The sequence below is a fragment of the Dendrobium catenatum genome, unplaced genomic scaffold, assembly GCF_001605985.2.
Source record: "Dendrobium catenatum unplaced genomic scaffold, ASM160598v2 fragScaff_scaffold_1122, whole genome shotgun sequence".
In the NCBI taxonomy this organism is placed as follows: domain Eukaryota; kingdom Viridiplantae; phylum Streptophyta; class Magnoliopsida; order Asparagales; family Orchidaceae; genus Dendrobium; species Dendrobium catenatum.
Window position 1 is genome coordinate 1229711 of NW_021319584.1, and position 72089 is coordinate 1301799.

The 72089-nt window shown below is 38.4% G+C and overlaps 1 protein-coding gene across 1 annotated transcript; it reads right to left on the reverse strand.

Annotated features, from left to right (window-relative positions):
- Positions 1–20814: 20814 nt before the first annotated feature.
- On the reverse strand, positions 20815–46406 carry LOC110116743 (pheophytinase, chloroplastic). The gene is made up of 7 exons (XM_020850442.2): positions 46132–46406; positions 45941–46033; positions 35138–35276; positions 22769–22939; positions 22071–22314; positions 21473–21564; positions 20815–21385 (listed from the first exon to the last, which is right to left on the reverse strand). The coding sequence occupies exons 1-7, from the start codon at positions 46340–46342 to the stop codon at positions 21121–21123; spliced, it is 1215 nt and encodes a 404-aa protein (XP_020706101.1). The 5' UTR covers positions 46343–46406; the 3' UTR covers positions 20815–21120.
- Positions 46407–72089: the final 25683 nt, after the last annotated feature.

Below are 72089 nucleotides of genomic sequence, written 5' to 3' on the forward strand. Positions count from 1 at the left end.
AAAAGTCAACAAATCGGTCAACTTTAAGTCAAAACTAGTTCAAAACTTCAAACCTTCGTAATAAAATGTAGAAAAATCCGATTTCAACGTAATTACCTTCTAACTGATCGTAGTAGGGTCTAGTATTTTAATAAAATACAAACATTCCAGAATTTGGTCTTAATCAAAAAGTCAATTTTTCAACCCCTTAATTAAATCATTAAAATATTCAAAAATTCATAAAAGCTCAAAATCATTCTAAAACTCAGAAAATATTGGTTTAATGCTTAAAACACTTAACAAATCCTTTAAAATACAACAACCACCCTGAAGTTGAAGTTTATTGGCTGGACTACTCCGGGCTGCGGGGCTAAGTGTCCTAAGGAGGCTGGTTCCTCGAGCCTGGTGGCACAACGCCACGAATGGATTCTAAGGGGTGTTAAATCTTAAAATAGATTAATCTTTAATTATTTAACATTTTAAGAATCTTTAATTCAATTACATTAATTTGGTTTATCGGCTGGACTACTCCGGGCTGCGGGGCTAAGTGTCCTAAGGAGGCTGGTTCCTCGAGCCTGGTGGCACAACGCCACGAATGAATCCTAAAGGGTGTCAAACCTTAAAATGGATTAACTTTTTAATTATTTAACATTTTTAAAAATCTCTAATTCAATTACATTAATTTGGTTTATCGGCTGGACTACTCCGGGCTGCGGGGCTAAGTGTCCTAAGGAGGCTGGTTCCTCGAGCCTGGTGGCACAACGCCACGAATCAATTAATGGCAAACTTAAATTAATCAACTTTAAAAATCAGTAACTAACTCATTTTTGTATTAATCTACTCCTTTAATTCCAACCAATTTAAATAACTTAATCAACCCCGATTGCTACTGGGTAACCCAGGCCTACGAGGCTATTAGCTTAGCCCCAAGGAAGGTGAAATAAACTTCACGGCCTCGGTGTGAAACAAAGGTAGTAATCAATTAATTTTTAAAATATGTTTAATTAAAATTCTTAATTTATTAATACTTAAATTTTAATCTAAATCCCTTTTAAGCCTTAACAAACCCAGACTTTTAGACAACTTCAACTAATAACCCACTTTAGGATCTACCCCAGCCACACGACCTTTCTCACACACTTTAGATGATGTGCTAGGACAACCAACTCTAGATCTAGGTTAGGCCGGTGTTTACTTTACTGCTGTGTGCCGGGTTTTTCGTAGTTTTCACTGCATGTTGTGGATGAAATTGCTTTGCTGTGTCTGCTTACTTTTTCTGTACTCTGTGGATGGATTGATGTGTTTGGCGACTAGATTACCCTTAGGTTAGGTACGATCTGGATGTTGACACAGTTTTCTGCAGGTGGCCACGCTCATGCAGGGCAATATAAAAAGGGGGCAAATCAAAAAATGCATAAATATTATAAACTCTTTGCACAGGTGCTTCAGCTGCTAAAGCCCCCAAATCATAAAAAGAGCGTGGCCAGTGTGTTTACTTTCTTTTCTGCTCATATACAACTGCTTGGGAATAACTGCTTTTTATATATTAATTGCTTAGGATAACCCTGCAGGTGAGTCTAGATTTTTATTTTGATATTAATGTAATTTGTGTAAGTGTCAAGTGTTGTGAAAGTTTATTTTGAGTTGGGATACATAGATCCAAAGCTTGGATTCCAAAGAGGAAAGGATACCCCTATGGGGAGCACTCCTTTTCCATTTGGAAATCCAAATTTGGATCATACCTCTTCCTTACCCAAAGAGGAAAGAGTGGCCTTCCCCCTTAAAGGAAGTGCCCTCTTGTCCATTTGGGTAATCCACTACGAAGATTCCAAAAAGATTGAAGAAAAGGAGTCCAAAGAAGAACAAGATTGAAGATTTGAAGATTTGAAGATTGAGAGTATCCCACTCAAAATTACTTGCGTCATTACTAGGTTTAGAATCCGGGTTGTTGTCAGTGGTGCCCGGCCACTTTACTTTCTGTAAAACTCTGGTTTGTAATAAGCAAGGCAATTCTGCCTATGGACATTTATTAATTAATTTGTATTTGATGTAATGATTTGATTGCCTTTAGGATTACTTGTTTTTACTAGTTTTTTGGCGATTGCATGCCGTTCTTTGTTTTCGCCTGGATACGTGAGGCTCGTGAGGGTGTGAAATTTTTCTACTCATAATTTTAAAAGTCTAAAATTTTAGTGAGTCTAAATAACATAGAAAGATAACGAATCTAGGGAATTAGCCGGGGATCGACCCCGGGGTCGCATGCATATTTTTGCATTACTCTTTCCTTGTTTTAGACCCTTCCCCGCCTGCGGGTAGAGTCCGGATAGTCTGACCTATGAGGACGAGGTGCCGGACCTGGGGAAGTCCAGTCTTCTAAAAAATTATTTTATAAGCCTGTTTTTAAAGATTTCAAGCATACTTGATTGGAAGTTGTTAACTAGCATGCATTGCATTAGATACAAACTTAAAGAGTCAAAATTTTAATTGCATTAGTCCTTAGCATTTTAGCACCCAACATAAGTCAAAGGGGCCAATTAGGAAAATCTCTAGATGTCGGCCCCGCCTCACCAAAACTTTAATTATAACGTCCCTATCACTCTTTCATAAAAGACCGGATTCATGTATTTTAAATCGTTTAGGTGGTTAGCTGGCTCCCCAATCCAGGCCGGGGTAAGTCCAGGTTTTGCACTGCATTAGTTAGGATCGGACGACTGTGGTCCAGTGTCCAGAATAGATTTAGGATCCGGGGCAGATCTTTGATTATAAGACCCCAAACTTCGGGAATCTAATCCCAAATTTCTAATAAAATGCTCAACTCTAATTAAATATCATTTCAGTCCAAAACATAAAGCCCAACACTTAGATTAAGTTGGGACACTTCCGGATGGTTCTGGAATCTCAAAGTGTCTCCTACCTCTCATTCTTTAACTCTGTTAATAACTGCTCAATTTTGATCCATTCCCTTTTGATTTTCCAATAATTCTATTCATACTTTGATATCACTCCTAGAAACTCTAAACAAAATTCTGCCATTATTTTAATCGAGAGTTTTCGTAGGAGATTTTATCTCCCTACGATGTAATTAACTACGAGGGCTTGCGCTCGTAGGAGATTTGGAACCCCACACACACCTGATTTCAAAGAAAACTCAATTTCTAAAACTTCATTAGATTTCTTTGGGAAAAGTTAAATAATGATCATCATGGTTGCATTAGAAGGATTATCGTTGAATGGTCTCATTTCCCTTTGGGGAGATACACCCTTCTTCGATAAGGCTCTGGATGTGAATGCGATGATCATGTTTCTTGAATATTGTAATTGGGTACTCAGTTGAACTATACTTTGTCCCCTTGGGGCCATATAAAGTTCTTCTTAGAACCCGATCATAGTATTCAAGATGAGTTTACATAATTCTAAGTCTGAACACCGTTATGAAAGTTTATTTTAATCCTTCGGGGTGATATACTCTTTCTAACGAGTTGATTCGACCTTAGAATTGGAACTTAACCTTAATCTTAAAATCCCCAAAGAAAACTAATATTTTTCAAAACCTGTTTTTCAAAATTCCACCAACAACACTAAAAGGGGAAAATACAATCTCAACCCGCATGGGCCCCGGCGAGCGTGTTATTGGTACACACGTGACGTCTAGGGATGCTGTACGGATTGACAAATGAATTCTAGTTCGAACCCGATCCTCCTATATGGGTCAATAGGAGTCGACAAGGTTCGAACTCTCAAACAAATATACGGTTGCTACGACCGGTATATTTGTCTTAATATATTCATATTAGGCCTTTAAGGCCTATAACAAAGAGATATCACTGATGAGGGCATAAAGCCTACGAAATCCAATCCTCTGTCGACAGCCCGACAGAGTTGACAAGGTTCGATCCATAAAGAGAAATGACCCCCAAACACCCCGATGATGGCCATGTTGAATGGTTATCTCAACCGGAAGGGTTTCACAAATATTTCTCAAAATTCCACCCAAATGTCCATACCAAGTACTTAAAATTCCACCCAAATACCCAAAACTCCACAAAATCCAAAATCTCAAAATCTCAAAATCCCAAATATTTAAAATTGAAATAAATTCATTAAATACTTAAAGCAAAATCCATCCACCCTCCGCAACAATTTGTCGGGGTGGACAAATCAAATTTACCACAGCTCACAAAAGAGCCAAATGCCTAGTCGAAAATATCACTAGGATCCATTCTCAAACAATCTCTTACCAGTAAGGATGTGGTACGTGTCCTCTAACCGGCAGTTTCACCGCCAAATGGCACTACAGGTAAACGGTTATGACCCGGGCCCTTTGAACCGAGTGGTTTTGCCGTCAAATGACACCATAGATAGCGGTTATGGCCAGAGCCAATACGCTCCTTAATGGCGTTAAATCCTTGAGATATGAATCAATAGGATATGATCGATAAGGCACAAAGCCCTTTGTAAGCTAAGGTGGATTCAAATTTGTCCCCTTAGATGAACACTCAACCCCGGTCTACAAGGTCCCCTTGGAAGAAGCAACCCATGGCTGCCGACAAGGATCATTCTGTCAGGTTGGATCGACTACCTCCTCTTACTAAGTAGACCAGGGACCACGATGGCCTGGGACGACGGAACCATGGGATCTTGATCGGGCCCATCATCCATTCCCCCACCATCCTCTTTAAGTGCTAGATGGGGAAATTTCCTATTTTAAATATCAAACTTTTCAAATATTTCCAAATACCCAAATTATCCAAACCCAATTTCCAAATCCAATCCATTGCTGCTACTATATGCCAGATAACACGTGTTCTATACGTATCTGATTGACGACTTGCCTTAATCGAAAGTTATCTCTCGTTATCGAGAGGGGTAATTAACTATAGGGGCTTGCGCCTATAGAAAACCAGAACTTAGATCATAAAGTCCTCGCAACATGAGGGCGAAATCTCGGGGTAGTGTCTTATCTATAAACCCGTCTGCCTTCCAAAATTTACCTCGGAACTTATTCAGTTAAAACTCCCTCGCCGAAAAAGAAAAGCATGCGGGCGGAGGCCGGGGCCGAATTTTTGGAGCCCACAGATTTCTGGAGACTCCACTAGGGATTGGTTTCTCTTTCCATCTTTGGCTAGTCGTCTCAGTGCTATAGTAGCAGCTATATCAAATCATACTCAAAATTCTGAGTCTGTCAAAATGATCATTCAAGGAATTAAATATTTCAATTTTCTAAAAGAATGATCATTCAAAAAATTTCCATTGAAATAACGTATTTAGCATTATTTTAGATTTATATTATTTAAATTTCTCGCTAATGTTATCTTCTCTTATTTTTGTGTTCTGTGCAAGTCTCTTCATTTTGAAAGTGCGGGGTGATGTATCAGATTCCGATTACTAACCCTTGCCTTTCATTTATGCAGATGGATCTACTGAACACCCCGATGACCGTCCAACTAGGACAAGGAGCCAGGATTCAGCTGGCGAATGCTGTTATAGAGACCGGAAATGTCGGAGCTACCATCCAGTTTGGTAGCGTTGACTTCCCGACGATTGCTGCAAGGAATGCCGCCATTCCTGCGAATGGTAGGAATGTTGAGAAGTCTGCTAGAATACTCAATGCTGATGAAGCTCCTATCCGTCGTGTGCATCTGCCGGCACAACGACCTGTTGCTAAAAATTCTGATGGGAAAATTTCTGTATTCGAGAGGCTATCACAGCCTGAGGCCCTTATCACCAGGAGAATTATGAATGGTGGAAGAATCTCTGTGGTGACTGCAAACACCACCACTCTATGAATCAGGTTATCGACACTTGGGAAATACGATGCTGAGGCCTCCTCATCTGGAGGGAGGCCTACGAGAAGACAAAGGAGTAAGATGAATGCTGAACTACAAGCTCAGCAACAACAACTCCCTATCCATCCCTCCAATCTGCCAGCCCAAGTGCCTGAAGCCAATGTTCCTACCCGGAACAAGTTTTCTGATTTAAAATGGGTGAAGAGGAATAGCTCCACTGGTGAGCTGAAGAAGTCTTTCTGGGAGCAACGACAGGAGGTCCCAGCTCTTCCAAAGAGAAAGGAACCTGAAACTCTCACAGCCCGGGTCTATCGGGTCCTGAAGACTGTAAAGGAGAAAGGTCTGAAAAAGAAGAAGTTCCAATGGCACTTAGTGATAGAGGCTTGAAGAACTCCGCCAAGAGAACATCTATCTGCTGTGGCGGAAAGAAGAGAAAGAAAATATGTTCCACGCGATGAACATCAGGGTGTGACACCTGAACCATATGTTCAGGGATCCACCAATGAAAGGTCTCGGTGGAAAGAAAAACAAGTCTGGAGGCTAAAGCCTTGAGGAAATGAGAAAGAAAGAAGAGAAAGGAAGATTAATCTGGGTGTGACATCTGGTGAGGCTTCCCGGAGATCCGCCCCAGTCTACAAACAACGTCAGAAGTGGGCCCCAAAAAGGACCCATAATGACACTCCTCCAGACGGTAGACACCTTGGAGAATCCTCCAGGGGATCCCGTCGCCCTCCATCCCCTCCAAAGGAAGAGACTAACTTCGATCACAGCCCACTGATTGAAGAAGTCCCCGTGCCTAATCAGGAACCGAAAATCCAATAGCGTCGCCGCTCGGAGATCCTAGTACTGGAAGAAAATATAGATGATCAAAATATATAAGAGGAAGAATACCTCGAAGGGGATGAAAACATTGAAGAAAATATTGATGAATTTCTAGAGGAAAATCTAGAAGAAGAAATCAAAGAAATAAATGACACATTGGATATGGAAGTTGTCTATATGGTGACACATGTAGACATTGATGATGGCGTCAATTATGATGATGATGAAGATGAAGAGCGTTGGCAACCGCCACCCAGGAAAGTATACCGTCGTCGTCGTAGAGAAGGGTCTGCCACTGGCAGAAGTCGTCATTCTCAAGAAGAAGAAGAAGAAGTAGAGGAAGTGGATGAAAACCCTTCTGAGGCTGAAAATGTCACACTCGCTGAAATGCGGCGACAAATGAGGGCCAAAGACAGGGAAATCTAGTAGTTAAATGAGAAGATAACTGAGATGATGGCTCAAATGGGGGCGATGATGCAGATGATGCAGAGAAATGCTACTATTGGCGTCATGCCTAATCCTCCTGCTGAACCTCCGAACTTCCAAGTGCCACAAGGTTCAGGAATACAAGGAGCTCCTGAAGGTGGTCACGAAGCCCATAATATCATTCGCCAGCCCACTCCACAGAATATTGCAAGTACTTCTGAGCCTGTGACTGCTGCCCAATTAGAAGGAATTATTACCGAAAGGATCAGGGCTATTATAGCTGTTGATCAAGCAGAAAAGTTAGTGGGCAAAGGTCGTCTGTATCCTGCTGAATACGACCAAGTGTCGTACCCAAAAGGATATTATGTACCTAAGTTTAATACTTTCAACGGTACTAACAATCCCTGATAGCACATGGCACAGTTTAAAGCCACCTGCGGGAACGCAGGAGGCAATGACGCCCTACTCTTCCGACAATTCATCAGCAGTTTGACAGCAACTGCATTCGAATGGTATGCTGAACTGCCGAATGATTCTGTGAAGACCTTCGCAGAATTAGAATCTATGTTTGTGAAAAGGTTTGCTAGTGCAACTGAGAAGATCACGATCACTGACCTCGCTCTGGATAAGAGAAAAAGAGAAGAATCAGTGACTAAATACATCACTCGCTGGCAAAATTTGAGCATGAAATGTGAGCAGCAGTTAGAAGAAAAGCATGCCATACAGTTGTTAATGGGCAACATTGATGACAAGATGCAACTCTTCATGTGCATGGCTACAATCAACACATTTCAAGACTTACTCGACAGAGTGGCCAAATTTGAGAAACTGAATTTGTCCAGATCAGAAAATCACGCTGATAAGCTCAAGAAGGTAAAGGCCCCGGGTGCTAGAAGAGGTGAAGCCGACTCTACGTTCTTCTCTAGAGCTGATAGAAAAAAATAAGTGATTTACAATGTAAACAAGGGCAAGCAGCCGATGCAATATCAAGAAAAGTCCAAACAGGCCTACAACCCCAACCCCCAACAAAAGCTGATATTCGGGGGCAATGATAAGCCACGAACTTATCAAGGTGGAGGAGAGCGTCAGAGACAGATAATGGGAACTGGTGATAGAACGTTCCAATCCCTCAAAGATAAAATAAATAAAGAATATTCATTCAAGAAGGATAGTGTCGCCAAATTATTTCGACAAGTGTTGAAATCGGGTTTACAACTGCCTGAATGCAAGAGACCCGAAGAGTCGAAGCACACTGGTGACCCAAATTATTGCCCATATCATCGGGTACTCAGCCATCCTATTGAATATTGTTACATCTTCAAGGATTGGCTTGAAAGAAAATATCAAAAAGGGGAACTCACTTTGTCCGACAATGTGTTGTCTCACCCTAGAAAAGAATCAACTCGGGTGGTCACGTCCTCTTCCGTACCCCTGGTTGAAGAAAGAAGAAATGAAAAGAAGTCAATTCAAGAAGAACAGTGGGAGACTGCGGTCTCTAAGAAGACTGTGAAAATGTTGAAGTAGTTTGAAGGAGTTTCAGGTGTAAAGTGGAAGTCTCCTATTGAGCCAATGATAGATTTGAAGGCACTGCCGGTGGTACGACCTTCTACTTCAAAATAGTTTTTCAACCAAGCTAGCACTTCAAAGTCTGGAATGAAGAAATCATCCAAGAGGAAGACCAAGTTAAAGAAACCCAAGGAGAAGATGACCGCCACTCAGAGGGTTATCGACAGTTTGGATGAATACTACCAGACTGTGAGGCGACCTATCAATCTTGCTGACTTCATCGTCCTCTGTATGTTACTGCAGAGAGAGATAAGCTGATTATCAGTCGAATCCTAATCGATTCTGGATCATCCGTGAATCTGATAAGTTTGAAAGCACTGAGATCCCTCTGCCTTGATGTGGAACACCTCGGGCTAGATAAGCTGATGGTGCATTGTTTCAATGAGAAAGGGCAGAAGACCCTTGGATCATTCATGCTCCCTCTTGTATTTGGAGAGCTCCACACAGAAGCTAAGTTCCATGTGATTGATGCAGATACTTCATTCAAGGCGCTACTAGGTCGTCCCTGGTTACATGAATATGGCATTGTCCAGTCAACATTACACCAATGTATGAAATATCTCAAAGATGGAGAAGAATTCAGGATCTCTGGTGATATTCAGCCCTTCACAGTTCATGAAGCAATAGTTTATGAAGATGCACAGTACTTCATGCCAAAGAAGCAAAAGTCTTCGAGCTCTCTCGAAGCTAGAGCATCAAACTCAAAGGCTGCAAAGCGACCTGAACGAGAAGGTGAGAAAAAGCATGTGGGGAGAAAGAAGGCAGCGCTGACTCTTCCCAAAGAAAAGAAATATGTACCTCATCTTGGGAGTGACACGGATGAAGATGATGTTACTCCTGCCAAATCCTGGAGAGTATGCCAGTCCATGGACGAATGGAGTAGGCAGGTTGAATTTTCAAATGATGATTACGACTATGACTCTATTTATATGAACACGGTGCAGAATGTGTTCTCTAGAAGAATATACAGCCTATCAATTTCAGATAATGTACTCATAGTCACGCGTGTTCCCTTGCAACATTTCAAAAAACTCATTTCACGCGAGGTTCATAAAGTTGAAGAACTCGCTACCCTCTATCTGCCTCCCCGTAAAAAAGGGACTGTGCCAAAGAATGTGTTATATTCCACGGGAGTTCGTGAAGAGGAGAATCATGACTGGGATTGCATGCTCCTCGACTCCGGAGAATTATTTCCTACGAGGCTACCTAGATTCAATACCAAAAATATTCAAAGAATGCTACGAAAATAAGTCAATATTCCTACCACCAAGCGACAGCTTCGTACAAGTTTGGGCCTCTGGTATGGGAGGAGTCCGCGTCCGTTACGGCAGAAGGATACAAATGCATATAAAGGTATTAGATTCATCAAAAAAAAATTCCTCCGGAAAGAGACTTGTCAGGCAATCACATACATGGAAATTGAATCCGAGAATGGTGGTGCCGAAGAGACATATGAGGCTGATGATTATGATGAGCAGCCCGTAGAGGCCGAGCCTGCACCAGAAGAGCTTAAAGATGGTGAACAGACAGCCACTATGGATGAACTAAAAGAAGTCAACTTGGGGACTAAGGAGGATCCTCGCCCAACCTTCATTAGCTCTCTCCTACCCGAAGAACAAATAGAAGAAATAAAAGAGCTCCTCTGTGAATTCAGGGACTGCTTTGCCTGGACATATGCTGAGATGCCCGGCTTATCCCCTGACGTAGCAGTTCACAGATTAGCAATCAAACCGGATGTAGCACCCGTCAAACAAGCTCCTAGAATAATGAGATTGGAGATTGAAGAACAGGTGATCACAGAAACGAAGAAGCTAATAGATGCAGGCTTCATCCGAGAAGAAAAGTACGCTGACTGGATTGCTAATATCGTCCCAGTGAAGAAGAAGAAGAACGAGCAAATTCGTGTCTGTATTGACTTTAGGGACCTTAATAAGGTGTGCCCAAAAGACAATTTTCCACTCCCTATATCCGAACTCCTAGTTGACAACACGTCCAACTACGACATGTTCTCCTTCATGGATGGATCGTCAGGATACAATCAAATCAAGATGGCGCCCGAAGATGAAAAACATACATCATTCAGAACGCTCATCGGCATTTTCTGCTACACAGTCATGCCCTTTGGCCTAAAGAACGCTGGTGCCACCTACCAGCGGGCAATGACTCATATATTTGATGATTTGATACATCAGAAGGTCGAGTGCTATGTAGATGACCTTGTTGTCAAAATTATTGGCTGAAATGATCATTTAAAAGATCTCAAAATTATATTTGAGAGAATCAAAAAGTTTGATTTGAAGATGAATCCTCTCAAATATGCTTTTGGGGTCTCTTCCGGTAAATTCTTGGGGTACGTTGTTCGTCATCGAGGCATAGAGATCGACCCCAATAAAATTAAGGCAATCACGGAGATGCCACCACTAAAGAACCTTCGACAGCTTCGCTCGCTGCAAGGACAACTGGCTTTCATTCAGAGATTTATGGTAGGTGCCAACCATTTTCAAAGCTAATGAAGAAGGATGTTTGTTTCAAATGAGATGCAGAATGTCAGGAAGCATTTGACAGCATCAAAAGATATCTTTTAAATCCACCCATTCTCGCAGCGCCAATTTCGGGGAAGCCTCTTATATTGTATACAGCTGCACTAGAAGAGTCCCTCGGAGCACTATTGGCCTAGAATAATGAAGAAGGCAAAGAAAATGCGCTCTACTACATCAGTCGGAGGTTGACTGGAGTAGAGAGTCGTTATTCTCCTATTGAAAAGCATTGCCTGGCATTTATTTTTGCAGTTCAGAAACTCCGCCACTACATGTTATCCCATAAAATTACTCTGATATCAAAGATCGATCTACTGAAATTCTTGATGACAAGACCAGCGTTGACAGGTCGTCTAGCTAGGTGGGCAGTATTGTTATTACAGTTTGAAATCATATACATGCCACAGAAGGCGGTGAAAGGACATGCCTTGGCAGATTTTCTCGCTGCACACCCAATCCCGGCCGATTCTCCACTAAATGATGATTTGTCCGGTGAGCAGATTATGCAGGTCGAGGAGAATGAAAGGCTACCATTCTGGGAAATGTACTTTGACGGGGCATCGTTGATTAGACATATCCAACCTCCAAATATTGCAAGAGCCCGAGCCGGCATCGGTCTCATTTTCGTAGCACCTGAGGTAGGCATAATGAGGTTCTCATTCAGTTTGACTGAACCTCGGACCAATAACGAAGTTGAGTACGAAGCTCTTTTAGCAGGACTGGAGATCGCGATCGATGTCAGGATCCAACATCTCCAAATCTTTGGTGATTCTCAGCTTATAATAAATCAGGTCCTCGGCATTTATAAGGTTGGAAAAGTCGAATTGGCCCACTATCACCGGCGAGCCCTCGAGCTTCTGAAGCAAGTACCAAATGTTGAAATGGCTCGAGTTCCTCGATGATAGAATGCTAAAGCAGATTGTCTGGCCAAATTAGCCAAAGAAATGGCGAACATCAATGAGGAGAGTCCTATATTCATCGGGGTTTACACTCGTAGTGTCTTGGAACCCGCTCTATTACAATTTTCGAGGGTAGAAGGAATTTCAGATTCAAGTCAGCAGCATAAAATCCCAGTTGACCCTCAACCTCTCCATCAGATCGTTAGGGAGAATTATCCAAAAGAATATCATATGGCCAAGAGACATAAAGCTAGTCAAGCTTCAGAATCGTGGTGATATTGTTTAGATATTGATGTCGAAAATGATTGGAGACAGCCATTCATTGACTACTTCAAGGAAAACAAACTCCCGATAGAAAAGTCTATGGCCGCACAAATTCGAAAAAGGGCGTTGAGATACGCATTTGTTAATGACACGTTATACAAACGAGCCTTTGATCAAATGTGGCTAAGGTGCATAGGAACCAAGGAAGCTGATAAAATAGTAACAGAAGTTCATGAAGAGCTTGTGGAGCACATCAGTCAGGTCTTAAAATGGCCGCTAAAATCAAAAGAATGAGTTACTATTGGCCGACCATGGTCAGAGATTATATTGACCACGCTAAGAGGTGCCATGAGTGTCAAAATCATAGTGATGTTATACATCAGCCGCCAAATCCACTGCACCCAATAATAGCATCCTGGTAATTTGAATGCTGGGGCACTGATATTATTGGTCCAATAGATCCGCCGTCATCAGCAGGACACCATTTTATTCTGGCAGCGACAGACTACTTTTCCAAGTGGGTAGAAGCAGCTCCATTCAGAGAGGTCACATCCGAGCATGTGATCAACTTTTTCACCCACAACGTTGTTTATAGATTGGTGTGCCATGCCGCATAATCTCAAACAATGGTACTGCATTCAAAAGTACAAAAATCTACAAGTTCGTTGATCGGCACAAAATCGATTGGCGATATTCATCCATATACAATCCAAGGGCAAATGGCTTGGCGGAGGACTTCAACAAGACGCTGGTGAAATTGTTGAAGAAGATCCTCACCAAGAACAAAAGAGAGTGGCATACGAAGATGGCATAAGCTCTATGGGTGTTCGGTGTTGAAGCCGTATTATCATTGGAGATCGAACTACCGTCACTTCGGGTAACTATCCAGAATGATCTCACTCAAGAGCAAAATGCCTGTCTCAGAATGGAAGAGCTCGACGTACTTGATGAACTCAAATTACAAGCTCAACAAAACTTAGAAATCTACCGAGGAAAAATGGCAAAATCCTTCGATCGTATGGTGCATCCTCGGGCATTTCAAGAAGGGGAATTGGTTCTGGTGCTGAGAAGACCAATCATTCCACACCGAAAAATCGGTGGCAAATTCATATCCAATTGGGAAGGCCCCTTCGTCATCGAGAAAGTGTACCAAGGAGGAGCATATCAGTTGATCGATCTAAACGGTCAGAGGCCTATGCCACCTATCAACGACCGACATTTAAAGAAATATCATGCATGAAATTCCATAATTGAATGTATTTTATGATGACCAAAATTTTATATGCATATTTATCAATGCATGTTTACTTATATTTTGAAATTCTCTTGTATAGCAAGAATGCATTTCAAAATCCCTCGTCAGACTGGGGGCATTTTAAATATTTATTTGGGTCGATATCGTGCCGTATGCCGAGATCCCCGAATAAATATTTAAAATCTCAAAGATAAAAAGCTATTCAAAATGTCTCTGCGAGACATGGGGTATTTTAAATATTCATTTGGGTCGACATTGTGCCCAACGCCGAGCTCCCCAAATGAATATTTAAAATCTTAAATTTCAAATTCATTACATTTTAAAATATCCCTGCGAGACAAGGGGCATTTTAAATATATATTCGGGTCGACATCACGCTGCATGCCGAGATCCCTGAATAAATATTTAAAATTATCAATACAAATATTCTTTTATGTTGAAGAATACAATGAATTCTTTTTCAAAGTATTGCAGGTGATCTTTCAAAAATTAGAGACACCACCTTCTCCAACAAACAAAGACTCAAAAGTCAAGAAAGAGACTTTCGTTACTACACACTCCTACAAATTGAGCCGGAAAAGTTTGAAATCTTCCAACAGCTTGAAGCTTAAGGTTCGAATGGGTGTAAGAGGTCGGATCCAACACGCCCAAATATGGCCGGATCGCTGGCAGCTCCGTCTACTCAACAAGCCATAAGAAAGGCCGTATTAGCGGAACCCCCACTTCGTCAACCCGTCAATAGGGACTGTAGGAAGAACGAAGGAAAATTTGACTCGATAAGTTCAAGTGATCGTAGTATACAAAATTCTCCTAAATGACTGGAGAATCAAAGCTCCAGTTGAAGGATGAGTCTCAAACAACCACTAAATGTTCGTAGGCTCCAAAATTTGCAACCACGAAGGATGACTCCAAATCTATCAACTTCAGCAAAATCAGTATTGGGAAGCGCAATTCCCATAGCTCAAGTTTGAAGCCTGAATGGGTGTAAGAGGTCGGATCCAACAAGCCCAAATATGGTCGGATCGCTGGCAACTCCGTCTACTCAACAAGCCATAAGAAAGGCCGTAGTAGATGAACCCCCATCTCAACAACCAGAGGACGAAGAGCTATCAAATTCTAGCTCTCCCAATCTGATGAATTCAAGTGATTTAGATTAAAGTCTTCTCAAGTAGTTAAGGATCAAGATACTACCTACGTTCGGTACTATCGACTAAATCCAATACCTGTAAATCTTTCAACAAATCCATAAAGCACAAAGCAAGGATCGAAGGAATTTTTCTTCAACAAGTCCGTCAATGCACAAGGCAAATGACCGAAGAAAATTATCCTAAAAGTTCACAAAAATACATAGGCTGAACTAAGAGGAAGATGTCATCAATAAGTCCGCTATGCACAAAGCTCTGGACCGATGATTTCTCTCCATCGACATAATACAAACCTAAGGGTTTAGGTCATTGGCATCTACTCCTTCAACAAGCCCGCCAAAGCAAGAAGCATAGGGCCGAAGGTACAAAAACCACCTAACAAGTCAACAAAGACAAATCAGGTAATTCTCCATCAATGTCCGCAGCACAAAGCACAGGGAAAAAGAAATCAGTATCTCAACTATCTATTTATACATCCAAGAGATCTATGGAGAAAGAAAATCTTAGTGTGACATCCAAGTAAATTTTTGGAGATCCACTAAATGATAATCTTAGTGTGACATCCAAGCAAAATTTTGGAGATCCACTAAATGAAAGAAATTGTAGTGTGACATCCGAGTAAATTTTTGGAGATCCACTAAATAAAATCCCTTGTGTGACATCTAGAATAAATATCTAGAGATCCACAAGACCAAATAGCTCACAACAAACATGATTCGCTCTAGACGCGAACCATATTTGTTGGGGGGCATTTGTTGACCTCTATGCATTATCCAAAAGACAACAAAAAAATTCACACACCTGTTATACAATGTCGTCTGCTCACACCTCAAAACCATCGGATCTTCGAATCCAGCCGCAAAACCCGCCGAAATCTTGCCGAGGTTCTGCCCAAAAATCCCGCAAAATCCTGTAGCTCAGCGCCGCTCATGTCTCGATCGGAAAATCCTTCCTAAATCCTGTGACCTGCCTCGCAGAATGATCCCGATTGTTGTTAAATACTAGGGCAAATGGAGTCTTCGGCTGTTGCTTCCTTCTGCCGATCCCGAGCTCCTCCCTCTCCCATTCGCAACTCCCTCTACCCGACATCCAACCTCCCGACCTCCTCTTGCCGTTGTTCTGCCCGATCCAAACCAGAGAGCCGACGAACCTTGCTTTCTTCCGTCAAGTCCCTGTAGCCTCCTCCCGAACACCTCCCTGCCTTCGACCCCTAGCCGACGTCCAACCTTCCTTGGCTGAAAGAGAGAGAGAGAGAGAGAGAGAGACTTATCATTTTAATTAATTTTAATGAATTTTAGTTAATTATTTTAATTAGTTATAATTATTTATATATGATTAATAAAAAAATAATTATTTAATCAATATTAATTATAAGAATATAAAAAAACCGCTCTCCCTCAATCCTCGAGCCTCCGTCGCCGACCCCGAAGGTATAAACTCTCTAACCCTAAAACTCCGAGAACCAGTTTCAATGCATTCGTCGAGACAACGACCACCTATACACGCTTTTCTTAGCGTGGTGGGAGGGAGTGCGTCTCGACGCTTGCGACGAAGCGGGTAATCACCTAAATTCCTTCTTCGAAGTCCGTATCGCCTTGGAAACCCGCCTATACACGCTTTTCTTAGCGTGGTGGGAAGGGATCCCGATGCGATGCGTACGACGAAGCGGGGATACCCATAAGTTCCCGCTTGCGGGGAAATAACTGTCTTTCTTGCAAAATATTTTCAAAAAATACTTTTCTTGCAAAATATTTTTTAAAATACCCATACATGCTTTTCTTAGTGTGGTGGGGGATCAAAAAATTACACGGCCTTAGTGTTTTCGAAAGAGGGCATCTACCATATACACTTTTCTTAGCGTGGTGGGAAAGGCCCAGTTTTTCGTAGTTTTGCCCTAAACGGGGGAGATGCCGGAAGGCTGCCGAAATTTCGGGTGAAATATTGCTACATTTAGATCTCATTTGAACTCAAGAAAACAATTTGGGACTTGGACTTGATTGCACTCAGATGACATGCAAGAACGACGAAAGACTTGTACCCGGACTTTTGGACAAAGCTAAATGACTTAATAAATAATTGAACCCAAAATAAAAAAATGTGCAAGAAGGCGTAAAGTGAACTCAAAATCAAACTTGAACTCAAATCAGAAGAGCAACAGATGACTTGAGTTGAACTCAGGCAGAACTGCACTTAAACTTGAACTTCAATCGAACTTGAACTCTATAAAGACCACATGGGACTTTGATGTGGACTTTTGAATTTGAACAAAGACTTGGATAAGTTGACAACGGACTTGTGAACTTGATTGGACCAAATTGACATAAAAGAACTAAAACTCAAATGAAATAAATACAAGCTTGATTTGGACTTTCATGTGATGCTGATTACAAGCAAATATCAATTATATAAGTCTACTATCCACACTACATGTCATTTATAAGGAGAAATGCATAAAGGACTGCAATAAATACAAAGGAGATCCTAAAAGATGTATTATCCTACGGTCATCATCAATCAGCGAATGAACATGGTGATACTCACAAGCAAAAATATACCGATTCGTTGTAAGAAAGGGTGGAGAACATACATCAAGTGTGGATATATACAAGTCATTATAGTAGATCCACCATACACTCAACATACCACTCATAGACAAATACAAAAGAATTGTGCCAAAGACGAACTCCTACGAGTTACTACAAAAGCTCATTATGTCGTGCAACTAATATTTTGTCCAAAAGGAAATGTAGGAGAGTCCTCATTCATATAATAGTCCCTACAAAGTCAATGCACAATACTAGTGACAAGCAACGAACAATTGCAAGGTGTACGAGTACTATCCATTTGTTGTAGTCAAAGATCCGTCTCTACAACAAGTGCAAATACATCAGACCACCTGAGATCGATGAAAGGTAGGATGCAAGAACAATGACACTCCTACAATCAATAACAATTCAGTGCTGATCAAATGCAGCAATTTTCCACGAACAAAGATAGTCAAATTGTAGCAAGTACAACCATTTACAGACCGTCGTGGAGGACCCATCATATGTATTAAATGTCATATACGAGTTGAATGTCAAAAGACCACAATAAGTGTAAGCTCCTACGACCAAAGGCAGGAGATTAGTTGGTACACTATGATCTACCTGCAGAAAACAACGAGTAGTGAACAACAATCTACCTGTACGAAGCAACGAACAACTCCATTTAGAAGCTTCTACGCCACGCCACCAGATCTGCAACATTCATATAAGCAGACATAAGGCGTCTATTCCAAGAATACCTCTGCACGTGCACTATAATTTGTATACACATAGGTACACTAAAAGGGGAAAATACAATCTCAACTGGCATGGGCCCCGGCGAGCGTGTTATTGGTACACACGGACGTCTAGGGATGCTGCGCGGGTTGACAAGTGAATTCTAGTTCGAACCCGATCCTCCTATATGGGTCAATAGGAGTCGACAAGGTTCGAACTCTCAAATAAATATACAGTTAATACGACCGGTATATTTGTCTTAATACATTCATATTAGGCCTTTAAGGCCTATAACAAAGAGAATTCACTGATGAGGGCATAAAGCCTACGAAATCCAATCCTCTGTCGACAGCCCGATAGAGTTGACAAGGTTCGATCCATAAAGAGAAATGACCCCCAAACACCCCGATGATGGCCGTGTTGAATAATTATCTCAACCGGAGGGGTTTCACAAATATTTCTCAAAATTTCACCCAAATGTCCATACCAAGTACTCAAAATTCCACCAAAATACCCAAAACTCCACAAAATCCAAAATCTCAAAATCCCAAAATCCCAAATATTTAAAATTGAAATAAATCCATTAAACACTTAAAGCAAAATCCATCCACCCTCCGCAACAGTTTGCCGGGGTGGACAAATCAAATTTATTTCAGCTCACAAAAGAGCCAAATGCCTAGTCGAAAATATCACTATGATCCATTCTCAAACAATCTCTTGCCAGTAAGAACGTGGTACGTGTCCTCTAACCGACAGTTTCGCCGCCAAATGGCACTGCAGGTAAACGGTTATGACCCGGGGCCCTCTGAACCGAGTGGTTTTGCCGCCAAATGGCACCACAGATAGCAGTTATGGCCAGAGCCAATACGCTCCTTAATGGCGTTAAATCCTTGAGATATGAATCAATAGGATATGATCGATAGGGCACAAAGCCCTTTGTAAGCTAAGGTGGATTCAAATTTATCCCCTTAGACAAACACTCAACCCCGGTCTACAAGGTCCCCTTGGACGAAGCAACCCATGGCTGCCGACAAGGATCCTTCTGTCAGGTTGGGTCGACTACCTCCTCTGACTAAGTAGACCAGGGACCACGATGACCCAGGATGACGGAACCATGAGATCTTGATTTGACCCATCATCTATTCCCCCACCATCCGCTTTAAGTGCTAGATGGTGAAATTTCCTATTTTAAATATCAAACTTTTCAAATCTTTCTAAATACCCAAATTATTCAAACCCAATTTCCAAATCCAATCCATTGCTGCTACTATATGTCAGATAACACGTGTTCTATACGTATCTGATTGACGATTAGCCTTAATCGAAAGTTCTCTCTCGTTATCGAGAGGGGTAATTAACTATAGGGGCTTGCGCCTATAGGAAACCAGAACTCAGATCATAAAGTCCTCGCAACATGAGGGAGAAATCTCTGGGTAGTGTCTTATCTACAAACACATATGCCTTCCAAAATTTACCTCGGAACTTATTCAGTTAAAACTCCCTCGCCAAAAAAGAAAAGCATGCGGGCGGAGGCCGGGGCCGAATTTTCGGAGCCCACAATTGAATAAAATGACAATATATTTAGAGTATTGACGGTATTTTGAATGCACCGATGATGTTCGTTCGTCGATCCAACGTCATTTGGGTAGCGCCGAGCGAATTTTTCTTTAAAATTCGTGTTGTCTCGGGATGCGTGCCGATCTAATCGCATACTTTAATTTAAACAAATTGGCTGTAATCCTTGGGCATTTACGATGTTTTAAATGTAAAGGCGAAGTCCATTTCGCGACCAGACTTCGTTTGGGTAGTGACAAGACCTATTCTCCTTGATATGCATGTTTTATCTCGAAATTCATGTCACGCATTCGAATGCTTCAATTTGAACAAACAAAATATGATTTTTAGAGGTTAACAACATTTCGGACGCAACGACAAAGCCTGTTCGTCAATCCGACATTGTTTGATTAGCCTCGCACTTTAATTTCGGGCGATAGTCGCCCCTTTTGACCAATCTCATCTTATTCAACTGCGAGGGGACTCGACCTAGCAGAATTCGACGTCCTAACCGCAACGACACCGTCCGTTTGGCAATCAGAGGTCGTTTGACCCTTCAAGTGACATGTGGCGTTAAGGCCCGTATCGCTTTATTCACCAGTTTGCATCCTTTCTTGTGTTGTTTGAGGTATAGGGGTCAAGTCTTAAAGAGTCAAAATCTGCAAAAATTCTACCTAGTAGATGAGTAACCAGGGAAATATTGCAACTCCCTAGACATGAACATGTCTCTTGTGCAAAATCTGACTGCAATCCAAGGACAAATACTATTAACAGTCATGATCGTAGGTTCAATAAGTGTATGCTTCCTATAGTTTGAATTAGGATATCCTTAAAAGTTAAATGGCTTTGGTTGTGGACAATTATTATGGGGAGAGCAAGCTCCCACAAGGAGAGTGCGCCTATAGGTGAAGCTCTCACAAGGTTAGTGCCCCTATAGCTGAAGACTTGTCTAAGAAAGTCTACCATACGAACTCCTCAGTAATGAGCACATCTTTAGTCCAATCATCTGGATGCGAGTTCCTATGCCACAAGATTTATAAAATGAATTCCCATTTACTTGTGGATTGAAGCAAGCTCTCGGGACATGGTTTCCTCAGGACAAGCATTGTGGTGAGCACATATTTCCTATGACCAAGCTCCATAACAAGACTGTTTAGATACCTTTGAGTTACATATATGAGCATATATGAAAATACAAGCTTAAGCATGAGATCAAATTTCGAATACTTAATTTCCTTTTATCACTTCATTATTTTTATCCTAAACAAGTCATAGGTAAACCCTCTACATTTTTACTCTGATCACTACAAGGCATGGATAGCCAAATCTGTTCCATTCTCAGGAGCTTTCCAATTTAAAATTATCTTTGCCATGTGCAAGATTTTAAATCATAACCTCCCACATGCCCATCATAATGACGATTTGATGTTTTGAATGCTCATAAATCTTCAAGCTATAGACGAGAGAGCGTATATGCAAGTCAAATAAAAGTATAAAATTGTTTTGTACACAGATAAAATGACTAATAGCAAACTGTCGATTGAATCTCTCATGATAATCCACTGTAAAATCTGAAGACTGCATCAACTAAGTAAACTATGAATGAGAGATCTAAAACTACTGGTCAGAAGCTAGCTTCGTGATCCAAAGAAGTTAGCCAATCTATAAGTGCATTGTTGACGAGCTCAGGCACCTCATCATGAGGGCAATGACCCGCTTTCAAGTTTACGATGCTCGTGTTTGGATAAAACTCTTTAATTCTGACTGCTTTTGCAGGCCGTACCCAGGGGTCCAGATCACCCCATAGTAGCAGCAGTGGGCATGACAACTTCTGCAGTATGCTATCAAGCGTGTAATTGCTCTGGTCAATCATAAATCTTGTCATCAACCTACAAAAATAATCAACATCCATGTTTTCCATATCCATCAATTTTCTTTCCAAGCGGAAAAGACGGAAACTATAGCACTTTAATTACCGATAATACACTTCTCCTGCATTTGGATCTCCTGCAGGTCTGGTAATGGATTCCACAAGATAATCATCTACATTGGAGGTGTTTATATAGACCTGGATACATTCAGAATAAATACCAATAGGAAATCAAATTCATACAGGATGAAACATGGTTATCTATACAGGAATGGAATTTGTTTAACAGGACAAAAACCAAGGTTTCTGTAAACTGAAAATAGGATAGTAAACTTCTGGATATTTAAGATATGCATGGACTGGAGAGTATAGATCATCTACAGTTACCATGGTGACTATAGAGATGCAAATATGGCATTCCAGCCATCCAATTCACATTGGATGGCAATAGTTGAATCCAGAAAAGCTAGAATAATTTGGAAAATAGTTTATGGATTCAATCTTAACAAACGAAAATAAATTGGATGGTTGCGATGCCACAAATGTACATGCAATAACCATGAAATATGCTGAGAATCTGCACTCTGAAAAAAAATGAAATGAAAATATGTCATCCTCATACTTGAAATAGAAAGCACAACCAACTTATGCCGTGACTTTGCTAAAAGATTTGTGCGATTATTGTAGTTTAGAGAGTACCATACACTTTGCAACACTGATTTGACTCTAGAAGGCTGCTTTGCTTGCCAAAATAGAATGCGAAGAAAGACTCTTTGGAACGCCTGCTTCACGGGGTTGACTACATATTTATTTATGGCTGACTCTTCATTGTTGATGACAGGCTTTAAGTTCGAGTCTCTAAATTGGCCAGCAGTGTTCAGGAGTACTAAACCACGAACAAGCTGAGGCAACTCTGATGCTGTAAACAAAGCCGTGAATCCTCCAAGACTGGAGATTTTTTATCAGCCAAATATCAGTTTTTAACAATCAATATTAAAAGTAGCTGCTCTCCTTTAAAAGGGAATGCATGACAAACTCATATTATAGAAGTGCACAGAAAATTTTGAAATTCAATGAAAATGTAATATAAAATTACCGTTTAGAAGCAGTCTAAGTTAAAAAAAAAATATATATGAGGTTGGAAAGTATAAAGATAATAAGCGCACCCTTAGAGAAGATTAATGAATACCATGTAGATAATGAAATCATACATACGTCATTTTTACATTACATAAAATTATAAGCATTTGCCAGTTTAAACACTATGGTTAGCGAAGAACAATTTCTTAACTCACTATGACTTGGTATGAGCGAAGAGGGTTGAAAATTTGTCTCAGAAAGCAACCGTAATTCTATATAGCTAAATATGACGAAAAAGCAGTAATAACAAGGTTGCCAGTACCTATTCCCGACTAAAATTGCAGGTTCTTTAACAATATCCTTCATGAAATCAGCCACCTGGTCCTTCCAGATAGTTGCATCGTACTCAATGATTGCTTTCTCGCTCCATCCAAATCCAAGCAAATCTAACGCATAAACCTTATACTTCTTTGCCAGTTCTGGGATGTTGTACCTGAAGGTTGAATCAAAGTACCTCACCACTTTGTAACCTTAGTAATCAAAAAATAAACTCACATTGTAAGCACTGATTTTAGAATCTAGATTTAGCATGTATTTATTTTAAAATTGGGAATCCTAAATGAGTCTGAACAAGATTGTTTATTTTGTTATATTCAATATCTGAACTTATCTTGAGAAGGTTTAATCAGTACTTTCGTCAAAGATTAAAAAAAAAACTGAGTTTCAGTAGGATTGTCCAAAATTACCTATAATATTTCATGCACAGGAACTCAAGTAAAAATTGATAACAGACATGTTTTGAGCTTTAATGAAATAAGTGCAAGACAAGCTTGTTGACCCAAGCTACAGCCAAAAGAGAATAAAACAAATAATATATAATATGATTTCTGCTAAATCATTACTTGATACCGTTCCAATCATAGTAACATATTTGAAGATTTCACGGCCGCGGTGTCTAATGACACCTACCGTACATGCTTTTCTCTAGCTTGATGGGAGGCCCAGTTTCCTGTAGTTTCTCCTAAACAGAAGAGATACCATGAGGCTGTCGAAATTTTAGGTGAACATGAGGCCGTACTTGAACTTGAACTAAACAAAGGACAACAGGGGACCTGTGAACTTGAACTAAGATGAACTCAAATGAATTAAATCCAAACTTGAACAAAATGCATTAAGAACTCGGAATTCAATCTTATAATGACTTTCAAAGTTAAACTTGATTTGAACTTGAACTTGAGTGAGCAAAATGAACTCCAGTGAATATGAACTCGCAATTCGAACAAACAGATGACTCTTGGACTCAAACTCAAATGGGCATGGTGAGAATGAACTTTGTAAGCAAATATTGACAAGAATTATGGAGGATATGAAGACATACATGCAAGTAATGACGTGAAACTACCTCAAGTTCAACTGGTAGTGTAGACCATCTTCGAGGCCAAAGGACTTGCAAGTTCAACTTATTTGAAACTAATAAGAAGTTTGTGAAAGATGTGACTTAACTATAGAGCCAGTGCACTAACAAGCCTCCTGCCTTTTGGATCGTAGGAACTTTCACTTGTTGTAATCAATTGGCATTTTGCTTGTGGATATCTTGTTTCTTGTATGTAGCCTCTTGGTGTCATTGAGAGTTTGTATGTCAACTCGACATTTCACTTCTATTCGGGATTTTAATGAATGACCTTCATTCATTGACCTCTTTATTTGCAGGGGATACATGTCTTCTACGACGACCTCCTGGAAGTATTTTGTAGAAGCCCCATTGTTTCTGCATCGAATCCACCCTTTCACCAATCTCGGGTGGGTTGATGATTGTATTTATTTGTAGAGGACAGGTCTTTGATTGCTGGTCTCCAGTATTGCCATCTCAATCAACAGGCATTGTAGGGGTTGCCATAGGAGTTTGTGCATCAAGGTCTTGTAGCGCATTTTGAGTCACTGTTGATCATACGAATGCTCTTGTAGTTTGAGTTTCCTTGCACATGATTCAGGCTTGAATTCATCAAGTCTACAAGTCCCACTTAATGTTGTATAGCATGAGTTCAAGTCTAAACTCAGAGTTCAAGTCTTTGGTTCGACTTGATGTCATTTGCTTGAGTTTGATTTGAGTCTGATTTTATATTCAAGACATGGATGAGTTTCAAATTCTAGTAGTCTTGAAAGTCCAGTCTCTTATCACTTTAGTTAGAGTCTTCTATTTGCATTCGTTCAAGTATTGGTCAAAGTACAGTTCAGACACAAAATGAGTCTCTTCTATTCGTTCGAGCCCCCTGCAGTCTGAGTTGGGTCCCACGAACACCGAAGTAGAGTTTAGGCGATTCCCGCCTTGTCGTAGGCGTCGGACCGGGGTCCCATCCCACCACGCGCAATAAAGGCGTGTATAGACGGTTTTCCGGTCCGCCGCATACAACGGAAGCGGAAATCTGAGTTTAGAAAATCCGTACCTTCGCGGGGTTGCGGCGGTGTCGAGATGCACAAAATACAACAAATTTCCCTTCTTCTTTCTCTTTCTTTTTTTTTCTTCTTCTTTTTTTTTTTAAATCTCTTCCTTCTTTTTTTTTTTTGTATTTCCTTCTTTTGGCTTACCTTACATACACACACATTTATACATACAAGTGTATAAATACATCTACATATATGTACATCTCTTCTCCTTCCTCCCACTTCATTCTTCTCCATTCTTTCTATTATATACACATTTGAATTTTATCTCAATATTTACTGTTGATAGCTGTAGTGAAATCAACAATGATATCAATAGTTAATACTCATATTAGTATTAACATTTAATACTAATATTAATATTGATATCAATGTTAGCAACTAATAGCAATAGTTAACAACAGTAAATATGATTAGCCACATATAAGAACTGATTACATCAACTAAAATAAACATAATGATTACTAAGAATAGAAAATCGTTACTGTTGCATCAACTCTATTCCTTTTAGCCTATTTGCCATGACTTGAAGCCAAGCTTTTGAGTTCTGTTGATCTTTCCTTCTTTATGACTTCTAACATCAACAAGCACTTGTCATGTTTTAATCTATGGAATTCCTTATCAAGACCATATTTTCCAATCATCTAAGCATGCCTCAAAAGCCTACTGTTTATGTGAAAAATGAGCAGGGCTGAGCTCAGCGGCTGCAGGTGGGTCTTTGCATGGTCGTCGGAGTTGGGATGTAGTTAAACAAAGGGCTGATTGGCAAAGGTTTAAACATAGAGCTGGCCATGAGGTACAGGTAAAGCTAGCAAGAGATTTGCTTGCTAAATGGAGGGAATCTGACCAAGTGGGTGCTGGATATAGGATTTCACTTGAAAAGATTAAGAAAGATAAGGCTTTAAAACCATATTCTACTACCTTTCTCTTGGAATCAAATGAGAGTAGAGAGAGGTCTCCCTTCTCTGTTAAGCCGTGAGTCTGAGAGGAGGAAGGAGATCCCTGAAGTACACTAGAAGTGGGGAGCTTTCACGTGGGAAGACTTCAGTTGCTGGAGATTGGACGAAGCAAGTTGTGTGGAGAAGAAACAAGCAGAGATTTGGCTGTAGGAACGGTGCAGACGGGAGGATTGACGTCTGGCTTGAGTAAAGGAAATTCCGGCCTGTTGAGGGCCGCGGCTGCTGTTGAAGAAGAAGGTGGAGTTCGTAGAGAAGAGGACTTGAGCTCGTGAAGTGTGGAAGCTGTGAGGACTTATGAAGTTGGAGACAGAGCAGACTGGGGAGGAGAATACGGGACGGACTAGAGGGAGCTTTGGCTTTTCGTGGAGAAATTCTGACAAAAAGGCTCAGGAGCCCTTTTTTTTTTTTGTGAATCAGAATAGTCTTAAGCAACGATGTCTTAAGCCAGCATAAGCATTTCACTCGAGGCAATAAACGGGATTTGCGGGATTTTGCAGTGGTTCAGAGCAGAAAATCCGAAGAGATACGAGGTAAGATTAATTAGATTTTGACGTTTCATTTGATTTGATCTAATTTTTATTAAATTAATATTAATATTAATATTAATAATATTATTAATATTAATATCAATTCAAAATAGCAATTGTTTGCTGGATTCAAAAGAAAGATGCTTTGAATCCTGTTTCCTTGAAAAAGTGCGCAATTGCCTCAAAATTCGTGCAATATGCTTCGTTTTGCGTGTCAAATTCATCGAACATCAAAATTAGACAAATTGATAGTAGATTTAGGGTATTGACGATATCCCGGTTGCAATGGCGCAGCCCGTTTCGCGATCGTACTTCGTTTGGGCGATGCCAAAGTTTAATTCCCTTGAAATGCGCATTGCTGTATTAGGACCCTCATCGGTCACAGCATAATTTTATTTTGGACAAATTGACAATCAATTTAAAGCACTAACGGCATTCCGAACACAGTGGCGAAGTCCGTTCATCGATCGGAGATCATTTCGCCACCGACGAGACTAATTTCCCTCGCAATGTGTGCCTTCGCAACATAATTGAATCGCTTTCAAAATTTGCGACACCACTTAAAACAATCCAAATTGATCAAATAAAATATAGATTCTTAATGCAGACGATGTTCTGGACGCAATGGCATTGTCCGTTTGTCGATCGGACGTCATCCGAGCGTCTTTGAGGCTTCGTTTCCGTCGTAACGCAGGCCTTTATATCATATTTGCATCGCCTAAAAAATTCACCACCATCTCGGATGATCCAAATTTATTAAATAAAATATATATCTGGAATGTCGACGACGTTCCGGACGTAATGGCGTTGTCCGTTTGTCTATCGGACGTCGTCCGAGCATCTTTGAGGCCTTGTTTCCGTCGTAACGTAGGGCTTTATATCATATTTGAATTGCTTAGAAATTCGCCATCATCTCAGATAATACAAATTTATTAAATAAAATGTGTATTCTTAATGTCGACGACGTTCTGGACGCAATGGGGCTGTCCGTTTGTCGATCGGACGTCGTTAGAGCATTTTCGAGGCCTCGTTTCCTTCGTAACGCAGACCTTTATATCATATTTGCATCGCCTAGAAATTCGTCACCATCTCGGATGATCCATATTCATTAAATGAAATATATATTCTGAATGTAGACGATATTTCAGATGCAATGACACTGTCCGTTTGTCGATCTGAAATTGTTTGGGCGACATCGAGGGCCAAATTCCTCGATATGCGTGTTATTACCTTGGGATCCATATCACCATTATGATTGATCCCAATTATTCATAAAAGATGTATATTTTGAATGTCGAGGACGTTCCGAACGCATTGGCATAGTCCGTTTCATGATCGGACATCATCTAAGCGACGTCGAGGCCTGATTTGCTCGAAGTACGCGTTGTCTCGAAATTCATGTAACTCATTAGGATGATCCAAATTGAACAAATAAAATACAATTTTTGAGTATTTGTAATGTTCTGAACACAATGACGAAGTCCGTTTGTTGATCCAACATCGTTTGATCAGCCTCGCGCTTTAATTTCGAGTGTCGGTCATCTCTTTTGACCAATCTCATCCGATTTAATTATGAGTGGCCCCGACCTAACAGAATTCGATGTCCTGATCGCAACGGCGCCATCCATTTGGCAATCAAAAATCGTTTGATCCTTCAAGTGACACGTGGCGTCAAGGCGCGTATCACTTTACTCACCAGTTTGGTCCTTTCGCACGTTGTTTTGAGCTATGGGGGTCAACACCCACATCAAGAAAACTAAGGAAAAAAAAACACGAGTAATTTATTTATTGAAAGTTTTATGAAAGAAAGAGAAGGTACAAGTGGATCTTCAATTGGGGAGGAAGATCCATCTCTCTAAAATCTATAGTCGTCGGCTAGAGCCCAAATACCCTAAGAACAATCTAAATTCATCAAACAACACATACACCTAACCCAAGGAAAATCACCTACTTAGAGCAAACAATAAACAACAAATACTCAAACAGCCCTCCTGTAATTCCCTCCCAAATCTGTCCTTTTTTTTAATTATTTTCTTCCAAAATCAGCCATCAAATCAGCCCCCAAATCAACCCTCTTCAATTAGAAAAAAATTTATGATTTATCCCCTCCAAATCAGCCCCCCAAATATGTCCTCTTCAATTAGAAAATATTTCCTAATCAAATCCCTCTTGATCAGCCCCCAAATATGCCCTCTTCAATTAAGAAATATTTCCTAATTAATCCTCTCAAAATCAGCTCCCAAATTAGTCCCCCTCTCTTACGGCTCCCGCTCCCACCGTATAATACTCCCACCTCCCTTCTTAGCTTCCTTGTCATCCCAAATGATAAGAATTTGAAGAGTTCGGTCTTTACAAATGTGCCCCAATGTATAACTCTCATCAGATCTGAAACATAACCATTTTGCCCGCCTATCCTGCACCTCTGTTTCTATATGGCTTTTGAAGTTGTCTCCAGGGAACTCTAGTTCCCTTCTCCTTCGATGCTTCCCCTGAAACAATATCGTCTGGGTTCTCGATGCTAGGATCATAGAGGTACTCCTGTAAGCCCCTCCCATGATGTTGCTCCTACTAGCCTTCTCCTCCACCCTTTGAGCAAGCTCCATTGTCTCTCTCAACCCTCTAGGTCTCAGTACCCCAAGCTCTGATCGTATGTCCTCTCTAAGCCCTCTCATGAAATACCTTTCCAACCCTTCCTCGAAAATTCATCTTAGTCTTCCCGACAGTAGCTCAAACTTCTCCTGATACTCCATGACTAGCTCCTCTTAAGTTAGAGCATAAAACTATTAGGGAAGGTCACCTTCCTGAATGGCTCGGAAACACTCCAACAAATACTCCTTAAATCCCACCCCCCTCCCATGAATAGATCAGATATTGACTCTTCCTCTACTGAAATCAAGCTAGGGCTTTTCCCTCCAAACATAGCCCTATCCACATGATCTTTTCCCTTTCCATCAAGCCATTAATCACAAAGTGATGTTCCATACGATACACCAAACCCTAAGCATCTACCCCTTCAAACACTGGCCTCTTCAACTTTCTTGACCTCGCATCCATAACCCAATGGCTCCCTCCATTAGTTCCTCCTATGTAATGACGGTGCGAATATCTCCCTTCCTCTCATGGTTGATTTGGACCCCATAGCTCCACCCAACCATCCACCTCTCCACATGCCCGGGTAGTCTCCCAAAGGGTTTGGCATCCCCCCTCCTTGTCGCCTTCCTTTGGAATACCCCTATTTGCCCATCAATGGAGCCCCCCGTGGCGGTCCTTGATGGAAAATACTCTCCACTTCCTCTACGACCTCCTTCCCCTTTGGTTCAACCCTCGAAACCACCGATGACGCTTTTGATTGCATTTCGATCAACTTCTTCATCATGTTTTCCATATTTTTTAAGCGGCTCTCAGCTCTCTATAGATGAGAGCCTCCCTTCAATGCTGGAATATCTTTTCTCCACTACGGGCTTAAGATTTTCCATCTCGCCTTCCAAAACCTCCATCTTCTTTGCTGTCATTTACGGATTTAGGTTCCAAACCATGAAAAAGAACAAATGTTGGAGAATTTGGTCTTCAAACGTCGAGAATCAACAAGTTGGGAAGAAAAATGCTTCAGAAATCAGCAATTGGGAATTAAATTTCAGCCTAGGACACTGCTCTAATATCAGCTTGATAGGAAGTGCTTACAGAAATTTAGGAAAAGCCTTGGCTAAAATCTGATTTCAACAATTTCAGAAAACCCACGACAAGAAAACCAGGAATATAACACACAAGAATCCTTTTTTTATTGAAAATTTTATGAAAGAAAGACAATATACAAGTGGATCTTGACTTGGAGAGGAAGATCTGGCTCTCCCAAATCTCTTGCCTCCATCTAAAGCCCAAACACCCTAAGAACAATAAATATTCAACAAACAACACATACCCCTAATCTTAGGAAAATCACCTATTTAAAGAAAATAATAAACACCAAATACCCAAACAGACCTCCCTCAATTCCCTCCCAAATCTATCATTTTTCCTTAATTATTTCCCATCCCAAATTAGATCTTAAATCAACCCCCAATTCTTCCCTCTTCAATTAAGAAACATTTCTGTGGACTCCGAAAATTCGGCCCCGGCCTACCCCCTGCTTTATTCATGGGAGTTTTAACGAATTAAGTTCCAGGGTAAATTTTGGGAAAGCATATGAGTTTGTAGATAAGACACTACAAAGAGATTTCACCCTCATTTTGCAAGGACTTTATGATCTAAGTTCTGATTTCCTATAGGTGCAAGCCCTAATAGTTAATTACTCTTCCCGATAACTAGAGAGAACTTTCGACTAAGGCTAGTCATCGATGAATACGTCGTACCCATAGATACGCGGTATCCGGCATATAGTAGCAACATGAGCTTGGATATTGGAAGTTGGATATTTAAAATTAGAAAGTTCACCATCTTGGACTTAAAGCGGATGGTGGGGGAATGGATGAAGGACCCGATCAAGATCCCCTGATTCCGTCGTCTCGGGCCATCATGGTCCCTAGTCTACTTAGTCAGACGAGTTAGTCGACCCAACCTGATAGAAGGATCCTTGTCGGCAGCCAAGGGTTGCTTCATCCAAGGGTACCTTGTAAACCTGAGGTGGGTATTTGCCTAAGGGAACAAATTTGAATCCACATTAGCTAACATAGGTCTTTGTGCCCTATCAATTATATCATATTGATTCATCAATAGACAACTTCCAGGTCATGCCATCATTATCATTTTTTGTTGTTGGCTTTAATAAAGAATCAATTATTTCAATTTTGGATAACTGTATCTTTATTAATGCCTTATACTTCGAAGTTAGTGGCCACTTCCTTGAACTAACAAATGCAGCGATTGAAGGTATATCAGACTGTCTAGAAGAGCTATGCGAGACATCCATTCCTCAAATAATTGTTGTAGTTCTTAAGATAGTTGGAATAGTAGGTACACCATTGTATATACAATCATTCTTCTGTTATCATCAGGTATTTGATCTTACTGCAATTCTTCCATATTTTTGCTTGTAGATGCCATCTTTGATATACATTTGTATTCACAAGGCCCATCACCTCTATAGTGTATTTACCATTGTTGTCTACGGATCATATGTTGTATGCATATATATGTTCACAAATACCACAAGTCTTCCATAATCACTTGTGGATAGATTATTGTTTGTGTTTGCAAGCTATGTATTCACTCGTATGCATTTCATTGTCATTCATGGACACTCACAAGTCTCCCACATTCACTTTTAAGCATTCATCATGAATCTTTTAGTACTGTAAACATCTATGTTCACTACAATTGTCCTGATGTCACTTATGGAATAACATCTAGTGACAGTGTTGGTACCTTTCATCAAAGCCTGCTGCATATCTTTCGCATTCTACTTGTGACAAAATCACTGCATGGCCTTCTACTATTATCCATATATAGCTTGTTATATAATGGATATTTCATCCTTTAAGGTGGCCCCATAATACTCTTAATGATCATTATCCCTATTATATCTACATCCCATTTGGTACGGAGGTTTTGAGTATCTGTAGGAAACTTCACTTTGTTGATCATAGGCATGTTGTCATACTCTCCATTCGATCGTTGCATGCATACCAATTTGATTCAAGAGTTTAAGTCATTTTGTTGGTTTTGACTGAAGAATTATTGCATCCACTTGTATATAATCTTCAATGTTCATGAGAGATCCAACATCCATGGAATATCTCTATTATAGTTATTCGTAAATAGATTTAGCGTATTCGCCTGTATGTTAACACTGAATATTGGATGGATTGTGTTCATTAATAATCTCCATTCCAATTGAAATGGTCATCACAAGTTGAATGTTACTATCCAAGAAGTACCATGTAAAAGTTTGTAATTACAGGAATCCATATTTGTTTGCATGAGGTTCATTTTCATGCACTTGAATGTTCAAAAGTTATTATTTGATTTTGATGTCTTCATTTTGATCATGACTTTATCAATTTAAAGTCCAATGCTATGTTATTTGTTCTAATTCAAGTTCAATTCATCGTCGTATTCAAGCTTGCAAGTTTTCTATTTAAGTTAATCAAGTTCAAGTTCATGCTCTTTTGTAGTTCATGTCACATTCGAGTCCAAGTCTTTGCTGTCCAAATCAAATTTGAATCAAATCTTTTATTTAATCATTCAAGTTTGCATTTAGTCCATTTAATTGTTCAAATCAAATATAAACAAAATCCCCTGTTGTCTAAAATTGTTTCAAGTCCTTGTCTTTTTAGACAAAATTTCGGCAGCCTCTTGGCGTCTCTCCCATTTAGGAGAAATTTCGGAAGTCTGGACCTCCCACCACGCTAGAGAAAAGCATGCACGGACAGTGTCGGATGACATCGAGGCCAAAAGTCTTCAAATCCACCACGCCAGAGAAAGGCGTGCATGGGTCTTCGAGCAGCAGTTTAGAAATGCACAGTTTTATATTCATCCCCGCCTCGCTATAGGCATCGCACCGGGTTTCCTTCTCGCCACGCTAGAGAAAAACATGCATGGGTTGCTTTTTTGGTGCACTACTAACGCTGAAAGTGAGATTTTATTGGCCTCGCCATAGGCATCGCACCGAATTCCCTTCCCACCACGCAAGAGAAAAGCGTGCATGAGTTGGTTTTCTGGTGTGCTGCTAACGTCGAAAATGGGGTTACGAGTTTAGAAATTATACCAATGCAAAACGACGGCGATAACGAAATGCATAAAATACAAAAAAAATATTTTTTTGTATTCTTTTTTTTTTCATTTCCCCCTTTTTTGAAATCTTTCTTTCTTTTTTTTCTCTATTCTTTATTTCTCTTTTTTTTTTTTACTTTCTCTTTTTTCACTTTTTTTTTCTCCTTTTTTTACATGAATCTTCTCCTTTCTTTTTTTTTTAAACCTCTTCTCCTCTTTATATGAGAGAGAGTTAATAATACTAATAACATTATTATTTATTTATATAATAACATAAACACTAATGCTATTAATCAACATTAATAAAAGTATTAAGATCATTAAGAGGGAGAGATAACCTGTTGAGAGAGATTTCTTTCTATTTGAGTGGTCGATTGTTTGTGGCTAAGTGAAGGGGGAGGAATTTAGATAGGTCGATTAAAGGCTTGAAGAGGTTAGGGAGATCGGCTGTAGTAGAGGTTTTGGCTACAGGTAAGAGTCGACTAGAACAGAGGGAGATTTGGTGTCGGCTTGGAGCTGTGGTCGGAAAAGTGTGAGCATTCAGCAGCTTTTAAGGCGGAAGGGGTTCTGCGGCTTCGGTTGGCACAGGTAGGGGTGTCAATTTCAGGTCATGTGTCGGGTTCGTACCCAAACCCGACACATGACCCGACACTAATCGGGTCAACCCGAACCCGACCAGTTTTTGAAAACAGGTCAGTTTTCCTGACCCGAACCCGACCCGCTTCAGGTTAAATGACCAGTTTCCAACAAGAAAATGCTAGTTTCCGGGTCAAAATGGGTCTACCTCCTCTTTTTCGGGTCAAAAATGGGTCTATTTCCTCTTTTTCGGGTAAAAAATGGGTCAATCTCTGGTTGTCGGGTCAAAATCGGGTTTACGGGACAATTTCGGGTCAAAGGGTTAACCCGAACCCGACCCGATTTTTGAAACGGGTCAAAATGTTGAACCCAAACCCGACCCGTTTCGGGTTCGGGTTGACCCTAACCCGAAGTTTTCGAGTACGGTTCGAGTCGGGTTTTCGGCTCGTGTCAAATATTGACACCCTAGGCACAGGTAGGTCGAAGCTTGGACGTTGGGTAGTAGAGATGTCACATAGGAGCTCGACAGTGGAAGAGATGGGTACAGGTGCTGGGTTCGGCGGGTTGAAGGGCTTTTGTGAGTGGGATGGGGTTCGGCTAAATGGATCGGAAGTAATGACTGCTTCGGCCAGGTAAGGCTTTACTTGAGCCTTGATCAGAGATGGGAAAGGAAGGCTGTCGGATTGCTGGGGTCGGGCGTAGGTTGAATGTGGCTTCGGCTTCGATCGTAGCAAGCAAGATCGGGAGGAGTGGAGGAAATCGGAACTAGCCTTAGAGTTTGAGGTGGTCGGAAGTCGGGATGGAGTTCGGCTTTTGCGAACTGGACAGGGTCGTATGAGGTGGAAGGTGTGGACTTCGGTTTGCAATGGATAGGAAGAGGATCTTGAAGCAGCAGCCTTCAGCTTCTTTCCGCTTCATTTTAATGACAAGGGGCATGATTGACTAGCCACGGTGCAGAAAATTTGGGAAATGATCGCGGAGCAGAGCAGGTATGCGGGATTTCGGGCGGGATTCATGGTTTCAATGTGTACAAGGTATGATTTTATTTTGATTTTTATTTTTGTTTCTTCTCTGTGTGGGTAAATAATTTCCTAATTAATACCGTACAAATCAACCCCCAAATATGCCCACCTCAATTAATAAAAATATTTCCTAATTAATCCTCCCAAATCAGCTTCCCTCTCCTACTGCTCCTGCTCCCATTGTACCACAAGCTTACAACTAAAATGAATGTAGATGATGAAAAGAAATAACATTTGACTCGGACTGACAATCACATACTATCACAATTTTTGCAGAATGTGCAACGGTGATGGTCAGTGCATAATAACAAACTAATATAGAGGCATGAATCCTCATTCAGAGCAGCTGAAATCCATAGAGTTGAAAGTCCCAAAGAGTAAAAATTGTAGACATATAGATGTGGTTTTAACTTATTATTGAGAACAGAAAATTAAAAACTATATCGAATAGGCAAACCTCCAGTGGAAAGCTGAAGCACCAAATCCATGGATAAGAACAATAGGAAGCCCTCGTCCTTGCTCTACGTAGTGTATCTTCCGACCTCTCCATGTCCAAAAGTTATAACCCTCTGGTCTGAACGGCAGCTTCTCCATCCCTAGGAATGCTTCAAGTTAACTACCACTACATGATTCAATAGTCGCGTAACAGAATATGGTAGCCACATCCAGCTTTAATGCCTTCTTAATTAAATTAAACAATGAAAATCTAACTATATACCATTTCTTTATAGATAAAAATAAGAATAGAAAAAAATAAACATTATGATTTACAATTGTCATTCTACTCCGTGCATTCAGCCAAAGATAATTCTATTATGCATAGTCATGCTTTATTCTTCATAGAATTTTATTGCAGAATATTAAGCATGATGAGTGCATTAAGCATCAAATAAACACTTCCAGTGGAGCAATTATTATGAAAGATTAACATGAAAAAAACCAAACTCTCAGCAGGTGGATTCAAAAAACCTTAGTTAAAGAAATTTAAAAGAAAAAGATTAAAATAAAAAGAAGAAGAATAACAGGCATTGAGAAAATATAAAACCTGAGGGACTATTTGGCTCAGTTAATATATTTGTAATTGCCATAGATGAAAATTAGGAGTTTAAGCAGAGAATGATGGGATAAATACTTCAAAAAGAGCAGATTTGGAGGGGACAGCAATGGTTGGAAGACTTGTGGCCTCATAAAGTACTTATTCATCTAACAAAGAGCAGTAGCTTTTCATTGGGATTTATAGGATACTTGGTCAAACAAAGAGTGCAGAGCGCTAGCTTCTCACTAGGATTTTTGAGAAGCCAAAAAAAAAAATTTCTTTTTACAGAAAATAATGTATTTATAGACTACGTTATGCACATCTATCCAGAAGACATAACTGCCTAGATTTATGAAGAATGACCTGCATGGTTAGTCGGTAAGATCTCCATGTAGAAAAGCATTGGAGATGTCGAATTGTAAGGTAGGCCATTTTCTCTGATGAGCAATGAGTAGTAGAATGAAAATCATTAGCATTTTGGCTACGGGGCTGAAGGTCTCATTTTAGTTAATGCCAAATTCATGTGTGAAGCCTTTGGCTACTAATCGAGCTTTGTACCGATCCACTTAGACATCATGTCGGAGTTTAGTTTTAAATGTCTATTTGCATCCCAATATGTTTATGTGTGGGGATGGTGTAACAAGTGACCATGTTCCTTGCTTCTGAAGAGTTGGAAATTCCTCGGACATGGCGTCCCGCCAATGTTTGGATTTGATTGCTTGAGTGTATGTGGATGGTGTGGGATTGGGTTTGGATATAGTAAGCAGGTCAAATATTTGTTTGGGACGCTAAATGCAAGCTTTGAGCCTTGTTTGCATGGGATGAATAGAGGGGATAGGTGGTGGCGTTTGCTGGGAAGATGAGGAGGATTGATGGAAATGACTAGGTGTATCGGAATGGGAGTTAGAAGTCTGAGAGGTGGTTGGGAAGTCAATGATTTGGTGTTCCTGGGTAGGTAAGACAGTGGTATCTGATGAGGGGTTGGATAGAGTGAAGGTTGGAATGAGCAAGTAAGGCGAGTGTGATGTCTCAGTTGTGGAGTGCAAAGGATCAGGGGAGGAGGGAATCAAGAGAGATTTGAATGGAAAGACAGGTTCGTGGAAGACTACGTGGCGTAATACATGAAGTTTGTTGGTTGTGAGGTTTAAGCATCTGTATCCTTTGTGTGATGTTGAGTAGCCGAGAAAGAGACACTCTTGAGAGCGTGGAGAGAGCTTGCTTGGTGCTAGAGGTGGAAGCCAAGGGAAATAGAGATAGCCAAAAGTTTCAGATGTGAGTAAGAGGGAGGTTGGTTGTATAGAAGTTGTAAGGTATTTGAAGGGCGCAGGCTTTGGTAGGTAGTTGGTTAACGAGATAATTGGATGTTAGCAGAGCTTCAGCCCAGAAGTGGTGTGCGAGATTGGTTGCATTAAAAATGGTCCAGGTGGTGTCCAAAAGGTGACGATGCTTGCGTTCGGCAAGTTCGTTCTGTTCTAGTGTAGCCGCTAAGTTGGTGTGTTATTATATTGTGGAGGAGGTAGTTTCTAAAGGCATTGCTTATGACTTCGTCGCCTCCATCAGAGTGAAGCGTTTGTATTGGAGAGTTGAATTTTGTTTTTGTTAGATTGTGAATTTGTTGAAATTTGAATAGGGTATCTGCTTTAGTGTGCATTAAGAACAGACAAGTAAAGCGTGTGCAGTCATCTACGAATATAACATAGTAGCAAATGCCGTTTAGTGAAGAAACCGGCGCCAGACCCCAAACATCAGAATGTATTAACATAAAAGGTTTAGTTACATGATTGATAATAGAAGGAAAGGGTAACTTCTGGTTTTTTTCCAAATTACATGAGGTGTAAACAAAAGAAGGGGAAGGGATACATATAGAAGAAACTACTTTGGCTAACTGATGTTGAGTCCATAGGTTGGGATGGCCGAGCCGTGCGTGCCAATGATTGGAGTTGGTGGAGATGGAGTGAAGTGCAGTCGGTGAGGAGGCAGGTGCAATGGTGACTGAGTAGAAACCATCATGGCTGCGTCCACGGATGAGGATAAGATTGTCCAAGAGGTCAAAAGAGATAGAGCAGTTGTTATCAGAGGTTAATTTGTGTATTGAGAGAAGATTATGGGAAAGTGGCGGAACATGAAGTAGATTGTGTTGGCGAAGCTTACAAGTGGAATTCGGGAGAGGAAGAAGCCCTTTCCCTATGTGTTGGATCAGAAGCGAGCTGCCATTAGCGATGCAGATTGTTTCCAAATTGGTGTATGGTACTGGGTACTGGAGATTTGAGGCATCTGGGGTGAGATGGGATGAGGCGCTTGAATCAAAAACCCATTCGTTGATTGTAGTGGATTGCGGATTGGTGAGTAGCGCTTGGGGGTTGGAGACGGATGCAAAACTATAGTTGAGATTGCAGCGATGCCGAAAATTAAATCCTAGCTGTCTCTTGGCCCTTGATCCCGTGGCCAGCATGGCGATCCATGGGAGGCTCACTAGAATTACGCTGTTAAATCTCAATCGTCCCTTTCGCCCTTGATCCCATGGCTAGCATGAGGATCCATGTGAGGCTCACCAAGATAACGACGATTTCCTTCTATATTTAGGTGGCTGAATTAGGAAGGATTATATTAAGGCAATTATGCATGATTTTATAGTTCTTGTTTCTTTATTAAGACATCTTGTATAGATATATAAATGGGCATAGTTTTGTATAATAAAATTAAGCCATTTTTCTCTCCAATTCTCTGAATTTAACAGGTATTCTATGCAGCTTATACTTTTTTACTTTTTCTCTCTATAGCCTTTCCTATAGCCCTTAAAGCCCTATATATAAGGAGTGATGAGGAACAATCGGAGGACCTTGGATTTTCTCTAACAGTGAACACCCAGCCAATTTGAGAACTATAGTTCTTTTTCTCTGCTATCTTTAGCATTTTTGCACTCTCCATTCTTACCTACATGCTCTAGTTGACCTACTTAACCAACTGGTAAAGTCAAATATCATCCATGGACAAATTTGAATTCAACAGTTGATAACTTCATTAAGGATGTATGTAAACTTCACGGCCACCTCTTGCCACAACCATTGATTGGGACCTAATATTTTCTGCCTCCTTCTGGTAGGAAATCATTAAGGTAATGGGGACCAAATTACACTACAGCACCACTCATCACTGGAGACCAACTGTAGGCTCCGAAAAATTGGCTCTGGCCTCCCCCATTGTTTTTTGGGGGAGTTTTAATGGATTAAGTTCCGAGGTAAATTTTGGGAAGGCAGATTGGGATTGTAGATAAGACACTACCCAGAGATTTCGCCCTCATTTTGCGAGGACTTTATGATCTGAGTTCTAGTTTCCTTTAGACCCAAGCCCCTATAGTTAATGAGAGAGAACTTTCGATTAAGGCTAGTCGTCAATCAAATACGTAGAGATCAATACATATATATGGCATATAGTAGCAATATAAGCATTTGGAATTTGAAGGGTTGATATTTAAAATTAAAAAGTTCACCATCTTTCACTTAAAGCGGATGGTGGGGGAATGGATGATGGAGCCGATCAAGATCATATGGTTTCGTCATTCCGAGCTATTATGGTCCCTGGTCTACTTAGTCAGAGGAGGTAGTCGACCCAACCTATCAGAAGGATCCTTGTCAGCAGCCATGGGTTGCTTCGTCCAAGGGGACCTTGTAGACCTAGAGGGAGTGTTTGTTTAAGGGGATAAATTTAAATCCACCTTAGCTAACAAATGGCTTTGTGCTCTATCGATTATATCTTATTGATTCATATCTCAAGGATTTGATGTCATTTGGGAAGCATATGGGCTCTAGCCATAACCGTAATTTAGTTGTGCCATTTGGCGACAAACCACCCAGTTCAGTGGGCCCCGATAATAACAGTTTATCGTGCAGTGTCATTTGGCGACAAAACTACCGGTTATAGGACACGTGCCACGTCTCTTACTGGCATGCAACTGTTTGAGAAATGAATCCTAGTGATATTCTCGACCTAACATTAGCTCTTGATGAGCTGAAGTGGTTTTTCATTTTGTCCACCTCGACAAACTGTTGTGGATGGTGGATGAGTTTTGCTTTTAAGTATTTGATAGTTGAATTTCAGTTTTAAATTTTTTTTTTATTTTGGAATACTTTAAACTTTAAAGTTTTGGAATCTTTTGAATTTTGAATTTTGTGGGCATTTGGGAGGTATTTGAAATTGTTGGAATTAACACCTCCAATTTAGATTTAGATTCAACACGGCCATAATTGGGATGATTATGGGGTCAATTAGAAATGTTTCTATTTCGTGGAAATTTGAGAGCATTTTGAAATATTTGAAATTAACACCTCCGGTTGAGATCTACGTTCAACACTGCCATCATCGGGTGTATGGGGTCATTTGAGAATTTCATTGATAGGACCTTGTCAACTATGTCTACTAGTAGACAGAAGATTGGGTCCCTAGGCCTTATATTTTTGTTGATGAATTTCTTCTGTCATAGACCTTGAAGGCCTTATATAAACATATAAAACATATATTCCAGTCAACATATTGACAATTTGATCTGGCATTCCCTTCCCAAAACTTGTACAGAGATCAATCAATAGGCAGCTCCCAGGTTATGCCATCATCATCATTTTATGTTGTTGATTTAAAAAAAGAATCAATCATTTCAATCTTGGATGACTGCATCTTCACTGATACCTTATGCTTCGAAATCAAGGGCCACGGTCTTGAACTAATTGCACCCATTGGAGACGCATCAAACCGTCCAGGAGAATCATATGAGACATCCATTGACAAAATGGTTGTTGCAGCCCTCAAGATGATTGGAATAGCAAGTGTATTCTCTATTTTTAGTTGTGAGTTTAGGTCCCATTTGTCAAATATTAACTATTAATCCTGATCGGTGCAATTCATTCTTCGTTGACTTTCACTTCAATGCATCTAGATATATTACATTGTCATCTTCACTACATATTAAATCCTCGGGGTAGAGATTGATATGTTGAATGCAGAATGGGTCTTCTGCAGTAACTCATGAATATATTTCATGGAAAAATCAAGAGTACTTCATTATTACTTATGATCAAGGTGCAAGTTCATATTGGTCATTACTTATGAGTGAAATGAAGAAATTTTAGTTGCCATGAGTCATTATTACAAAGGCCCATCAATGTTCATTAGAGCTCTTTGATTTTTACTTAGCATTCCATATTTCCAATTTTCAATATATGTTTATCGATTAAAAGTTTGGTTCATTGTTTTCAATTATGTTCCCAGTTGTCCAAATCAAATCCAAGTCCTTCTCATGTTAAGTTCAAATCTTTTGTATGTCATTCAAGTTCAAGTCCCTCAAGTTCCTGTTGTTCATTTAATGTTCAAATCAAGTCCCAAATCATGTCCTTTGCATTCTCTCAACTCCCCTATTTTGTCCAATGTCCTTGTCACTTTTTAGAAAAAATTTTGGTAGCCTCCTGATGTCTCCCCCATTTAGGGGAAACTACAGGAAAATGGGCATTTCTATCACGCTAAGAAAAGCGTGTATGATAGATGTCCTCGAACACCATGGCTAAAATCTTCATCCCCCACCACACCAAGAAAGACATGTAAGGATCTTCTACAACACCTGTTCGAAAACACAATTGTTTTCCCACGCACATGCACTTATAAGTATCCCCACTTCGATATGGATGTCGCACCGGGTTCCCATCCCACCACGCTAAGAAAAACTGTATAGGCGGTTTTCAAGTGAGCCGCGAACGCAGAAAATTGGGCTTTTGATGGTTACCCACTTTGTCATAGGCGATGCACCGGCTTTCCATCCAATCACGCTAAGAAAAACGTGTATTGGCAATTTTTCGATGCGCCACGGTGAAGTATGTTCGTCAATCGAGCATAATTTGAGTGTCATCACCTCGGGATTCGTGCCACCGCCTCGATCAATCCTGATTAATAAAATAAAATGTATATTTTGAATGTCAACGATATTTCGGACGCAACTACAAAGTCCGTTTGTCAATCGAACATCATTTGGGCGACATCGAGTCTTAAATTCCTCAATTTGCATGTCATCGCCTTAGAATTTGTGTCACCATCTCAGACAATCCCAATTAATCAAATAAAATGTATATTTTGGTATTGATAACATTCCGGATGCAACGGCGAAGTCCATTCTGCGATCGGACATCGTTTGGGCGACGTCGAGTGTTAATTTCGGGTGTCAGTCGTCCCCTTGGACTGATCTCATCCGATTTGACTGTGAGGGACCTCGACCAAGAAGAATTGGATGTCTTGACGTAACGGCACAGTCCATTTGGCAATTAGAGGTCATTTGATCTTTCAAGTGATGTGCTTCGTCAAAGCGCGCTGTCAGATTCGTCAGTTTTGCTCCCCTTGCGCATGGCTCATCGTATAGGGATTAACACCCATGAAGAAACAGATTTAACAAATAGAGGACTAGAGCAATACCTCTGGTTTTTTACCATGCAATACATTTCAAAAATGGTATGCTCCTCTTCCATGGGCAGAATACTCATGTAATACCATATACCATACAGCCATTTGATAAACTCCATTACTAGCCCTCTAAGGCTGCTTGACACCCCCCTACACACCCTTAGACCCCCTATACACCCTTAAATAGAAAATCATTCCACGATTGTAATTGTTGACACTCTTGTAGAGGATAGAGATTTAGCCCCTCTGGCAATTGTGACAACACCTCCTTAACGCCCAAGCACACATTAAATGACAAGCCTATAAGCATAGAAGGGACGTTAAATACATAGTAGTGATAAAGTTCTTGCCAAATTATAACCATAGAGACAGCTATCAACATGCCTAGAGTCTTTTTTTTTAAATTGCCACGTCATTATTATGGACCTTTGACAAATTTGGAATGAACCAGCAACATTGCCTACAAACTGAACTTACCTCCAGAGTCTCGCATGCAGCCTATTTTTTACGTTGCCTATAACGTTGCTCTACAAATTGAACTTGCTTTTTTATTGTATATGTATATATTCATAAATATACATATAGTGTCGATGTGGGATGGTGGCAAGGTTGAGTTAAGGCAGGTGTCAGTGGTGACTTGGGTGATGACGACATTATATTTGGGATTAATTGTTGTGGTTGGATGAGTTGAGGGGAGGTTGGGATAGGTGAGCATGAGGAAGAGGAAGTTAGCCAGGCATTGTGAGATTATTAGCAGCTATTGCCTAGGTTACTAAACAAATGTGAAACACGATTTTTTTATGCACGAAAGATGACAGTAGCATTTCAAGATGCACGAAAAATGAGAAATTATGCTAGAATATGAACACATCCATCTTGATAAATTAATTGTTAATACTAGAATTCTTGTTGTTTTAATATTATTTTATTCTAGAAAAAATCAATATAAAAATTTCAAATAAAAAATCCCCATCTAAGCCACCAGGACTCGGACCATATACTTCTCAATCACCATAGGAGTCCCACCTTATTCATACTTCACATGTGGAACAAAAGCTAAAAGGAAAAAAAAACAAGACTCGCATAAAGCTTCCTGCTCACTGCCCCTATATCCTCTTGGGTTCACATGACAAGCGTTACTCCGACAACCGAACTTGCTCTCCCAATTTTTTCTGCCAATCTCGCATAAAGCTGCCTGCTAAACCCTTCATTGTCCCTTGATTTGATAATAGCCACCGTAAATAGCTGTTGCTAACCTCACAATGTCTGACTTGAGTGAAATTATGAGTACTACAGTTATCAATTAATATATGGACATAAAGATGGTTAATCAAGTCAGTTAATCGGAAAAAACAATAAGGTTAGAGGAGTTGAATTGCCCAGCTAAAGCAATAAGGCTGGTCTTAGATTGAGGAGCTGGATTTTCATCATTGATAGAGAGGGGAAAGAGTCATCAAGTAAATCGGAATTCCCGATACTTAGTAAAAGATAGAATTTATTTGGAAAATGATGTTGAGGTCCAAATTTTACATCACAATTGAAACAAAGACCTTTATCATTGTGAAATTGAGTGTTGAATGGTGACAGCTACCGGATTGGAAGATTTGGAGGCTTAGGGATATTAGGGTTTGGCATAGAAGAGGTAACTAAAGATTGGAGGAGTCGTGGTGGTGTAGAGGTTGAATTCGAACTAGTATGTGGATGATTAGGTATAGTATATTTAAGATTAGAAGGGAAAGATTTTCGCCAAGCGGATGATGGAATGGAAAGAAATATTGGATTTAGATTCATGACTCTAGCTAACTCCATAGAATCCAAGAGTGAAGTAGGTCTTGCAAGTAAAAATTGGCAATGTAATTCTTATTCAAGTATGGATATTAAATAACTACTTAGGGTGGATTTAAGAAAGTAGAAACTTAAAAAGTAACATTTTTAAAGGTAGTTTGGTATTCAAGAATAGAATATTATTTAGTTTTGAAAGATTGCCATGTAAATTTTCATACGTAGAAATACCAAATCATTGTTGTAAAGATAACATCAACTCAAACAAAGAAAGTAATTAACTTTTCATTCATAACCATTGGTACCAAGTAGCCACTAGACTTTTAAGGTGAAATGAAGGAATGCTAACATGATGGCATTCAGGTGTATTATAAAAATCAAAGTATTTGTGGTTAAAGATCCAAGTTTCAACGCCAAAGCCATTAAAGCGAGGAATTTTAATTTTCATTTATTTAAGAAAAAAATGTTCATATGGAAGGAATTCGGCCAGTGGAGCCAAAAAATGCCAACCAAGGAAAGAGGTTTTTGATAGGAAGAAGAGTGTGGGTAGTCGGCATACAAATTATCAGGATGCTTGTTGATGGAGTCCACGAAAGCATGGAATTGTTGTAGGGATTTGCCAACAGATGCAAATCAAACATCAACTTATTGGATAGATTTTTTAGATTTCAGAAAATTTCAATTCTTGATTGATTTGCATGGTAGGGAGAGCTTTTACCAAATCGACAGTTTTCATGATGATTGATGGTTGAGAGTAGTTGAAAATGGTGCAAGAAGTGGTTCTTGATAACATGAACAAGTAACTGTAACAAAGAAAAAGAAACTAGTAGAATAATATATTGATAAAACAATTTAAAAAGCAAGGGAATGGAGAACCTGATGAAGTCTTGGAAGAACAAAACGTAGTTTGCAATAATGGGAATGTTTGTGGATAGAAAACAGCTTCTTGATGCTGAGTTGAAGTGAAAATGGAGGCCTTAGATGTTGGTCTGGTGGAGAAAACAAGGGGACCGATTATGTTGTAAGTGTTCGGTGGAAGAGCAGAAAAATGATAGCTGGTTTTTGAGGTTGAAGCAGTTGGCAGTTGGTTCTTGAAAAGTAGGTGGAGGCTAAATAGCAGATGGCAGGGCCTTGAGAAGAAGGAAAATGGCGCCTAGAAATTAGATAGCGCTGAAGACTTTCTGTCAAGAGATTAAGGCAGAATGGCTATTGGTGGCGGTGAAGAAAGTTAGCTGGCAGATGAATTGTATGGTGTTTGTGGTAGAGAACATTGTGTGGAAGAACAAAGAAGTTTCCGACAAGAAATTTGGTTTCTGGAGACATGAGTTTAGCGCAATGAGAGTACCATTGATAAGCTTATTGGCATCCAAGAAAGAAAATAACTTTTAAATTAGTATGTAGACCAAGCTATTAATCAAAGATAATTGCAATCAATATGTCGGCAAAAAATTTCCATCTAGATGGAGAGTATCTTAACTTCTAAGGAAAGGAGATAACAAAAGGCATGAATCACATGAGGCCTTCAACAGAGCCTTGGCATTTTTACACACAACATTTAACCAAACATACAAGCTAGAATAATTGACAATATGCACACAACATTTAACCAAACATACAAGTTAGAATAATTGACAATATGCACACAACATTTAACCAAACATACAAGCTAGAATAATTAACAATATGAGTTGATAATTAGATAATTATGCGATTTAAAAAACACTATTTCATATAAGAGCTAACCAAACAGCCGATTGATCATACAAATATGTCAGTTCTTCCATTTTTTTTGTTAAAGCTTCCTGCACCAATTGCACGGAATTAGAGACGCTTGTAGGTTCGGAGAATTGGAAGCCCAACAACTTCGACTTCGGGATGTCTATAAACAGCATTGCTAGTTCAATTCAATAACTTTGTCATTAGCTTATCCAACTCGATTTTGAACACATTAGCAATTTCTACTTGCTTATTTCACAAAAATGTGGAAACGAAGAAGGGAAAAACCTCGAACAGAACCCTCGTTCAGCAAGGAGAAGCACACTGTTAACGCAATTCCTCCGGACAACAATCTCCTCCTCAAAATTCCAGTTTTGCTTCCTTCCAAACAAAAACTTTCAAGTTAAAAAAATAAATAAATAGAAATTTGAGAAAGAAAAGCTGCAAAAGGTGAAACAATTTGGATGTTGAAGGCTGACCATGCGAATAAAATTGCTTAGACAGCAGGCGCTTCTGTTCCCGGCAGAAAGGCCTAGTTCTGATGCAGGACGAAGGGGAAAAGGAAAAAGACATTGAAACCTTAGACAGCCATAACCCTTTAATCCTTACAACAACCGAGGTCGGACTCGGGAGCCAGCAACCATAGTGCATTTGAGCTCTGTTTCCGTTTCCCACTTGCATGGTGTGCATGTGGCGCTCGTTGCTGCGGTCCGTCGCCAAACGTGGCTCAGAGGCAGCCAAGTGCGTCTCTCTATTTGAGCAGTACGTATTAATAATTTTATTGTCACATTTCTCTTTTGAATCACGATTTAAAAATCGGAGCACGCAGTCAGTCCGCTATGGTGAGCCGGTTGGGGTCAGTTCAATCACTAAATAATTGGTTCTGCATCAAATGAACCGTTGAACTCTTTCAAATTTTGTGAAACCATTCTATTTAAAATTTAACCAAATAAACATTAATCAATGACGTAAGAGCTCAGAGGTTAGGTCATGCCCAGCCACCCACTATTGTCGGGTCTTCGCATGGTGCATGCTATCCTCGAAGCTCTAACAGGTCGCCGATCACCACCAGATATCCATCCGATCACCGACCGCCTTCAGACCTCCGTCATGCCAGCTACAGTCACAAGACCTTCGACCGGCCGCTAACCGTCGTCGAACCTCCACCCATCTACCACCATCATCTGACCTCCGCCAGACTTTTTCCCAACCGCTGCCACCAAACTTCTAACCTCTATTGCCTACTAACCTTAATCCTCGAACAATTGTCTCCTGACTACGGTCTTTCTAACCCCCGACGCTCTACCATGATTATTTTATTTTAACTCCCAATCATTTTGAACTTCAACTTATTGTTGAATCAAGTGGCTCGACGAGACAAATCCAATGAGCCCAAGATCACTTGATTATAGCATTATTTATGCAAATCAAGACTAGTAGAATGATCTATAATCGAGAGGATCGATATGAGCCATCTATTATGATGTTTCATTGAATCATGATTAAGGACTTATTATTCAATCTTTTGTTGTTCCTACTATTGCATGTGAAAAGAAAATGGTGTATACTTTGAATAGTATTGAAGTTCCTAACATTGCTATTGTTGAAACTACCCCTTCTTGCACTTTTAATCAAAATGTTTATGACTCTAGTGGTACTATGCTTATCTCTACTTCTACTAATCCTTTAAATGATCAAGAAGTTTTGGCTATTCAAATGCCTTGAAAAGAGGGTGAGAGGAAATATATCCCTTTAGAGGAACGTGAATTTGTTTCTATGGAAAATGGCTTATCTATCTCTAAATACATTGATGAACTTATTGGGAGGAACCGTGAGACTATAGAGGATGATGGTATGTTTATGAAGGATGAATGTCCTCAATAGACTTCTCTAAGGGAACACGGAAGTGGTAGTAAGACCATATCAACTTCTTATTATAATAGTGATGCTTTGATTGATACAAAGGATATGCATATTGATGCTAAATGTTTTTCCAGAGATGATAATGATTTTAGTTTTAGTAAAGTTTATAGTAAAAGAGGAAGGAAGCCTAAGCATATTTATTTAAAACCTCCTAAAAACACTCGATCACATACTTCCCAATAAGTTTTTTTTCTTTATGTTTAATGCTAGTATTTGAAATGTGAGGGTCATTGGTTGTCCTTCTTCTAAAATTCATGTTAAGAACTTATGTCGTGTGCATAACCTTTCTATTCTTGGGTTTCTTGAGCCTCTTATTTTATCTTCTAGGTTGTTAAACACTTCTCGTTTTTTGGGTTTTAATCATGTTATTTCTAATGTGGCTAACATGATTTGGGTTTTCTAGAAAGACTCGGTTAAAATTGATGTTATTTGTGATTTTACTTAGGTCTTGCATTATAAAGTTGAGGCTCTTAATTTTAATTATTGTTCTTCTTTTCAGTATGCTTCTTCCTCTCCTTATAATAGAAAATTGCTTTGGGAGCAACTTATTGATTTTCATAATATTTGCAATTTGTCATGGTTTGTTGGTGGTGATTTTAATGCTATCACTAACCCTTCTGAAAGGATTGGAGGTTCCTCTCCTTTTTATTGTTCTATGGAAGATTTCAATAATATGATTTTAAATTCAAATTTAATTGATATTGGTTTTGTTGGTAATAACTTTACTTGGAATAGGGGTCACTTATGAAAAAGGCTATATCGTTTGCTCTTTAATGATTCTTGGCTTAACTCCCTTTTTTACACCAATGAGCAGCATCTAAGTAGAAATTTGTCGGATCTCTCCCATTTACATATTAGCCTTAAGTTTAGACTTGTTAAAGTTTCTTCCCAATTTAGATTCCAGAACATGTGGTTAAGTCATGACTCTTTTTTTTATGTTGTTCAGAATAATTGGCAAGCTCCGTTACATTCTGATAATTCTATTTTTGGCATGAGGAGACTTTGGTTTAAGCTGAAAAGGTTCAAACAAGTTTTAAATTGGTGGATTCTACATGTCTTTAAAAATCATTTCTCTAATATTCTGCAAGCTGAGCAACTTGTTAATTCTCTTGAGTTAGCTTGTAAATATGATCCTATTGATAATAATTTCTCTCTTTTAAAGAAGTCTAAAGAGGAGCTTTTTAATTTTCAAGCTCAGGAAGAGATTTTTTTGAGGCAAAAGCTGCTGCTAAACTTTTGCTTGAAGGTGATAACAACACTAAATATTTCCATGCTTTGGTTAAGAGAAAAAGGGTTAAAAAGAGTGTCAATAAAATCAAAAGGGAGGATGGTTCTTTCACTAATAATTCTGTGGAGATTGCTAATTTAGATGTGCTATATTTTAAAACCCATTTTAATAAAGTTTTTACTCCAGTTCAGATTATTGATCATTCTTTGACTCCTTCCCTTATTTCTCATGAGGTGAATATCATTCTAGAGAGAGAACCTCTGGGTTTTTTTAGAGAGAGAAAATGAAAGTTTTTTAAAATTCGGTTGAGATTTTTTTCTTGGGCTACTGGATGGCAGCAGAAGATCGCTGGACCAACTCGATTGGTGGTCTAGGAGATGTTCGACGGCAATCATCTGGCAATGCTTCCATTTCAATACGATCGCTTCCAGCATTTGGTGATGTTTTGATAGCTGGTGGATTAAATATTTCAGCACATGAATCAAGGTTGAAGATGAAGAATAACAAAGCTCTGGTGATAAATGAAGGTGTCCTTGCTTCTTCTAAGAAGATAACTCCTAAGATCAAAAATGGGAAAGAAATTATTGATGGCAGTTTAAAATTTGATAAACATTTGCTTGGAGCTATGGATGTTAATCAGTTTAATGAATCAGGACATTCATTCGTTGGCTTGAAGGAGGTAAATAATTCTATTACTCTGCATGAAGGGAGAGTTGTGACTCAAATAAAGAATGTTGAATCTCTAGGTGATAATGAAGAGGAATATAAGAATTCGGTTGAAAATAATCGTAGTGGCATTGATTCCATTATGAGTGTGAAGAAGGTTCTGCTGATTGTTCCTGCAACTAATGTAGCAGAAGACTTAAGCTCTGTTGGGATTTATGAATTGGGAGAATAAAATCAAGACAAAATGTATGATGAGTTGATTGTGAAGACTAATTAACCTTCTAGAAATAATGCTTGGAAGAAGAAAGAAAACATCAGGGTATCCAATTTGGGTTATGGGTATTGCCTATCGAAGGATGGCTCTACACTGAAACTTCATTTACAAAAGGCGGAAGAGAATGCTAAGAAACTCAAAAATGCCTTAGTCATTAAAGTATTTAGTGATAATGTACCTCTCTATGATATCAGTGGAGAACTAAGAAGACAGCAGGATCAATATGGCAAGTTCCATCTGATGGTGCTTGGAAACGGATGGACATTATGTGCTTTTGATGAAGAACAAGCTTTGGATTCAGTCCTTAATAGTGGTATGTGGTATGTTAAAGGGCATATTATTGGTATAGACAAATGGTCACCGATGTTTTCCCCTTCAACTTTGAAAGGATTATCAGCTCCAGTATGGATAAGAATGCCAAATCTCCCTCTCCATTGTTGGGATGGGATCAATGTACGCAGGATTGCTTTGAAAATTAGTATTCCATACTTAATTGATGGTAATATGTTCCAGTGGAGTAGACGTGAGTTTGCTCAAATTTGTGTTTGTATTAAACTTGAAGATAAGCACCCTCTTGGTGTTTGGGTAGAAGGTCTTGCAGGGAAGTTTTTTTAGAAAATTGAGTAGGAAAGAATGACCTCCTTATGTTATAACTGTGGTAGAGTTGGTCATGAGAAGAACAATTGTCCAGAACTCAAATCATCTGCTGCTAAAGGTGACTATGTGAAGCCATTGAAATAAGTGGTAGAGGATATTCCTAATTTGAATCCTAAAACAACTATTGATTGCAAGGAGAAGGAGGGTGGTTATGATGGTATTGCAAACTATGGTCCTTGGATCCATGTTAACTATGGAAGATCAAGAAAATACAAAAATAATGGCAAATGGAAACCAGTGGTGCGAGACTTAAATGTCATGAAGAAAACAATTTCTTCAAAATACTCTGATGTTATGAATAATTCAAAACTGGCTGCAGTGGAGATGAAGGATCAAAGGGGCTTGGTTGATCAAACTATGGAAGAGCAACATACAGTAGTTGTTGGTGTTGTGGAAGTCATTATTTCTCCTTCGAAGGTGGTTGCTGATGTCTCTAGCATCAGATGAGAGAAGCCTCATATTATGAATTTGGAGTCTGGTATGGTTTCCAAAAATATTTTTTTTCCTTCTAACTTAAACAAGTTTGATGTGTTAAGTGGGTTGGTAGAAGAGGGGGAAATCATAGAAAAAGAAGACACATAAATTTCTCTTTTGAAAGAAAAAGGAGGACTTGTTGAATCACCAGTTTGTTTACATGGTGTTATTTTAGAACCGGATAAGAAGGATGCAGTGCTTCCTCTGTTAAGAAGAAACTTATAAAGAAAATTAGAAGCTTGGGGCCAATAAGATCTTCTCTTAGAATTAGAAAGCCTGATGAGAAGTTGAAAGACAAGCCAGGGACTTCCTCCCCTTTCAATATTTAATGGCTTCGATAGTATTCTGGAATTATAGAGGAGATAAGAAGAAGCAAGCTTCTCTATATCTGAAGGAGGTTGTGAAGGAGCTTGGAATTCTTTTTGCAGGTTTATTAGAAACGAAGTTAGCTTCTATAAGTAGAAGGGAAGTGGATGCATTAGTAGGTGTGGATTGGAACATTTATCACGTTCCATCTAATGGCTTGTCTGTGGAGGTATACTAGTTCTATGGAAATCTTCAGTGGTTTCGTTTTCAGTTTTATATGTATCTCAACAAATGGTATCACAAAATATCTTATTACTTAATGGAGATTCTTGGAGGATATTAGCGGTGTATGGAAGTAAATATATCTATAAGTGGAGAGAGCTTTGGAGGGATTTGGAAGCTTTCTCAACTAAAGACATCCCTATGGCTATTGGGGGTGATTTTAATTGTTTGTTGTCAAAGGAAGAAAAAAGAGGTGGTAATCGATTTGTATTCTCTCAAGGTTCAAAGGATATGAAATCCTTTGTAATTAATGATGATCTTCATGAAAATGGGTATTATGGTCCTAGATTCATTTGGAGTAACAACAAAGCTGGAGGAGCACGAATTATAAAAAGATTAGATAGGTGTTTTTTGAATCTAGCAGCCATAAATGCTTATAAAAAATTTATTATTAAACATCTGGCGAGGGTAGCATCAGACCACTGTCCGGTATTATTGAAGCTTCTTGAGGTAATACCGAGAAATAAAAAATTTATCAAATTTGAATATGCTTGGCCGTCTTTCCAAGCTTCATTTGGTATTATCAATAATGTTTGGAGGAAAATTGTAAGGGGAAATTGCTCAGAGATTTTGAATATAAAATGCAAATGGGCTTTAAAATACTTATTTTTTTGGAGCAAAGCCAAGTTAAAGAGTTATTCTCTTTTAAAAGATTGTCTTTTAAAAGAGATTTTAGATCTACAATCAAAGGAAAAAGAGGTTGGATATCTTTCGGAGGAAGAGAGTTGGCATCTCAAAGTGAAGGTTTCACAACTAAATGCTACCTTAGCTAGATTGAACACTTGGTGGATACTGTTGCAAATATGAGTTTATGGATTAGACTTTTGATGATAGCAAACATTCATGATTTCTTACAACTACTTTGCCTACTAACTTTTCAGGACCATAAGATTAACTTTTCAGGACCATAAGATTGAATGCAGCTCAAGCCAGCTCAAGATTGAGTAGATTTAGGTTGATTCAAGTCTGTATTTTTTTCCTTTCATGAGTCAATTGTAAAAGTGGATCCTGATGCTAATTAACCTTGCACACACACACTTGAGGGGTTTTCTAAATTTTTATATTTTGAGTACATCAGCCTGGAAGATGTTCCTATCGGCCAGGACGATTCAATTAAAAATAGAAACCCTAATTAGGGCATCCTGGTTAAGCAGTCGTCATTAAGCAAATCATTCTAAATGATACTTGTATCGGCCAGGATGATAGGCTCAAATCAGAAAGAATCAACTGCCATGACCAATTTAGGTATTCTTTATTTTAAATTATTGGCTAGGATGATATATACATCGGCCTGGATGATACAATACAATTATGCCTAAATTAATTTGGCAATTATGAAAAGCAATTAAGGCTGATTGATATGATCACATCGGCTGGGCCGATCGTAGAATCGGCTAGGACGATGTCCTGGACTATCGACATCGGCCAGACTCTAGTCAGGGCGATGTTCAGGATGATTGTGGTCAAATTTGAACTAATCGGCCAGAATGATATTGTATCGGCCTGCACGATATAACAAAATTTCTTTTGATCGTCTTGAATAGTCCCAACTGATTGAGCTAATTTTATACTGATCGGCCAGGATGATATTATGAACGATAATATAAATTCTTAAAATTCTATTTAAAGGACCTAAATTTTCTCATGCAATAAGACCTTGAGTACTGCTGTCTTGACCTGAGAGAGCCTTTGGAGAGGGAGGGAGAGAGAGAGAGAGAGAGACAGAGAGAGAGAGAGGAACTTGTGAGGGGGAGTTTATGAGAGGGTTTACAAAGGTTGCTCCAAGCAAGGTTCCAAATCGTCATCTCTGTTCTTCGTCCTTTATCCTTGGGAGATTCTTGGGAGGTCTACTTCAGCAAAAGGTCTGGGTTCTCTACCCGCTTAAGGAGGAAGCAAAAGGAGTCAGTTCTCTACCTCACCGAGGTTGGTGAAAAGGAGACTATTATAAAGGCTTCTCTGCCTAGCTGTGGTAGCTAAAGGAGAGACACTTAGTTAGTGCAATACTCAGAGGGTGCCTCCGAGGAGTGGATGTAGGTCAAGGATTGACCGAGCCACTATAATTCCGTTGTGATCTTTCTTTGTTTTACTTCCACATTTATTTATTTTTGTACTCTGATTTCTATGGTGTTTTTTGTTTTAATTTTGTGCTTTACCTAAAGAATCTTTTTTTAAAATACCAATTCCCCCCCCCCCCCCTCTGGGTTAGCCTCGGGCTAGTTCTTAAGGGCCTAACATCCCTAACAAACTTTCAAGTGGTATCAGAGCGGGATTCATAATACTGCGGATGGGTATTCTATTACCCGACCACCTTTATTTGATAATATCCCTTTTGACTTTTGGAAAACTTGCATGTCTATATTTTTACAATCAATTGATTATCGCATGTGGATGCTTGTTAAGGATGGTTATACACCTCCAACTAGAAAATTGAATGGCATTACTGTTCCACTTCCTTTTACTTAATAGACTCTAGATGATAGGGATTTGACACAATAAAATGCAAAATGTTTGAACTATTTTTTTTGTGCTTTGAAATCGGAAGATTACATGCATGTTTCCACTTGCACTACTGGTAAAGAAATTTGGGATAAATTGTGTATCACCTATGAAGGTACTAATGAAATCAAGCAATCACGTTTGAAAATTCTCTTGCATAATTACGAACTTTTTTGTATGAAACCTTCTGAATCAATTTCTGAAATATATACAAGGTTTACTCAGATTGTTACTTCATTGCATGCATTAGGAATAGAACTTTCTAACTATGAAAAGTAAACAAAATTTTAAGATGTTTGCCCTCCTCTTTTGATGTAAAAATTACTACAATATCTGAATATAAAGATTTAAATACATATTTGATTGATAACTTACTTGTTTCACTCATTGCTTATGAGCAATGGGTGAACTAAATAAATCTTGATGTAGGTGAAAAAAGGAAGAAAGAGAAAACGGTGGCACTTAAGGCGAACAATTCGGACACTGAATCTTTCGGGTCTGAAAGCGATGATGTTGCTTTAATCATAAGGCAATTTAAGAGCTTTCTAAGGAAGAAGCACAAGAATCATCAAAAGTGGAATAAAGGTAAGGGTAGCAAAATTTTGAAAAATTCTAATGAAATAATTTGTTTTGAATGCAGGAAGCCTGGGCACGTTAAAGCTGATTATCCTATGCTTAAGGCTCACCCAAGTAAGGAGAAGGGTGAGGAGAAACCAAACATCAAAAAGGATAAGAGCAAGAAGCTATTCCAAAAGGCGTTCTAGGCGGATTCTTTATCAAATTTCTCTGAAACTGAACCTGAGGAGGAGACAACAAACTTATGCTTAATGGCAGATAATAATCTTAGTCAAAGTGACCAAGAAGGGGTATGTGAACTAACCTATGAGCAACTCCTTGAAGTTTCTGAACAATTTTTTGCATCATATAGGAAACTTAAGAAAACTCATGCTAGCCTAAAATTAGAATTTTTTAATTTACAAAAAGACCATGAAATTCTTCTCAAAGATCATTCAACAATTGATCAAATCACATGGCTTTACTTGATGAGTTTGATTCATTAAAAAAAAGCATGCTGAGTTATCTAATTCTCATGATTCTTTAAAATTGTCCCATTATGAGTTAGAAAAAGAATATAAAAAATTAGAAAATTTAAAAACCTTTGAAAAAAAAAAATCTTCATTTCATGCATCGCACAAAAAGCATCACCATAAGAGTAGATTAGTGCATCCTTTTCCTGGAGTTAGATGTTTTTCATGTGGCATGCTAGGACACATAGCACACACTTGCACCGTTCACCATAGCCCACATTGGGTCTGGAGACCCAAGTTACATGATCCACAGCATGCATTGCATTCTACTTTCCAAAAGAAGGAACCCAAACATGTTTGGGTTTCTAAATCTGACATTTGATAATTTTGCATACAAGCTCTCACAAAAGGCCTCGTGAGAGCATGTGGTACCTAGACAGCGGATGCTCTCGACATATGACTGACGATGCAAATTAGTTCATTTTGTTGGAGACCAGGATAGGAGGCACGGTGACTCTTGGAGACAACACCACCATGAAGGTGGTAGGAGTAGGAGCAGGTATAATTAGTAATTCCAAGAAACTTCTAATTGAAAATGTTTTATTTGTAGATGGACTGAATATAACTTGCTCAGCATCAGTCAGCTTTGTGACAAGGGCTCCATCATAATTTTTTTTGGAAAATTCATGAATTATGAGCTTAAATAATAACACTATTTTGTAGGGAAAGCAGATCAACAATGTTTACATGCTTGATTTAAATAACATTGAATTTGTTGCTTCATTTTACTTAAAAACTACTATTGATGATTCATGGTTGTGGCACAGGAGATTATACCATGCCAGTATGCAAATCCTTAGGAAAGTGATTCCAAAAGACCTAGTTAGAGGTGTCCCCAAGATTATGTTTTCAGAAAGCCACCTTTGAGATGTCTGCCAATTAGGAAGGAAAATCCACTCCACTTTTCACTCCATTAAGGACATTAGCACCTCTAGGCCTTTAGAAGTCCTTCACATGGATTTTTTTGGACCCGTTAGCACTGCCAGCTTGGGAGGGAAAGTCTATGATTTTGTGATTGTCAATGACTACTCGAGGTTTACTTGGATTAGATTTCTATCACACAAAAATGAGTCATTTGATGAGTTTAGAGTTTTCTTCACTTTGATTCAGAAAAGCTAGGGTGTGAGATTTTGACCATTCATAGTGACCATGGGAGAGTTTGAAAATGAGAGATTTGGAGATTTTTGTGATGACAAGAGGATTAGCCACAACTTCTCAGCTCCTAGGACCTCAGTAGAACGGGATAGCTGAAAGAAAGAACCAGACCTTAGTGGAAGCAGCTAGAGCCATGTTTGTTGAGTATTCACTTCCAAAATACTTTTGGATTGAAGTGGTTAACATAGCTTGTTATGTGTTGACTACGGTGAAAGTTAGAGCAGAATTAGATAAGACACCCTACGAGATCCTTAAGGGTAGGACACCCAATATTTCCCACCTTCATGTCTTTGGTTATAAGGTTTTCATTCACATTAATGGGAAGTCTCACTTAGGAAAATTTGACCCAAAATCTGATGAAGGAGTGTTCTTAGGATATTCTAGTGTTGGGAAGTCTTTTAGGGTGTTTAATAAGAGAACTTTGGTGGTGGAAGAGACTACACATGTAGTGTTTGATGAGTCTGATCCTAGAAAGCCTAGAGTTGAGGATGATGATGATGGAGAGATTGTTACTGGATTAGAAAACTTGGAGAAGGGGGTAGAGCACCAGAACACTAAAGGAGTAGGAGAGGTTACCTAAGGAGTAAAAAATGTAGATATGGAGGAAAGGGTTGAACCTTCACACACTTTGCCTAGAGATTCGAGATACTCTTTGAGTCACCCTAAAGATTAGATTTTAGGAGACCCTTCTGATGGAGTTAGGACTAGACATGGACTTAGGAAGGAAGTGAACCACTCTGCCTTTATCTCAATGACTGAACCCACCAACATAAACAAAGCCCTTACTGATGAGTTTTGGATCTTAGCCATGCAGTAGGAGTTGAACCAGTTTGTTAGAAATGATGTTTGGGAGCTTGTAGAAAGACCTAAGGGACAAAGTGTAGTTGGAACCAAGTGGATCTTTAAGAATAAGGTAAATGATTCTGGAGTGGTGGCTAGGAATAAGGCAAGACTAGTGGCTAAGGGCAATAACAAAATAGAAGGGATAGATTTTGAGGAGACTTTTGCCCCTGTAGCTAGATTGGAAGCCATTAGAGTGCTATTAGCCTTTGCCTATTATAAGGGATTTAAGCTTTCCAAATGGACGTTAAGAGTGCCTTTTTAAATGGGGAAATAAAAGATGATGTGTTTGTCGAACAGCCCCCAGGTTTTGAGAGTTCCCAATTTCCAAATCATGTTTTCAAATTAAAAAAGGCCTTATATGGATTAAAGTAGGCAACCAGAGCTTGATATGAGAGGCTTAGCACATTCTTACTAGACAGGGAGTTTGTTAAAGGGAGCGTAGACACCACCCTTTTCCTGAGGAAAGTAGGAGATGATTTACTCATTGTTCAGATCTATGTCGATGATATAATTTTTGGATCTTCTGATAAAAGGCTATGTGATTATTTTTCTAAAATAATGAGTAAGGAGTTTGAGATGAGTATGATGGGAGAATTGTCCTACTTTTTGGGGTTTAACATTAGACAATTAGATGATGGAACTTTTTTGAGCCAAATGAAGTACATAAAGGACATCTTGAAGAAATATGAAATGGACAAAGCCAAGACAATTAATAGTCTCATAACCTCAGGAATTCAATTAGATAATGGAAAATTAGTTGATCAGAAGAAGTACAGGGGGATGATTGGATCTTTACTTTACCTAACTGCTAGCCGACCTGATATAATGTTGAGTATTTGTCTTTGAGCAAGATTTCAAGTTGACCCTAAGGAATCCCACCTGACTGCAGTTAAGAGAATTCTTAGATACTTTTTAGGGACCCAAAGCTTAGGAATCTGGTACCCTAGGCACAGCACTTCTTTTGAGATTATTAGATATTCTAATTATGATTTTTCAAGATGTAAAGTGGATAAAAAAAGCACTTCTATAACTTTTCAATTCATAGGACAGTCTTTAGTCTCCTGATCTAGTAGAAAGCAAAACTCTGTTGCTCTTTCCACTGTTGAAGCTGAGTACATTGCTTTAGGAAGTTGTGTGGCCCAAGTCCTTTGGTTAAAATAGCAAGTACTGGATTTAGGATTACCTGTAGGCACCATCTTTTTTCTTTGTGACAACACTAGTGTCATCTGTATTTCTAAGAATCCTATCCAACATTCAAGGACTAAGTACATTGACATTAGGCATCACTTTATTAGAGACCATGTGACTAAGGGAGACATTGAGTTACATCATGAGGTGACTGAGAATCAACTGGCTGACATATTTACTTAACCACTGGCCTTCGACACTTTCAGCAATTTAAGGACCAGATTGGGTGAGATTGACATTAATGCATGAACTTGATTTCTACTGATGTTTTATCTGCTGATTTCTTTGCTGTATTTTTCTAGTTGTTTTTTATTTAGTAAGTTTTATTTTGTCTTTGGTACTTTATTTTTCATATGCCTTCTTTGTTTTTCCTTTTCAAATCATCGCTGAATTGATATCTTATGCCTTGTTTTTTATTTTGAAAATTTGTAGTTAATGTTTTACATCTCCTAATCTACTAAAGGGTAAAGGGTAAAAAATACCGTTGATTGTGTCTCTTTCTCTAACCTATTTTGGTGGTTAATTAAGAGGGTTTAAAATTTTAAAAAATACCAATTCACCCCCCTCTTGGTAGCCGTGGGACATTTACTTAGGCTTAACAACCTAATTACTAGACTCAACAAAAAGTCTATCTCAAATTAACAACTTGATTTTTGTAATTGAGATCTTTTCTACCTTGCTATAGTAATATAGCTTATACTATAGTAATCAAAATTTTTATGTTACTTCAAGATTTCTCGTTATCATGTTAATGCATCTCTCACATGAATTTTTATTCTGTTTTGTGGATTATTCTTCCCTATATTAGAGAGTGAGTTTTTTCTTCTCTAATATCTGGAAGATATACTCACAACTAAGAATATTTAAGAGTTTTTGTAAAAGAATCTAACTTGCAAAAATAATGAAAAAAAAGTGGCTAATGATGCCAAAAACAAAAGATGCGCAATGACGCCAAATTGAATATATATATATATATACAGACACACAAAGTGTATCAAAAATTAAAAGATGCGCAAAGTGCGCCATTCAATATACAAGGGGCATAAAATGAGCCCATCAAAAAGCAAGATATCTTCCTTTCCTCCAACTCTTAAAACTTAGAAGATTTCATGTATTACTTGAGATTTTTAAAGACTTGATTTCAAATTTCATGATTGTAACAAACTACTTTGATATATTATTCTATCATATATTTTTCTGAAACCAAGTCTTGATCGGATCTCTTTTTCTTATCCAAATGTTCTTCTAAGTTACGCCTTTTTATTTCAAAAGAAGATTTTTCCCTAAAAGAAGTCTGAGCTTAGGGTTAACATGATCGGATATTTTACCATTTTTTTGGATTTTTGAAGTTGTTAACTCATTAACTTACAAATTTTTAAAATCAATCACATGGAGACTATATCATGTTCATGCCTTGATTAAAAAAAAACTTTTTCATCTTTTATTTTATTGTTTTTATTTTTTCATCTTGTTGGTTTTTGGGCCTTCTCTGATCATCTCCATCCCTCCTTTGATTTGAAAATTTTTATCATATCATCCTGGACGATCGCCTTTTCGTGCTTCAAAAAACTCCATCTACTGAATATTCTGACTTTTTTGATCTAATTGTCCTGGACGATCCTTTATCATCCTTGATGATATGATCGAACTCTGCTACAATCATCTTGATCTTACTGGCCGATACTTTTTTCATCCTAGACGATGCATATATTGGTTATCATCTCGACTGATACACCTGTTCATCCAGGACGATACACATGTTGCATGATTAAAATCTATAATTTTGCCCGGGACGATCCATTTTTGGACAATCGTCTTGGACGATCCACTATTCGTCCTAGACGATACACGTGATGCATGATTTAAAATGTTTTAAATTCAGCCAGCATGATTCATTATTGAGCATCATCCTAGATGATCCACCTAATCGACCTAGATGATTTGCTTTTTCAACGGTGGTCCGGCCTGACTCCTCGAGATGATCGTCTATGTCTAATCATCCTGGCCGATATCTGATCAGCTCGGACAATCAGACTGCCTTTTTGACCAATCAAACTGTTCACAATAATTACACCGGATCGTCTTGGATAATCTTGAGATCGACCTGGATGATCTGGCCGATTCTTTAAATAGAGCCCGAATTTAGCCATTTTTTCTTCACACCTTCTCTTGGGCTTTCTACTTGTTGTTGCTTACTATTTCCTTGCTTTTTTCTTCTAAATGGTTGGCAGAAAGCATGTTCGTCAGATGTCTGGCAGCTCCTCGAGGGGCATGCTGGACCCTCATTTTCAGGAGGCAGACGATCAGGCTGCTTACCATTATTACAAGGAGTGTGGTATTACTCTCTCCCGAACAATAAATCCAGCCAATCTCTCCTATCCGGTACTAGATCTTTTCACCCACACTTCTCTTTGCTTTATTCTCACCCTTACAGTCGCCTTTAGTTCTGAACTTCTTTTTGAATTCTATGCAAACCTCCGCATAAATTCTTCCTATACTACTATCACCTCTTAAGAAAATCGACGTCCTGTTGAGATCACATACCAGGATTGTGCTGAACTGTTGCAGCTGTCCACCACTGGGAATAAGCTGCATTCCCTTATCTTTTATCCCGACTTTGACTGGTCCACTGCAAATCACTTTCTTCGCCACACCAACGTACACTTTCATGTTGGAGAGACTAGCTCTTTACTCAAAGATGCTAGGACAATCCAGCATGTCCTTCGCACTTCTCTTATTCCAAAAGTCGGGGACCGAGTCCACATCACTCCACTTCTTTCACTCACTACTTTTTACATTCTGGCCCATAGAGAATTCAATTCCACAGACATGATCTTCCACTACATCGAGCATTTGACTACCATTCGAGATACAGGTCATAAAAGAAAGCCCAATCTTGCTCTAGGACACATCATTGCATATGTTCTAGAATCAAAATACAACCTTCAATATCTTGTTCCTCCCAACCATCCGCCACCTTTCTACACAAATAATTCCTTCAATGCCCTTCACAGTACTCATCTCCACCCAAGGGATGGGGAAGCTCAGGGGGCAGAGAAGGAGGAGGCTCCCGCTCCCGCTCATGTTCCTGAACCTGTTCCTCTATGCCAGCACTCATAGCTAGATCAGTTGGTGGAGAGATTTGATCAGTTTGAGACCCATTTCGATGCCTATGTTATACACCAGCAGCAGCAGTATGACCAGGACATGGCCTAGTTTGGGGCATAATTTGCTACGCTCTCCAGTTACTTTTAGCAACCACCACCACTACCTCCTCCGTCTGATTAGGGGGCCTCACTTCTTTGATTTTCTTTGTGTTTTTCTAGCTTTTTTCTCTTCTAGTTTTAGTTTTAATTTTCTGTAGTTTGTTTTTTTTTTTCTTCTTATGTTTTGTTTTAATTTATGTTAGGTTTTTATTCGTGTTTCCCTCCTTTTTGTGATGCCAAAATGGGAAGTAGATTGATGTATCTTGTACTTTGAATTCTAGAACTTAGTGAACTGCTTTTTCGTCACACTGATTTTACTAAATAACCATAACTATTTGAAATTTTTTTGGTATGTTTGCCATCATCAAAAAGAGCGAGATTGCTGCAAATTTGATTTTATGGATTAGACTTTTGATGATAGTAAACATTCTTGATTTCCTACGACTGCTTTTCCTACTTACCTTTCAGGACCATAAGATCGAATGAAGCTCAAGCCAGCACAAGATCGGGTAGATTTAGGTGTAGTAAAGTCTGTATTTTTTCCTTTCTTGAGTCAATTGTAAAAGTGGTTCATGATGCTGAGTAACCTTGCACACACACACTTGAGGGGTTTTCTAAATTTTTCTGTTTTGAGTACATTGGCCTGGGCGGTGTTCCTATCAGCCAGGACGATTCAACTAAAAATAGAAACCCTAATTAGGGCATCCTGGTTAAGCAGCCGTCATTAAGAAAATCGTCCTGGATGATACTTATATCGGCCAGGACGATAGGCTCAAATCAGAAAGAATCAACCACCATGACTAATTTATGTATTCTTTATTTTAAATTATCGTCCAGGACGATATATACATCAGCCTAGACGATACAGCATAATTATGCTTAATTAATCTGGCAATTATGGAAAGAAATTAAGGCTGATTAATACGATCACATTGGTCAGGCTAATCGCAGAATCGGCTGGGACGATGTCCTGGATGATTGACATCGGCCAGACTCTGTTCAAGGTGATGTTCAGGACGATTGTGCTCAGATTTGAACTAATCAGTCAGGACGATATTGTAGCAGCCTGAACGATGTAACCAATTTTCTTCTGATCGTCCTAAATCAGCCCAACTGATTGAGCTAATTTTGTACTGATCAACCAGGATGATATTACATAATATCGTCCTGGACGATAATGTCGATTCTTGAAATTCTATTTAAAGGACCCAAATTTTCTCATGTAATAAGACCTTGAGTACTGCTGTCTTGACCTGAGAGAGCCTTGGTAGAGGGAGAGAGAGAGAGAGAGAGAGAGAGAGAGAGAGAGAGAGAGAGGAACTTGTGAGGGAGAGTTCATGAGAGGGTTCACAAAGATTACTCCAAGCAAGGTTCTAAGTCATCATCTCCGTTCTTCGTCCTTCATCCTTTGGAGGTTCTTGGGAGGTCTACTTCAGCAAAAGGTTTGGGTTCTCTGCCTACTTTAAGAGGAAGCAAAAGGAGTCGGTTCTCTGCAGCACTGGGGTTGGTGAAAAGGAGTCTATTGTAAAGGCTTCTCCGCCTAGCTGTGGGAGATAAAGGAGAGACACTTAGTTAGTGCAATACTTGGAGGGTGCCTCCGAGGAGTGGAGATAGGTCAAGGATTGATCGAACCACTATAAATCTGGTGTGATCTTTCTTTGTTTTGCTTATGTGTTTATTTAGTTTTGTACTCTGATTTCTGTGGTGTTTTTTTCAGAGACAACGTGCTAAGTTCAAATGGATGATGGATGGAGATTCTAATTCTAAGTTCTTTCATTCTTTTGTTAGTGCTAGGAAAAACTCCATTGGATAATCCAAGTGCAGGATGAAGATGGATCTAGGGTAGAAGTTCAAAATATGATTGAAGACATTTTTATGTAGTTTTTTAATGGGAAATGGAAGGAGAGAATGTGTGTTATGGATGCTTTACCATATCCTTTGGTTAATCTTGAGAATTATAATTTATTATGGCTGAATAGAGCAGTCTCTTGGGATGAAATGGAGGATGTTATTTTCCAAGCTGCAGGAAATGTTACATCGGGTCTAGATGGAGTCCCTTATTCTTTTTTCAAACATTATTGGGAAATTGTGAAGGTAGACATGTGGAATGCAATTTCTCAATTCTTTGAATCAAGGAAGATGGATAAGGAATGGAGGAAACACAAATTGTTCTTATACCAAAAATTCTCAATCCAGTTAATCAAGTAAGTTATAGACCGATAAATCTATGCAAAACGGTGTATAAGGTGGCGGCAAAGATAATTTTGAATAGATTAGTAAATATTTTGCCTAAACTAATCTCAGATGAACAAGCAGATTTTCTTAAAGGAAGATCTATGTCAGAACATGTGTTGATTGCCCAAGAAATGTTCGTTAAATTTAGATTCTTTAAAGCTTCAAAAGGATTAGTTGCTTTCAAAATTGATATCAAACAAACTTATGACTCCATGTGTTGGGCTACTTTGAGAAAGGTTCTAGAGAACTATGGATTTTCTTGTAGATTTTCAAATCTTATTATGGAATGTGTAGAAGATCCAATGTTCTCCTTACTTATCAATGGTAATTCTTCTGCATGGAACAATGGCAAAAGTGGATTTCGACAAGGTTGTCCCTTATAAATAACAATGTGCTCTAACTTCTTTCAAATGTTTTTCATCAAAGAAGAAATACAATTAGTATTCATAATTGTACTAATGTTCTGTGAATCTCTCATTTACTCTATGTAGATGACATTATCATATTTTCTAAGCTAATGTTAAAATGTTAAAGGAAATCAAATGTATTTTATCAGATTTTTGTTATTGGACTGGACAAAAGATAAATGCAAAGAAATCTATAACTTTTTTTGGAAAATTTGTAAAGAACAAAAGGAAGAGGGCTATAAATCAAATTATGGGATTCAAAGAAGTAAAAGAATTTGTGTATCTTCGAGTAAAAGTGGTGAAGAGAAGATTGCTGGCTTCCGATTACCAGGGCATGATGGATAAAGCTTTAAAGATGCTGAATATGTGGGGTACCAAATTCTTACCTTTAGTTGGAAAGATAACTTTAGTAAGATCAATTCTACTATCTTACCCAATTTTTTACTCAACACATTCTCTTATTCCTAAAAGTGTTTTGAAGGTGATGGACAGGCTATGTAGAAATTTCAATTGGAATAAAAAAGATGGAATATTGGGCATGCATTTAGTTAGTTGGGATGTGTTGTGTAAATCAATAGAATGGGGAGGACGTGGCTTACAATCATGTGTTAACAAATTGGGCCCTTTAAGGACCAAGATGGCATGGAGATTTCTCGAAAACAGGAACTCGTTGCTACATAGAGTGCTAGAATCGAAATATGGAATTCGGATGGTGGATAGTAGTTTCAGGAAGGGGAAGTATACAGCATGGAAGATCATCATGGAAGGTTTAAAATGCCTTAAAAATATTATAAGATGAAATATTGCGAATGGAAAATCCATAAATGTCTTCAATGATATATGGATTTGGGATTAATGCATCAATCGATGGCCTACTTTTGTGGTTGTTTTAGAAAATGAAGAGTTGACAACGAATAAGCTGATATTGAACGGTAATTGGAATATAGCTTGTCTTAATAGTTTATTTTGCAATGAACTCGTGGAAGTAATCTTACAAATTAAAATTTTTGAAAATTTGGAGCAAGATGAGATGGAATTGATCCATTTGCATTTGGGGAAATCTTTATCATATCTAGTCACATAGAATGCATTAAATAATAATGTTAGCATTGTTTACTAGAAGTGGATTAAGAAGCTTAAATTGATGCCAAAAGTTGAAGTTTTTTAGTGGCGTATATTCAGTAAAGCAATTTCAACAAATCATTTTTTATACTCCAGGAAAACTCAAGATAATTTGGAATGTCCTAGAGGATGCAATATGGTAGAGGATATGGATCACGTTATCACAGGATTTGAGAAGATGCTAAATATTATTGGTATGTTTAACTGTTGGGGATTTCAAATTCCAATATTTATTAACTTTGAAGAATGCTGTAATTGGCTAGAAAAATTAACTAAAGATAACATCTTCTTAACTAAATTGTATTGCAACACAGTTTATTTAACGTAGAAGGCAAGAAACAAGTTCATTCATGAAGGATAGAATGAAAGCTCCAAATTCATTATTGTTTAAGCAGTTTCGTGGTCTTCATTTTCTATTCTTATGGAAACATAAGCTCTGGCCACTAGGGTGTTAATCAGTCAAGTTGACTATTTAATCATTGGCATCCTCCTACACCCGATTAGAGAAAAGTGAATGTAGATGCTTCTCTATTTCCTTCTACAAGGCGGGCATTAGAGGTGTATTTCGTGATTGTAAAGGTAAATTCTTGATGGCTTTTGGGAAAAAGTGTGTACATTGGGATATCACACAGCGAGAACTATCTTCTATTTATCTAATAAAAAAGGTTCTCAAAGATTGGATGTTTTAATACAAAGGAGTTGTCATTGAAGGAGATATCTCTAATGTTATCCAGTATATTCGGCAAAGCATCAAATCGAGAGGTAAAGTGAAGGAAAATTTTGATTTTCTAAAAGAGTTTGAAAATGTTAATTTTAATTGTGTAGATAGAAATAGCAATAAGTTAGCGGATCTTTGTGCTAACTATGCTATATTTAGTGATTTCATTTGGGATGATATTAGTTTTAATAAGGTTCCTCCTTTCTTTTTTAAATTGTTAAAGGAGGAACTAAGTGGGTGTATTACCTAGGTTGTTTTCCTGATTGTTTTTTTAGCTTTTGCAATAAAAATTTATTATTGTTTTTTCAATAAAAAAGAATATCATTCTCACTAGGCCTCTTTTTGAGGAGGTTAAAGAGACTTTGTTTTATATGAATAGTGAGTAAGTGGCTAGGCCTAATGGGTTTACCACTCTTTTCTTCCAAAAAGCTTGGCATATTATTGAAAATGATATTTTTACTGCTATTTTAGATTTCTTTGCTGGTAACCCTATACCTAAGTTTTTCACTTCTACTTCTATTGTGCTTATTTCTAAAAACAACGCTGTTAATAATTGGAATAATTTTAGACCTATCAATCTTTGTACTTTTTTTAATAAGTTGATCTCTAAATTTATTATGAATCATCTTACTTCTATTTTACCTAGAACTATTTCTCCTAATCATATGGGTTTTATGAAAGGTAGGGCCATTACAGATAATATTTTGTTGGCTCGGGAGTTCTGTCAAGATTTGGATGTTAGGGTGAGAGGAGGTAATTTAATTTTGAAGCTTAATATAGCCAAGGCCTCTAATAATATTGATTGAAATTTTATTAATCTTACCTTAGAATTTTTTGGTATTAAATCTGACTGTATCAAGCTTATTAAGAATTATATAGAAGATGTTAATTTTTTTATTATTGTTAATGGTTCTAATAATGGCTTCTTCAAAGCTTCTCATGGCTTAAGACAAGGTGATCCTATTTCCCCTTACTCTCTTTAGTAATGTTGTTGTATTTCTTTCTAGGGGTCTTACAACTTGTTTGATGCCAATCCTAGCCTTTATTTTAGAACTTTGGGAGGTGTTCCCATATCTCATTTATGCTCGGATGATTTTATTATTTTCTCTAATGGGACTATTAATAAAATTAAAAAACTTATGGATTTATTTTATCAATTTGAGATGGTGAGTGGCTTATCCTTTAACAAAAATAAAAGTTGTTTCATTGCTTCCAAGAGAATTTTGAATGATCGTATTTTAGCTATTAATAATCTTACTAGCTTTACCCATGCACACTTGCCCATCAAATATCTAGGTGTTCCTCTTTTTAATGGGAGGAGGAGATCCTTTTTGTTTGATGTTCTTATTGCCTTTTTTCATAACAAACTATTATCATGGGACTCCAATTTCCTTAGCTTTGGTTGTAGAGTTATTCTTATTAAAAGTGTTCTTTGTGCTTTACCGGTTTATAGTTTTTAAACTATTTTTCCAACTCAAGCTATTTGTGATAGGGTTCACAAGCTTATTATTATTATTTTTTTTTTTGGAAAGGCACTTATTCTAGCTCTAAAATCCATTGGGCTACTTGGGAGAAGTGTTGTGGTGTTTTGGCTAAAGGTGGTCTTGGTTGTAAGAACTTTAATGACCTTGCTAAGGATTTTTCTTTTAAACTTTGGTATAATTTGCATTATAATGATAATATTTGGGCTAATTTTATGATTTCTAAGTATTGTGTTGGTAAGCAATATCCGACTAATTGTTTTTCTAAACAAGGTGACTCTAGAGTTCGGAAAAGATTTTGCAAGGTTAAATGGGAGGTAGAGCCCTTTTTTTCTTGGGGCCTTGGTGATGGAAATATTTTCTTTTGGCAAGATCGGTGGTTAGGTAAACATTCTATTGACTATATTTTGAATTCTTCCTCTATTTCTTCGATTAAGGTTAATTCCTTTTTTAATGATAATTTTTGGTACTATGATAAGATTTCTAATGAGATTCCTGATTGCATCCTCCATCGTATTTTAAACTTTCCTATCAATTCTACTTCTAAAGATATTATTTTATGTGATCTATCCAAAGATTGTGGTTTTCATTTAAAGAGTGCTTGGCATACTTTAGAGATAAAAGAAATATTGATAACATTTTCAGTAATATTTGGCATAAGAGCATTCCTTCTACCATTTCTATTTTTGTTTGGAGAGTATCGCATAGATTTATTCCTACAGATCATAATCTAATCAAATAAGGTTTTATCTTGGCTTCTAAGTGTCAATGCTGTTTTCACATGAAGAATATGCATCTACTTTCTATTAAGGATTTTAAAAATTATTTCTTTGTTGGTACTGCTTTAGGGTTAAACTTGGATGGTGCTCCTTCTGCTTCTAATATTATCTATTGGAAGAAACCCCCATTAATTTCTTTAAGTGGAATGTGGATGGTACTAGTATTGATTTATCTGTTGGTTGTGGTGGTGTTATTAGGGATAGTAATGGTTGCCTTATTATTGCATTTACGGGTCTGGATCATAATGGTAACTATTCTACTGCTATCACTATGGCCATTATCTATGGTATTCAGTTTTGCATCCCTCTTAACTTAACTAATTTGTATATTGAAGTTAATTTTGATTATGATTTTCAACTTTTTCTAGCTGATGAGGAGATGTGTTGTACACTGAATCTCTTCTATCTTGTTAGGGAAATTAAAAATCTGATGCTATTTTTGAACTACTCATTTCACCATGTTAGCAAAAAATGGAAATGCATGTTCTTCTTGTCTTGCTATGTGGGGTTGTAGCCTTGACTATTTTTTTGATGTTATTTGGTCCACTAGTCCTATGCCACTTTGTGGTTTGCTTAATCTTGATGCTTGTGGTTTTCCTTATGTTAGATCTTAATTATTTCTATTCTTGGTTATTGTTCGGGTTTGTTTACTTTTTTTGGATTTTTGTTTGCTAGTTCTTCTTATATTTCTAGGCTTCTTGCTTCCACCAGCTAGATTACTAGGGTGTTGTGGTGTTTTCTTATATTAACTGGTTCAATACTTATGATGGATGGGCTATCTATGATGTGGAGGTTCCTTTACATCATGGTTTTGTTTTCTGGGTGTTCTTTTATATTTCTTGCTAGAGGGATGTTGACCCCATTGCTGGTTGGATGGACTTCTGGCCTGGTGTTTCTCTATCTTTGACTGTGTTATTCTCCATGTTCTGGGGTTCTGTGTGATGCATAAATCTTGGCATTATTATATGGTATTTCTTTTCTTGATTAATTATTTTGTGCTGCTGCTATAAATCTAAGCTTTCATGTTTAGTTGTTGTCTTGGTGAATTTAGACTTGATCTATGATTTCTCGGGTTAGATGGTTTGTCCCATTGTTTCTCTCCTACCTTCATTCTTTGTCGTGCTAGAAAAAATCGTGAGGTTCTTGCTGGGCTTTCTTGTTAAGTTTGTACTACTACTGGTTTGGTTGTTGCCTGTAGGCTCTGGTTGTTTGTCACCTGGTTGATGTTTTCGTGTCTGCTTATCTGGTTTTGGGGGTCTGGTGTGGATATTAATGTTGGGATTATAGTTAACCGTGCTATTTTCATGGAGATATTATGGTTAGCTGGATGGATTTTGCCAAGGTGGTTTTGGGAGACCCTAAAAGTAGGATTGAGTGGCTTGTGGATTTTTCGAATGAGGCTTATTATATTATGTGTATTCTGAGCTCTTTAGGTCTAAATTCCAGGATTGGCTTTATTTGGAGCATATTTTGCCTCTTCTTCTTTTTTCCTAGCTATCATTTATATTATTGTTACCATTTAACCTATCTTTTTTGGTGGTGTAGCTTTCCTTTTTGCAACTTTTTCCATTTGTAGGTGAAGCTGCTTTTGGCTACCTTCAAGATTTTTTGTAGAAAGATTGGTCTTTATTCCATTAATATTATCTTTCTTTTTTGGATGCTTATCTATAGCATCTTTAGAATGTTACTAGGGTGCTCTATATTTTTTATTAGTGGAGAAAATTGGCTCGTAGGTTTTCTTTTGATTTGTTTTATAGCTCGTAAGAGCATTAGTGTGGTGTTGACCTCCTGTTTGGACTTTGTAATTGTTTTTTAAATATTAATGCGTAGGCCCCTTTATGGATTTTAATTAAAAAAAAACTTCAATTAATGTTATAATAGACTTTTGTAATATCAATTTAAAGATAACATTCCCCCCTCTCACCTTAGTATTAATATCATGGAGTAACTCCTGAGCAAGAAAATTGTTATAAGAGATAATTTTCAACCTTTGACAAAGCTAGTGAGAGGGAGATATAATAATAGGGATGAAAGGAGCAAGAAGACCCATTAAAATCTTAGAAATAAGCTTGTTAAAAAAGGAGAAAACACTGATGGGATGAAAATCATCCTAGTAATTGGTAGCATTTTTTTCAGAATCAAAATAATGGAAGTATATGTAAAAAAAATTAGGAATTGGTTTACCAGCAAAGAAATAAAAAATTGCCTCATGAAAGCAACACTAATAATGTTCCAAGCTTTCTAAAAAAACTTAGTAGTGAAACCATCAGGCTTAGCTAAAGAATCAGAATTCATAGAATTAATGATATCCAAAATCTCTTTAGAAGAAGGGGAATGATAAGGGGTATATTATCTTCCTCCATAATAATAGCCTAGATGAGATTGGGAAGATCAATAGGATTAGGGCTAAAATTATTATTGAGTTTTTTTGAAATGATCCATTGCATAATTAGAGTTATCCTTGGCATCCTCTATAATAGTACCATCAGAAAGAGAGATCTAATGAATAAAGTTATTCATTATTTTCTTTTCACTAAGGAATGCAAATATTTTATGTTATTGTCACCCTGCACAAGATGCTTAGAAGCAGATTTCTTTTCCCAAAAGGCCTCTTCTTGGGCTTGAAGTTTAAAAAGAGAGTTTTCTGAATCATTAAGGAGCTTAAAATTCACATGGGTTGATGTTGGCATATACTCTCAATGGAAATCAGATTAGCTTCAATAGCCAAAATATTTTAGAAGATATTTTTAAAGATGTTGCAAAATTTTCTATTACCTCCATTTTTTCCTTATCCACTTCCAAACCGTTCTGGGATATCTTATAGCCCAAAATAGTGCCTTCTAAGACCATAAATGGGTTGTTCTCCAAATTAGGTACTAAGTTCGACTCTTCAGACCTCTTTAACACAACTTATAAATGCTTAAGACATCAATCAAATGAAGTACCAAATATTAAAAAGTCATCCATGAAAATATTAATGCCCAGTTCAATCAAATCTAAAAAGATGGATATTATTGGCTTGCCTTTGCAGTTAGTTTCCTATTTAAATCTCTTATTCCACCAAAGGTGTCATCTTAAATCTAAGTTGATTATTTTGATTAAAACTTTAGGGATAAGAATGTCTAAAATTTACTAAAGGTTTTTAAGGATTATTCCAATTTCCTTCAGGGTTTAATTGACTTCACTAATGTCTACCATTATTATTACTCCAACTAAAACTTAGGTGGTTTGTCTGACTTGGATCATAAGTACTAAAATAGGGATTTTTTTGTCTTCTAATTATATTTTCATTATCAACCCCTTGAGCAACATACTCATTAACATTATCAAATTTTTTTCATCCAAAAGCATAACTAATCCTGATCCTATACTAACTCCAAGATTGTTTAACTTCTTAGACAACAACTATATGAGCAGTCAAATTTATAAAACATTTTACTCGCACTAGGTACTCTCTTAGAATTCACCTTATCATAAGGCCATTCGAAGTTATTTATTATCATCTCCTCTATTAATGTATAAGCCTCATCAAAATATTTTGACATTAAAGAACCTTTGGCTATAATATGAATTATAGACCTAAGGGATCCTACAATTCCATTATAAAAATTTTGAATAACCAACCAATCAAACAAAGCATAATGAGGGCACTTTCTAAGAACTTCCTTAAATCTTTCCCAGCTCTCATAAATTGACTCTCTAACAAATTGGAAAAATGAAGTTACATCATTCCTAAGCTTAGCAATTTTGGAAGGTGAAAAATACTTTACTAGGAATTTATGTGTCAGTCATTCCAAGTGATCATGGAGTAAAGGGGTAAGAAATTCAACCATATTTTTCCCTTAGAGAAAATATAAAAGATGAAGTCTAATAACATCATTAGTGACTCTATTATACTTTAATATTACA

What these genes read in the sequence shown, in the direction of transcription:
- LOC110116743 (XM_020850442.2), bottom strand. Translation starts at nt 46,342, where the DNA reads ATGCACACCATGCAAGTGGGAAACGGAAACAGAGCTCAAATGCACTAT. An exon ending in TAAGCAATTTTATTCGCATG is followed by an intron (nt 46,034 to 46,131) that starts GTCAGCCTTCAA and finishes TTTGTTTGGAAG; the next exon opens with GAAGCAAAACTGGAATTTTG. An exon ending in GAACGAGGGTTCTGTTCGAG is followed by an intron (nt 35,277 to 45,940) that starts GTTTTTCCCTTC and finishes AAGCATTCCTAG; the next exon opens with GGATGGAGAAGCTGCCGTTC.